We start from the raw sequence: 59159 nt of genomic DNA, 5'->3' as shown, positions 1-59159 counted from the left end.
CTCCACTTCGGAACACTATTACTCATTGTGTCTGCCTTGTAGTAACTCTGGGGCTGATTCAGTTCAGTGGAGAAACTTATAAGTGTGTTAATCTTATTCAAATGCTCATTGCAGCCTGCAGGGAAGTCTGGAAATCATTTTTGAAGACTAAAAACTCAAGACTCGGTAAGACCAGAAGGAGTATATAATATATTGGCAGGCGAGGGTCAAATACAAAGCTGACCTTCACACTGCAGCATGCTACATTTACAGTATGCTCTGTGACAGCCCCTCCAATACACCTGGAGCACTTGGAGCCCTTCTGTAAATACTTCAAGCCTCTTCATACATCCGCACCAGAGGGAAAAACAGTGATCATGAGGGTAGCAGGGGTACCTAGAACCTTATTCAATCCAACACAAAGCCTTCACAGTGCATGAACCCTTTCCATGCTGCTTTTAGGCTAAGTCTTCCCAAACCAACACCAATTAATTTCCTGCAACATCAAGAACAAGGTGATTTCACATGGAATTGGTGCTTTGTACCATGTTTGCCTGGAGGTAGGTGGTCTGGGTGGCATTCTACATGGAGCAGGCACTGTATTTATTCTACTGTGTGTTCTCTGGATATCATAAATGGAACTGGCATTGTATTAATCTTTCTGTGTGTTAAAAATGAAATAGATATTGTATATATCTTGTCCTGTGTCCATGGGCATTGTACATAGAACTGGCTCTGGGTTACCATGATGGATATTGTAGAGACTAATTTAAGACATTTTCTACAAAAACACAAAAATCACCCTCTGCGTACAATGCTGCTCCCTGTAACACACAGCATAAACCAAAGATAAACCCAGAAACATAGAATCCATGCATCTCTCCCATCTACCTGCACTTACCTCCCCTACACTCAGGCCAGAGCGAGTCAGGGACAATTAAATAAATGGATTTTGTGCTCTTTAAAATAACAATGACTTTTTGAAACACTTGCAAAGTGGTGACAATATCCTTATAAATTACAGCAGGGTCTGTATTATCCTATATGTTATTTACTAATTTCCCAAACCTCAATGCCTATAAATGTAAAATATAGACAAAAAACAGACATGGAAATCACGACTGAAATGAGGCTGAACAGAGATTAGCACAATGGATGCCTGACATTTGTTTTTTGTTTCCATAACATTAGTGACTGTTAATAATAAAGGCATTATGCCAGATACACGTTTAGCTGCGAGGGAGACTGACTAATTATTCTCTGTTTCTTTCACTGCCATCTCCCACCTACACTATTCTCAGAGAAGGCAGCAAATTACTCACAGGAGCTTATTGTTCCCTAACCCCAGTGCTCTCACATTTCTTTCATCCATTAGCACTCTCACTGCACATAAGGAATGGCAGAGCCCCGAAAAAGAAATTCCGAGAAAGTGATAAAAATTCATAGCAGTTTGGTGCCAGAAGACTTTACCTTTAAATCCACAAACATGTTGTAGATATATATTAGGCACTTTTAAATATTTATCATTATTGATTTATTTATTAATATTATTTTATATTTTGTCTTTCTCTGCTGTGATGTGTGGGCCAGCCCGAATACGGCAGGTTGGGGTGGGTTCAGGCTAAACTTTATTATGTGCCCACCCCGTCTGTGACCATACTATGCCCTAATCCTGTCTTGAGACTTTGGTATTTATAGATCCTCACCTGCATGTCCCACCGCTTTCACGACATCAGAGACAGGCGAGGCAGACATGTCTATAAATACTGAGACTTGCCAGGTTAGGGCCGGGTGTGGATGGGACACCGGCAGGTTAGGGACCCTGCCTCTCGCCAAAGTGAAATGCAATTTGGTTGCTAGATGCCTGTTGGTTAGCCTCTCCTGCTGTTCCTTCTTTTTAACACTAAAACAACTGCCTGGTTGCTAGGGTCAGTTACCTGTTTTGACTTCACATTTCAGTTAAACATGAGGCGCATTGTATATTTAAAGTACAGGTATAGGATCTATTATCCAGAATGCTTGGGTCCTGGGGTTTCTGTATAAGGCATATTACCATAATTTGGATCAACATACCTTAATTCTGCTAAATATCATTTGGACATAAATAAACCCAGCAGAATTACTATTCCATCAAATTGGATTTATGCAGTTTCGTTAGGGTTAGGTACAAGGTACGGTTTTATTACTTAAGAGAAAAAAGGAAATGCTTTCCCCTAATTTGGAGTTTTCTGAATACTGGGTTTCAGGATAAGGGATCCCATATCTGCAGTCAGATCCCTGCAGGTGGGTGAACATGTTGGTGCCAGCATTGTGCTCCACTTGGAACTGTTACTGTGTTGTCTTCTGCACTGAGGACAGATTATACCCTATAATTTATATTGCCCAACACACACTGTAGGTTGGATTGGTTTAACATTTAAAATATTTTATCCTTTCCATTGCTTGTTTGTATTTAGGGAAAAACCCAGGCTAGTCGCCTATCCCCAGTATTACTTTACTTTTTCCATTTGCTATTTCTACTTTAAATGTAGGCACTGTCCAACTGGGGTGCCAGGGGCCCACCAGAAACCCCTAGCTTTTATCTTAACACACTATAATCTATTTTCTATCTATTTAGGCTTTTTAAGGAATGACCATGAATTAGGCCAAATGGTAAGATACTGAATATAGGTTGGCTTAGTCTAACATTTCCCATAAACTAAAGGATATCATAGAGAGAAACATGCTGGAATGATTATAGGAAAACAATGGTATAAAAATAATTATTTTAAATTGCTAACTGATATTGCATGTGCCAGTGTGTGCAACAGGATACAGGGTAAGAGATGATAACAGACATGCAAAGCGTGCCATTGCTCAAAGCAAGGAAGTGATAATACAGTTACTTAAATATGTTGTTCTGCTTCCAAGAGATATAGGGCAAAATATTATTTTAGGAATGCACTTGTAAATGGGGCCAAGTGAAAATTACACTGGGGGGTTACCATTGAGGATATGCTTCCTGCCTTATATTCAGCGTTACAAAGGCTTTTCAACCCTTGCCATCAGGGAGAGCTCTGGCGCATTGGAAAATATCATAGAGCTGAGCAGCTGTATTCATACACACGTGGAACATGCAATACCTTCTGATCCAAGGATGTGAGCGTCTTACTAAGCTGCCTGCCAGGACCTAGAGGAAAGAGGACTTGATATACTGTAAGAGTCACTTTAACATAACGGAATCCTTTGGGAACATTCCAGGACTACAGTGCTAACCTTATAAGGACACAGTTAGTTTTAACTGTCCTTTCACTCCAAAAAAATATACAGGCAGGTTAATTGTCTCCAAAAAAAAACTGACTATAGTGTGTGAATTTGACACAGCCTTAGACTGTAAGATCCCCGGAACACGGATATACTGTATAAATGCTAGGGATGAGCAAAGATTTTTTTTTTTTAATAAATCCACGCAAGCATTTTGCCATGCAGTGTGTTTTGCTGGAAAAAATAAAGGAGCTTGGTCTGTTTTTTTTTTCTTTTTTTTACTTTAAGGCACTTTGGCAAGTGGCAAAACACTGCAAGTTCACTCATTATACAGCAACTAGAGAGACCTATAAACTCTATAAAAAGCTGTGGAACATGTTGGCACTATATGAGCATATTGATGATACTTCCTCTATGTTTTTCAGTAAATGCACCTTTCACCCATCTACAGGCTCTGCCCTGAACAGTAGGAAACTTTTTTATGTGCAGGTCAGGGAGTAAAGTGCAAAACACTGGCACAACCATCCATGTATTTTGCATTTTGTGCCCTGCACTGCACATAGAATTGCCACAGGTTTCTGTGTTCCAAATTGCAGCATAAAGACCTGTGTATCCCCAGATACATACATCACTGCCTGAGTTCGGAAGAAGGGGTGGGTAGGGGAGGTAAGTAGTTTTCCTTTCCCAGCCCCATAACTTGTGTGTCATTTAGACAAACAAGTTAGGGAACACCAGCACTTGCAGGGTGCACAGGGCCCAATGTCCAACGGCATTCCCCCAAGAACATGTGATAACAAAACCTGTAGGCCATACAGAGATATAACATTTTCATTATACACAGTTCCCAGGTATAGTCCCTGGCTGTATCTGTAGTGCTAGCTGCTGCCATACAGAGAAATAACTCTAACCCCCCAGGCATGTCCCCTGGCTGTTCTTGAAGTTCTACCTGCTGAGGCACCTGGGGGAATTTAACATTAATGATCCCAGTACATGTAAGCAAGCGGTATCCCTGGGGATTCTGGGTGACTCAAATGCAATATAAATTAAAACAGCTGCTATGTTAAGGGATTTTGGTGTGTAGGTCCCTATGGCACTGGAACTTAACTGATTTTTTTTACTTGCCTCCAAAGTAAGACATAAAGAGTTCATTTGATTTTTTTCTTTGTTATATGAATGCCTTTTATTAACCATGGCTGTTATTTATGGGATTTATCTTTAAAGGAGCAGTATTACCCTTGTTCAGTGACTTGGTGCAATCAATTACATTTATAGCATTCATCAATATAGACAGAAAGCTGTCACTCATATCTCCTAATCCACTTTGTTAGGTCTGTATATATGGATTGCAAATACAACCCAAGACAAAAGTGAAACCACTGTTCTAGAATTTTCCTTTAGTAACACAATTTTCTTCTATTGATGGATGATTTAGGAAAGCTTTCCTGAGCAGGACCCATCATTTTTATGAAGAGCTATGGTCATATGGATCACTGCTTCACATCAAAAGGCAGATCTAATTGGTTATGACACCATTAATGTCCATGGACCTATATATTAGAAATGCTAAATATAAGTACTAGGTCTGTACCCGCCAATTATGTTTCTTGTGACTCACTGCTAAATACTGCACTTTGTAAGACATGTTTCCCATTGACTTTCAGAAACGGAGAGAGATAAATGCAATAACCATTGTTTGGATGTTTCTACATACAGTAGGTTTAGTTAAAATAATGTGCCAACCAAGATATGCTATTTCAAATCCAACATCTATGTGAAATCGACTCCACCTTGTTGTATTCAATTGACAATTGGCTTTTGTAAAAGTTTAATATGTTGATTATTTACAATGGGATGATACAAAAAAAGACAGAAGATAAAACAACTGCGTGAAAACTCGCTAGTATAAATGGCCTACTGGGGTCTCAGGGACACTGTTCACGTCACTGCTACATACATACACAATGTAGTTGGTATCCATCTCTGTGTATAAATGTGCCCCCTGTGTTTATTATGGCATGAAATCTAACTGCTAGGACTGTATGGTAAAAATGTGGGTGTATTAGGAGGACCAACTAGCATTAGATAATCTAGTAATTTATTGGACAAGTCACAACTTTTCTCTTGATTCTAGTGTCCCAACAGCAATAAAAAATTAAAAATAAAATGTTGCTACGAACTGTCCATTTTATAACATACCAAAAGTTAGTGTAAAGGTGAACCACCACATTAAGTTTAAGTTGGTTGGGCAAGGACATTTAGGCAAAGATACCATCATACAATCAAAATCCACTGGATCCTGGAGAAGAGAAAGGTGGCTGCGTTTTTGTGCTCAACCTCCCCCACGGTTATATAAAATCTAATCTTATTTTTAAAAACTAGCAGCACAGTACCAGGGCAATGCAGAAGGAGGCAGGTATTCTCAAACTAATCAAATATATACACACGCATATGAAATTAACGGTAATTAAATGCAGTAATAACAGGCAGTTCAACCTTATTCTAAGATCTTAGGGTGAAGACACACGGGGCTACTAGTAGCAGCTACTAAAACAGACAATGCTGATCATTTACTGTATGTGTATTAGCAGAGGCAAATCTCAGTGTTGTCTATGGCAGGGTATTTTCTGGAATTTACTAGCCATGACAAGTAGATGCTTCTAGTAGCACCGGGTGTCTTTGTCTTAATACTAAGGATATCAACTCACCAAATCTAATAATAGCTTAGCGAGAGTACATTTTGCAACCCTTAGCAATTCTGCAGCTGCATTAACAAGTGTTCTTGTACAGAAAATACATATTAGTAGTGGCCCAACTGGTCATAACAGTATGAACAGGCCTCTGTTTGTGACATGATACTGGCAAAGCCAAAAGAAAAGTCCAGTAGATTTGGCATGTAATTTATTTCTTTTCTGAGATCTGTACTCAAGGACAATATATACAGAAAGTTGGGGTGCCAATGCATTTCTTAAATTCACATTCATTAAGTCATGCTCAATCATCAATTTCCTTCATTCTGAAAGGGTCATTAATATAACAGTAAGTTTTGGAAATGAAACAGTACTTGCAACACCTCAGACACATGAAAACACATATAAACCATCTATACTTGAGAAATGTCAAAAGGCAGTAATATGTGCAGCAACAGTCTTCTTATTCCCTTTATTATTTATATGCTAAGCACAGGGAGTGAGGGCAAATATCAGGCTGAGCAGTCCGTATACATTTTACCCAGTAGCAATGCTTGAGTTACTCATGACCTCCTAGACTAGAAATGGGTAAAGTCAAGAAAACTGTACCATGCTGCTTTTTCTATTTTCCATATTTTTTTTTTAAATACATTACTTTGAGCTGCAAGATTTGTGCAGAATACTGTACATTTAATCGGAACAGCAAGTAGAAACATCCATGATTTATTTATTTAACCGTGCTCAAAAGGCTCAGCCTGATTTTTCAAATCACTCCATAAGTCATGGTGATAGAGCAAAACAAAGACTTTGAGACATGTATGCAGTTGGACAGTTTTACTGCATATGCTGACGCCAAAAAAGCCTGGCGGAAACTGGGAAACCCCCAAAAAATCTTTCTTGCTTAAGTAGAGCCACTCACAAATCTTTCAATGAAGGAGACATAGCACTGTGATTAACCATAAGGTGAAACTCTTAAACATCGTCTAGGCTGGGGATAGCCAACCATTCAAGCACGTTGATTCTGTTCGGCTGACTGTGAATAATAATGTTATATGAATTTGTTATGGTCTGTTAGATCATACAGCTTAAGATGATAATACAATGAAAGATCCACTCATTTGGCGAGGTTGCCAAATGAGTGGATCTTCCTCCAATATGTGGAATATTGTGGCCTGATCCAATCAGATCACACTGACGGGATACAGGCCATTAGGCTGAGGACCACATCAACAAGCCAATGCACTCCTCACCCCGATGAGACTTTTAAGCCTGCCTGACCAATATCTGGCCAAAAATTGGACAGGCCCATCCCTATACATGGCCCAATAAGCAGTTTGTTGGCAGCTTTTATTGGGCCATGTATGGCCATCTTTATTGGTCATCTTAATATGAAAACATATACTCCATCAACTGCTGACCCTTTGCTGCTGCTGCTGCTGCTGCTCCCTAGTACTGGCATCTTTACTGGGGTTTCTCCTAATACAAAGTCACCATATTCCTATGGACTGCCAGCCTTCTTGCTTCATATTAATATCTTCACATCTGTCTATCATATAGAAACAATCAGTCCCCCAGACATGCATAAAACTGTATATTAAGAGCAGATTCAAGGTAAAATGTGCCTGTGACACTTTCAGTATACTTTATGGCAACTGCCAACAAAGAGACAGCAAAGGTTGGACACACCAGCATTTAATCTCTTTCATAAAAGCACTTTCATATAAAGACAGCAAACCATAACAATACCATTCATGGCATTTGCAAATGTACAAAGCAAAACACACGCAATCTGTGATTTCCCTTTAACCGTTAGCAGCATCTATTCCTCAGATGTATAACTGGCAATAAAGCATTACAGTACTGTAACCACTAAAAGTAGTACCTGCCACCTAGGTCAGTAACAGCAGTGCAGCTTCCCCATCCAGTAACCCTGTCCCAAATGTAGTCCCAACACTATTCCACTATTCCAGGTATCCTGATGACCGTGCATTTATTTGCAGAGGGGTGGTTATTTAGCAGCCAGCAGGTTGGGGTTGGGGGGCATGAGTAATTGATGTGTTCATTTAAAATCCTACATAGACACATAGAGACCAGATTAAAGCAGCTTTAGCGGGGCTAGAGCCAAGCAGGACTACAGAAAAAGGACAGAAACTGTATTCTTGGTACACACAGCCGGCAAGGCCCAAACATGCAGAGGAGGTAGGCAGAAAAGGAACAAGGGTTCTTCACAACACATAGCCAAAAACCTGCAACCAATATGCCCTGCTGACCTGGAGGAGAATGTGCCCCATATGCCATGGGCCCCTTAACATGCTTATTCTATGTTTCCATTATTATACTGAAGCTTCCATAGCACTCTCTTTTTATTCTTTTGGGCTGTATGCACTGGTATAAATATTTTAAAAATGTATATATAGGCCGATGTCACACAGGGCTGATTCTCGGCCTGCGGGAAAACCTCAGGCCAGTACTCAGTCCCCCGCACCCAAAACCATTGTGTTGGCCCCGATGCAGGCACACGCAGCAGTTCTTATTGATGAAATGAAAGAGTTTGCATTTTAAAGCCAATATCTGCCATGTGTGCCTGCACCTGGGCCGACACAGTGGTTCTGGGTGTGGGCAAAGAAGAAGGCTAATGCCAGTTTAGGGGATGATTTGGAAAAATGCAGGCTGAGAATCAGCCACATGTGGCGTCAGCCTTAATCCCTTTCTGTACCCATGATTATGGCTGGCAGCGAAGGAGCCATTCCCTTTTCGCTAAGGGCATTTTAGCCATAGTGGTTCCTCCTGAGAAGAGTTAGGCAATCAAAAGTCTTCATGCTCTCATGATCTCCAGTATATTTAGCTCCACCAATCCCCTAATTACTACTTGGTGGTGAAAATTGCATAAAAAGGGGATTGGTAGCTAAATGTATACCTTGTACTCCCCCACTCCTGAAACTGGTCATAGGAAGCAAAGATGTCAACCAAACAGGCATAACGCCTCTCTAACACAAGGCATATTTAGGGCAATGATACATGAAGCAATTACAGGCACTTAGTCGCTGATAAGTAACAGAACACCTAGTATTACTTTCCCTTCATCTCAATTTCAAGGAACAATACCTTTCTGCTCCCTGACCAGATATCTCCGCCACCAAAGGCTGTCATGTAGGGCTTCCAAAATGAGACCTAGACACTGACTTGGGCAAAATTTTTAGTACATGGAAAGGTACGCAGCAGCATTAGACATTAAAATCTGAGTCTTAGTTGCCCTTTAATGCACTAAAGACTGATTAAATGGAAATGAAAACACATTTGATCAATATCTTTATTTATTGGGCTTCTGCTTAGGATGCCTTTATAATACCACTCTGCTCTGAAATGGTTACTTTCTTCTCTCTGTGAAAGCAAAGCTCGACCAGTTGGCAACCAAGAGATTATGTACCTTTTCCTTTCAGTCTATAAACAGAATCACCATGTGTTCTTGTGCCCACTACTGGCCTTGAATGCCTTATGCAGCAGCACAGTGGTCTGGGGGTGTAGAGGAAACAAAAGATCATTCTGTGGCAGTTTAGCTGCAGGATCCAGGTACACAAATGCTGGGAGACTATTCCTAAATTAATCACATCCAATTTAGCAAGGCTTGATCTTAGCAATGGAAGCTTACATGGCCCAGGGCAGCAGCAAAGCCTGACAGTACCTACTTCCGAATTCTAAAAGAACATAAAAATAATATAGTTGGGCAGGCAGTTTAAACTGAAAAGTATACCTCTTGCACAATCACCCTACAAAGAAGCCACTCTCCCTTGAAGATGCTGATGCAATTTGCACTGCATTGCTCTTTTCCCTCCATATTCAATTATTCAATACATCTCCTGAGCAACCTTTTTTGGGAGTGAACACGAGCACTGATTTTGTCAACAAAGATGAAGACACAATCCTTTTGAGCTCTAGGGCCAATGGGGCATTTTTACATGTGTTCTAGAAATGTAAGTTGTGCCGAATGTATGAGTGCCTTAATCTCAGGGTTTGTCAAAGCTGAAATGATCTCGTATTACTACCCAGATCAGTGACAGCTACTGGCGGAGTTGTAGTTCTAAGCTAGGGTTTGGGATAGGCATGGTGTCCCTGTACCAGATGTGTATGAAAGCGATTAGCTGTAGGGACGCGATCATAGTGGGAAACACCTGCTATATGAAACAAAGTTCCATTATCTGCTACACCAGAAATTATATGTAAAAATGGAACTAAACTCCATTGTGCCACACTTCTACAGCTGTCCCAGCATGCTCACCAAGGCAATATCATAAAAACACTGGGGGCCACAAGTCTAAAGAACACGGTGAAGAAAGATGTAGGAGTTTGCCATTAAGCACCCAGTTGTATCTGTATCACAATGCAGCTTAGTTTGGACAATAATAACTGTATGCACAGCATCTCCACTAGAATCTAGAGCTCACAGAAAATAAAGAGCTGGAACCATACAAATAATTACAAAAATAAAAAAAACTTAAAACCCACAAAATTGCCAAGTCCATTCTGTAAGGCACTAAATACATCCCCAGACTGGAAAGGCACAAGTTAATAAGCATGTTTATTAAAGGCATTCGTGGACACGTCAGGTTATATGGATGTACTAACAAAAACACAATCTTTGGCTGATAAATATAAAAGTAACAACCATGCACTTGATAACTCCTTCCCAACCAGGCATGCCTTTAAACTATCTGGCATTTCCCATAATGCAGTACCCGAGCCTAGTGTGCCAGTCATCTGACTTGCAAGACAGCAAATCTCCATCTGTCAGTTTTTGGGTTCGACTACTATTTGAAATGATAAAATGATCAATATTAAGTATAAAGGTGTGTGTGTGTGTGGGGTGAATACAATACCATTAAACACATTGCACTGGGGAGAGAGAGGACAGAAGCAGTGGGAGTGATTAGTACAGACATAGGGAAGGCAAAGCTGTAGCATTACACCTGATGGAATAGTATCTGACTATGATTGTACCTGGCATCTCCTATTGCTTATCTCCCCACGCTAAAGTAAATACACTTTCAATAGAATCTCACAATGATTGTACATGAAATCTCCTATGGCTTAATCTCCCCCAGCAAAAGGGATATACACTTTCAGGCAGCAGATATACACACCATAACGTGGAGCTATGTGACCGGCTACTGATAATCATATCTATATATAGCTTTATAAGTATATATGAGCAACTTTTCCTATTTAACATAGCTGCTTCTGGCCCTTCGGATTTTTTCACATGCGTTGGCGGTATTTAACTATTGCAAAAATGGCAAAAGCTGCCACAGATAATAACACTGGGATGGCAAGCATCGCTAGAGAAGAGTCTTCTGAGTCTCTCTCACTTCTGGTGCTCAAGGGTCCATTCTGCTGGTTCTGGACCTAAAAAAAAAAAAAAAGAGGAGTTTAAATAATCATATATCACAGTCCTGCTTGATTGCTTTGAAAATGTATTGTTTTTATTTCTACTCCCATACAAACTCTGTACTGCCCCAATGAGACACAAATGGGCGATTCACTCCCACTCTCCCCCCAAATACATTCAGCATTGTATAATGAAATCCTCCTAATAACACCTAAAGTGAAAGCTCATTACCACTCACTAACAGCACCTCCCCACCAGGCCATCACGCACCCCTTGTTTGCACGCCAGCCGTAACAGCCCCCTTATTTCATGTGGTCACTCTTGCTCGCCCAGGAACTTGGAGTGGACACAAGGCAGCAGGATCAGAGTGATTTATGCAATCATTTTTGGGAGGGCTGGGGGTGAATTTTGCTCCACCACACTGTGTCCTAGGCATATGCCTTCACTGCCAATCCCCTTGTTGCAGCGCTGAAAGGAAGGATAAGCAAGAACTTATAATATCTTAATATACATCAATTCAGCATAACATGCACAATGCTGCTGGGGCAACCTAACCCAGAACTGCTCCACACTTGCAGTGCAGAATATTCAAAGGCCAGGGCACACAGACTAACATGTGGGCAACCACACCCCATAGGTTTAATGTGGTTTAGAAAAGAAAAAAAGAAAAAAAATTACTAACATGAACTACAGTAGCCTAGACAACTATACCCAGGTATATATTCTACATAACATGAAAGGATAAAATGATGGTCCAATAAAGTATTAGGGCAGGAATAACAAAAACAAAAATGTTTATGCAAAACCAACTGTGTGTCTGGGCTCAGGCCAACACTGAATTCCATCTCCTTCATGGAGCAGAACAACACAAGAAACACTCTATTTGCTGTGCATAAGCCTTTTGTTTAGCAAGTATGAAATGTAAAACCTCCATGAAAGCAAAATCAATTGGACCCAAAGTACAATCTCAGCAGGGCAATAGCGCTAACATAGATGCTGCAAATGCATGCTGTAACATAGGGGGATCTTTCCATAGCAATCCTAATGATGAAGTCAGAAATCTAGAAAGTTTTAAGGCAACAAACACTACCATCTTACAGCTACAAAGGAAGACGAAATTTTCCCACTTTTTTTTGCCCAGGTTGAATATATGAAAACACTCTACTGGAAGGATCTCCATAGGGGTAGTCTGAAGTTACTAAGGCCTAATATCTGATCTGATGATTTTTCAGGAAGAACATGGCTTGGACAACATAACCTATATTACTAAGTGACATTTTAGGAATACAATCTAACCATGCCATGACCAAAGCCAACAACATTCAACATTCAACACAAGATTCACCAACACCATAAAAAACCCTCCTCCATCTACTCACTCTTCTCCTCCATTTTCCCAAACACTGGGCCAACAATGGCCCAACGTTGCCCTCCCTTTGCTTTTCCTATGAACCTCCCAACACCGACAAATTACTCCCACATCCCCTCTGCCAGTGCTATGTGCAGATATAACAGATTTGGAAGTCATGGAAATAAACTCACCACTTATGCGTAATTGACTTAAAACAGTTTAATGGAATCCTGAGCACTGTGCTATTGGTGGCATACAGAGGTGCCAGTGCTACCACTTTTTGCTAAGTAGAGGCAGCCGAGAGGCTTCACCCAAGACAAGGCTGTCTGCCTTTACCTCCAAATCCTCCAATACCAGTTTAGTAGTGGGCTATTAGCATACTGTTAAATACTGAGCTTCTGTTTGCTCTGCTTTGATGATCCTCCCATACCAATCCTACTAAGCACAGAGTGCTATACAGTGTTACACATTAACATGAGAGTGTTGCAGACAAAACCTGCCACATTTGCAACCCCAAGCATACAGCATAACCAGACATGTGAGGAGCTACCCCAACTGGTCACCCACAGCAATAGCCCAGTCACCCACTCCCCATACCTGGCTGCTAACCCCACCCCAAAATACAGCTGATACAGACAGCACTCAGCAGATTACAGAGGGTGATGGGGGCATGGCCATGGGCATAACAAAGTGCGCCCAATAAAAAGCCTGTTGGGTTGATGTTTCTGCATAAGAGAACTGCTGTTTTAATGACAGAAACTAATTACATTCAGCTATCCAGGCAAGGAAAATTTCCTTTGGAATTAAGAATAAATCTAATTTAATAATGCTAATTAAAGCTAAACAGTAATTTCAGGCACAAGAAACACATCTCAAAGAAGCCGTCCCATTAAATGTTACTGACATCCCAACATCCTCTAGGCAGTTAACAGACTACTCTGTTTTTATACAAATGATGACTTTTATGGCCAATAAAACAATATTATTTTTCTGTCAGCAATTATACCTTGTGAAATGAGATCTCAGGAAAGTGCATATTATTCTGTTTTCTGAAGGCCTTTCCCTACCTAACCTAATTCAGATGAAGGCAACCCCTTCTAGAGCTTAACTGCTAATCCAACATGGTTTTTATCAGAAATCTCAATATTGTACAGACAATCTTAAATGTCCTGTGAGATTTTATATAGCATATTCAATAAATACTGTTCTGCAGCTCACCAAATAAAAAGAGTGCAGGATATCTGTGGTTAAATATGTAAATAAAATTACCAAAAAAAATTTAACATTGGCATATTAGAAAGTGTAATTCTAAGAAACTTTCCAATAAACATTCAGTTGTTCCACAGTTATTTCTCCTGAAAGCAGTCTTTCTGTACTGCTGGTTCTGACTCTACAAACAATGTAGCATGAGCCTTGCAAGCTTCTTTATAGCTCTGTTAAAGAGAAAACATGAGCTCATTCAGTTGGTGTTAGAGAGTGGTGTTGGTGTTAAGTAGAAAAGGGGCATAAATGTACCATATATATAAGTTATTTTACAAAGAAAAGCAGAGTGATGTATTTTGTAAAATAAATAACTCTGCATCAATTGCGCCCAGGAATTTGAGGTGTGCTCCTCCTATTGCATTTCAACTATAATAATATACATTTATTTATTTTACACAGACATACCTGATTCCTCAGATCAAACTGAAACCATAATACTCGTGTAAACCATTTCCCAACTCCCATTAGGCTCACAGTGTAACGCAACCCTGTTCCATTCTAAAGTGATGAATTCTGGGACTTGAAATTCTTCTGCTTCCATAGTGGGTGGTGCAGAGACTCTCTACAAACCGGAGGACTTCAAGTCTTTGAATTCATTACGTCTGAATGAGCTCATGTCATCTAATTAGCTTAGTTCTGCTACACTGCATCAAAAGTCAGAACCACCAGGCAAGGCAGAGGTACATACATACGCAATCTTCCTTCTGGCTGCTGGGATTGTACCACAAAGTAAAGCACAACGAGCACCGATGTGGCAGTTATAGCTGGGACCAGATCTATGGTTTGGAGGATGTATTATAAACGTGATCAATATGTTCTTCATAAAGATGACCAAACCCTGTATGAATTTTGCTATGTGAATGGCCCACATGATGAGAGTGACAGAATTAAAGGCAAACACACCTACTTATAAATAAAAACATTTTACGTTTTTTTTTCTTGGCAGCAGAATTGATTGCCTTGAGCTCAGCTCTCAGAATGAGTCCATCTGGAATCCATTCAATTCAGTAAATCTGGCACAAACAAACCCTGAAGCAACAATAACAGCCTATCTTGCTAGCACAGAGTCAATTGGGAATTAGCAGGAATGCAAAGGATCACGTGTTGAGCAGCCGCTTGCTTCCTGTAATGATGCACAGAGGGTAAAGCCAACACAAGGGGGGCATACAGGGCATGACTTGCCAGTAACTGGCTTAACAACATTAAAATAAGTGCAAAAAACAACCATGGCTCATACTGCACCAACCCACATCTGAAGCTCACTACTATCTTTGGCGTTCCTATACGGAATATAAACTGTTTCCATGACTACAGTAATGAATCACGGATTAGTCGGGAGCTATTCTGGGACCAAAGATTTTTTTCTTTTAACAGGTTTTTAGATAATAAAAATAAAGATTTTCGTGTGCAATTTCTTTCTTATCCATAAAAAAAGAACCCCAGCAATCACACCGAGAGTTACCAATTGGATTCTTTATTCAACAACAAGGCTCGTGTTTCATGGAGGCCACAATTAGATTCATGTTTTTGTGTCATGTAAAGAATAAATAAAATAAACATTATTATAAATAGAAAGAATGTGATGATAAATATGTAAGAATACTGGGGTCAGCCAAAGAAAAATAAGACTAATTACTCAAAATCTTGACTTTTAATCATAAAGTGATGACTTTAAAAAGTAAAAATTTGACTTTGAAAAGTCAAATGTTTCCTTCCATGTTAAAACTGGTTTTACAGTCATTATTATAAGACTAAAAATTAAAAGTATGAGATTTAAAACTCAAAATTATAATATTAAAATAAAAAAAGGCATGATTATTCTGATTTTTTTTCCCTGGCCCCAGTGCTCTTCCGTAGATAAAATCCCTTCCTTGATCAACCTTTTTGGTTTGAGTTTAAAGTTATATGTTTCTCTCCCCATTCTCAGTCATTCACTGTATTATCAACCCCTACTCTTCCCGGACTCACATGTAAGAGCACAGGAAGCACAGACAGGCAAGGAATCTGTTAACCCTCTTTGGACTGGGACTGTGTTCTCAGAAAGTGACTCTTCAGAGTGCTGAGAAACAGAGCCAGTGCCTGCCCCTTCAACAGAAAGCCTGAATATTTATAGAAGTAAAGTACTTTTAATGGAAAATAAATCGTGGAATTTGTTGAGTACTTTGGCTGACTAAAACAGTGTGCAGCCTAGAGAAAAATGCAATAAAAATTGCTTGCAAGCCACTCCTAAGGAATTAACCTTCCCAGGCTATCGGTATTGGAATGTCATGATGGCTTAACATGGACAACACTGTAGATTTACAAAGGATTATGGTATCACCAGAACAAGAATCTGAGCCACCGCAGCAGGAGGTATCACTAACCTTGTGTCGAACCTTCAATACAACATGTTCCCCAGCATTCCTAAACAGATCCACCGCAGCACTGTGCAACAGGTCCTCCAGCTTTACACCATTCACCTGCGCACAGTAAAAATGACAACATATTTCATTCATTGGCCTGGTGTGCTCATAATAAAAAATATTTTTTGGAAAAAATTACCTAAACTGGAACAATTATCTCTAAATGTTAAAAAGAAGTCTTGTTAGAAGAAAGAAAAAGGACTGATCTGATGTTTCTTTGTTTAGGAAAGTCATCTGAGGTTTCTAGAGTCATCAAAACAGTCCTTTTTTTTCTGACAAGTTCCTAGATTGGATTACAGGAACTGACCAGCTGGTGGCGCTTTTGTAACAAAATTCATTATCTTTGCGTTACATATTTTCCTTAATATCTTGGAATGAAATGACTGTAAATTGCAACCAAAAAAAAAAAATGTTTATAATAGCACTATGCTCAATTTTACATACCCTTGGTTTGTAGCCCAAGTCAAGGGCCAAACCAGTCAGCCATTGGCGAGATCAACTACCAGATTTATTATGGCTTATAATGTAAAGGGAATGTGGACCCCTCACCCCCACCCCCCAAAAAAAACTGCTTAAATAATGAAAGCAAAATTTTATTCTAAGCAACTTTCCAATGAATGTATAAAGTTGTTTTTAAAAAAGTATATATATATATATATATATATATATATATATATATATTAAAATAAAGTAATATTTATCTTCTGCTACACTGTTTTAACAGAGAATCGCATCTACAAATGAATTTAAAAAAACTGAAAATGTTTAATTGTAAAATTACATTTTCCTTCGTTAAGGAAAAAAAATTACGTTTGGGTTTCTATTCCCTTTTACAGCTTTTCCCTTTTACCTTATATCTAAGGTTAAAGGCTAGAGTGTGTGGCCTGAAAACATTTAAGTATGTTCCATTGTATGTTGTGACCCTGCCTCTCACCTCCAATATCTGGTCTCCTTCCTGCAACCGTCCATCCGCTGCTGCAGAACCCTTTTCTTTTATGCTACTAACATATATGCCACTGTCGTGGGCTATATAATCCTGGTCCGTGCCACCAATTATGTTGAAGCCAAGCCCTAAGGGGAAATGGATTTAACATAAATTTTTGTTAATAGAGTAGAACTGCTGGTATGTGAGCAAACAGGAAACTTTCCTGGCTAATGGCTGTGGCTTTCCATGGAATAGTTTCCTGATGGTGTCCAGCTTCTCCGATCCATCACTGTAGGACTGCTTCCAGGTTACTGACATTTTTACAATATAATGGCTTGGCTATTGCCAAATGCTATAGACAGGGCCCAGCAACGTGCATAAATAGGACTTCCTATTCTGCCAACCTATCTCTGCCAAGGCTCAAAGTCTCTCATGAAAGCAATGAAAAGCAAGCCCGCTAGGCAAGCAAATGGCTATATACAGTAAATATACAGTACCGCTATATGAAATGAATTACAGCTACATTTTAAATACCTCCATCACCAGGACCATATTTAAGGAACAAATTTCTGGAACATAACTTATGGTCATTCATTATATTATATATAAATACATAAATATTAAATATAATGGGCCTTTAGATAAGTAAATTAAATGGCAGACCTTACCACATTATCAATGTGAGAGCTAGGATTTAATGGAAATTAAGCTCTATGAGAAACTATAATGCCAAAGCAGAACTACCTTGGATTATCCAGTGCAATTTCAATGCATATGTGCATGTGTGATACATAGAGGGTACAGCCATTTTTTTGGCTCCTTATCTGCTCATTAACCATGGGCTCAGTGGAAAAAAGATTTACTGACTATTCAACCTTATTTTACCCTCTATGTAACATTAACGGTAGACATGGTCTTTTCTAGTCGAAGTTCTGATTTTATGGATATTAATCAGGGAACATAATGCCGCAGATATAAACAGAAGCAGAGCTAACAAAAGCAAATTGTTTTGTTAATGGATTGGCACTGCTTTAATGTTGCAATCTGCAAAGTCACAAGTGATTAATATTATAAAATTAAATACTACCAATCCATTTTGTGACAAGACACTAAATTATCTATTCAGAGTTTTGTTATCAAAATCTGCTATGACATTTCGTTTGGCAGATAGAAACTACAGGAGCATTTGGAATGGTAACATAGTAGTTCCCTAGGGGTTTTCCTTTCTTGTAGATTTCACTAGGTATTAGCATGGGCCTTTCATTTCCTCTGCTACACAGTTTTAGATTTGTAGTACAGGTGTGGGATCCCTTATCCGAAAACCTGTTATCCAGAAAGCTCTGATTTATGTAAAGGCCATTTTCCATAGACTCAATTTTAAACAAAAAAATGTTAATTTTTAAAAATGATTTCCTTTTTCTCTGTAATAATAAAACGGTATTTTAACGAAGATATAATTAATCCTAATTGGAGGCAAAACAATCCTCTGGTTTTTTTTGGGTTTCAATTATGTTTTGGTGGGCATAAAATATGGTGATCTAAATTATGGAAAGATACCTTATCCAGAAAAAAATAGGTCCTGAGCATTTACAGTCAAGCTGTGACCACAACTTAGCTACTCATCAGTCATGACACACATCAATTGACCCTGGGCTTTACCCTCTGCTTTCCTTTACATATCTTTACCCTGGACAGTCTGCTTTCTTTCCCTTTACATCTCTATATCCTATTGCCATAATACAAAGGCAAGTACACCCTGATCAGGCCACAAGAGGCTTAAAGCACTCTATAAAAAATGCAGCAGAGATTCAAGTCATGAGTGTAGGTAAGTTTGTTTTGAATGTCTCTCTCTACCCTCTCTCATCTTGTAACCTCTAAGAAAGCTTCACAGTCTCAGAATAAGCAGGGCCAATAGAAGATATTTCCAAAGGGGCTGATTATAAAGTAGGGTGAGTCATTTACCCCCAATGAGCGCACTATTAAACTGAATTGTACATGTCTCTTTTTTGAAGCTAAGAGCAGCCGACACACACACACACAAGTACAGCGTAAGGATTTTCCCAGGCAGGAGTGATTGCATTGTGTTTGCTTTATGAGCTGTATCACAGAGGCTTGCCATTCTGCTTTATTATTGTATGTACAGCACTTAGGTGGATATTTATAAAGCAGTGACAGTTACTACTAAAGCATGTCATTGTACTCTGAATACCTGAATGACAAGCACTATATTGTAAAATGCACTCAGTCCCATTCATTGTACTATTTACTTGACACTGCACTGATCTGAGCAGCAAAAATGCTAATATATAAGCTTTAATGGGGCCTACCAGTGCTATTTGTTTTTTTTATTTGTGAATGGATATGGGAGCAGGAATGCCATGTCAGTGCTTATTAAGGAGAAGAGTGTGACCTTTAACAAACAATGCTTCAACAGCTAAGTCTAAGTAGATGACATCCACTGCCATTCCAGCATCGAGGTTCCTGCTCATCACCTCATAAAAGGCGACTAAATTAGTCTGGCAAGATCTGTTACGCATAAAACCATGCTGGCACAAACTTATAGTATTGTGATTTGCAATGTATTCAACTATCCTATCCCTTATTACCCTTTCCAAAAGCTTTCCTACCACTGATATCAGACTAACAGGCCTATAGCTTGCAGGCTAAGAACAGGATCCCTTTTTGAAAAATTTAACACCATTAGTAATTCGCCAATCTCTCAGCACCATGCCAGACCTCAATGAATCAGTTCTTATTATCAAGTAGCAATATGACTTGACTCAAGAAGTGGTAGATTTTACACTCTGGGGCAATTAAATGGGAACCTATTGGCATGATAGGAAGTTAACATTCTTGTGTGTCTCATGGGAAATAGGCAGTCATTAGCGAGCGATATAGCTTTCACTAAAAAGGCACAAGGAAAGTCTTACAAAATCCTATTTCTGCTACAAACATGCTGAGATGCGCACATACGGATTAGCGGTGGGCCATTTACAGTAAAAGCTTTCTTTTGTACAAAGACAACCGTCAGGGCCCAGCGTCTTGCAGACCCCATTAAACGACAAGTCAGCAGAACCATATCTGTATCAAACTGTTCTAACAGCAGATCCGGAGATTGTGTTTCTTTTTTATAGCACTTTATACTGCAATACCACCAGTGAAAAGAGCATTTAAAGGGCAAGCTAAATTCCACCAGCAGAACAGTTGATCAAAGCATGTTGATATTTTTTAGCATGTTGATATTTTTTTAACATTTTATTATCAACCATTTACCAATACAGAATTGTAACCCTGCTTGACGATTATTTAAAGGGACAATATATAATACAATGCTATTGCAACATAAGTCAAATAAATTAACAAATGTGCTCTATTTTACTATGAAAACTATTTATGTTATTAACAGCTTATGACTGCATATGCACAGTTAAGGTAGCCATACACGTTAAAATCCGCTCGCTTGGCGAGGTCGCCAAGCAAGCAGATCTTCTCCCGATATCCCCACCTACGGGTGGGCGATATCGGGTGATTTCAGGCCAGATATCAGTAGGGCAGGCCCGTTGTTTGTGCCCCTACATGGCCCGATAAGCTGCTGAATCAGTCTAAAGGACCGATATCGGCATCTACAATCGGCCCGTGTATGGCCACCTTTAGTCGCCCCATTCTTTTCCTAACCGGTGCACTGTTTTTGGCTTACAGATAAGGAGGAGATCATATGTGATTAAATAACTTTTCCTCCTCCCACAATCACATTGAAGAATCAAAGAAGTGGGATTTGGTTTAAACCAAAACTGCAATTCAGTTTCACCACTGATAGGTTCAACATTTGACTGCGCTGGCACGCACTATAGCAAAGGAATGGCTTACAAATGGCACTCTAAAGCAGGAGTACAAAACTCCCTTCCAAATACAATAGGCTGGGCTAATGCCATGATGGACTAAGTTTTGCTAACCAATTAAAAATGACTTATGTAATAATAAAAATATTTATTTAAATGAGTCAGGAATGCTTTGGGGAAAATCACCTTGAGACATCACCAATTTTAAAAAGAGATGGAGGAATTATGCCTGCTATCTGTAGGCAATAACTGCGTTACAGGTTTAAATATCTAATAATGGGCCAGATTTAGTTCAGTGAGAAAAAGCTTTATCACATGAAAACTTATGAATGGGATTTAATTTGAGATACAACTCTATTGAAGTCTACAGGAAAAAGGTGGAAGTGAATAAAGAGAAAAGTTTTTCTAAATGAATTGAATGTGATACATATCTGATTTAGGGCTCCTGCACACTTGTCTTATTTATAAAAACAAAATACATTTATATATATATATATAGTACACAGAGAGAAGCACACCCTATACAAGTCCAAATGCCCTTGGTGCAGGTCAAAAACAAAACTATAATAGGAAGAGGGCCGCACACACAGGGACTTGATACAAAAGAAAAAATGTTTTTACTGAAAAAATTCAAACGTTTCGAGCACGACCAGTTCTCTTCCTCAGAGACAAACCTCAGTAGTTTGTTTTTCACTCCAGATGAAGGTTTCTGTGTGAGACCGAAACACTGAGTAATAAACCTTTCTATTTTCACATTTACATTTTACTCACAATTCTTTAAATCCTAGAAGTGTTGTCCTTGTTCCAGTATATATTTATATACCTATAAACTGGACAAGCACACCATTTCACAGCAGTTCTTCTATTCATTCACCATGCGTAAATAGAAGAACTGCTGTGAAACGGTGTGCTGGTCCTGATTGTAGGTATTTGAATATTTTGACTTCAGCACCCACCTGTTAAACTGGTTTAGAGTGTGGACAAACAGCTTGACTTATATATATATATATATATATATATATATATATATATATATATATATATGATATTGTATGCAAGTGTTTGCATATATTATTTAGAAATGTATTTATCCTCTGCAAATAGGTGCATTGGGACTCACACTAATGTACTGTATATACTCGAGCATAAGCCTAGTTTTTCAGCACGCAAAATGTGCTGAAAAAGTCACCCTCGGCTTATACTCGAGTCGGGTGCCATGGGTCCCCTCCGGACTAGCACCCTCTGTCCTTTGTGTGCAAATTAGGCCACCCGCAACCAGACCCCCCAGTGCCCTGGCCTAGGCTCTCGCTCCCATACTTATTTCCCCTTACGTGTCCTCCGGGACCGGGTCTGCTGCCAGTTTGCCAATGTGCAATGAGCGTGGGGTAGTACTCATATTGTTTTTGTTGACCCTCTTCTCCGCTTACAGAGCTAGTTTACTGTTTTTCTTTGCAATATATATTTAAAAACATATACCCCACTGATGCCTCAATTAATGTAATTCTGTTGGTATTTATTTTGATTATTGAAACTTAGCAGTAGCTGCTGCATTTCCCACCCTAGGCTTATACTCGAGTTAATAATTTTTTCCAGTTTTCTTAGGTAAAATTAGGTACCTCGGCTTATATTCGGATCGGCTAATACTCGAGTATATACGGTAAGTGTACCACAGCTTTGGTAAAAGTCCCAATGACACCACTTTCACAATGTAAATAGTCAGCCCAATCTCAAAGCAATCCTTTCGCTGCCTGTAAACCTTGAATGTGATATTTTTATGCTAGAAGAGATATTGTAGTGTACACACCATAATCACCTTTCATCTTCATGCACCGGCATTATCTATCATACGTAATATGCAATGCTTTGCATTTCATTTTTAAAAATGATTTAATCAAGAGTTACAGAATACAAATGGAATCAGATGGCCCTGCTCACTATGGACCTGTAATACTAACGCTGCCTATCTATGATTGCTAAGCTTTTCCTATATTGTTTTTATTCACAATTTGGAGAATGAATGCGGGAGGCAAAGTAACCACAAGTCTTTTTAATCCACCCCCCTAAACATATAAATAGTTATGTTTCACCTATTGCAAATTATAAGGATATATAAGTCACCAAGGAAATCCTTGATAAGATAAGTAATGTGACCCAAAATGACATCACTAGGAACCTATTATAACTATAACATCATATAATATTATATCATAATAATATAACTGATTACATCAATACACAACACAATTTGCAAAAAAAATAATCCCAGAGACTGCAAAAAAAGCATGACACTGGAGGGAAAGCCTAGACTGAGATGTCCCTCCATAAGAGAATTCTGGGAGTTGTAGTTCAGCATATTAGGCATATGCAGTAAGGGGAAGAAGGTAATTTTGGCATTTTGTATAAATAGTGTATATGTATCTTTATATAGCACTGCACAGCCTGTATATGCCCTTTAATCCTGATGCATATATACCTGATAAAGGGGTGAGCTGGCAGCATACACTATCTATATAACAGAGAAGGGCAGGTAGCAATAAGCCTACATGAGGGGGTAGGAGCATACGTATAACTCGGCACTAGTGCCCCACTGTGTGTGCCATTCCCAGGGAAATCAGTGCAGAGAGCTAGGGGGAAGCAGAGGCCCGAAGCTCCCATGACACATCTGTCCGGCAAAACTCCTTCCATTCCGAATAAGTGACTCAAACGGAAGGTGAAGTTCCCTCCCCCTCAACCCCCAATATCCCGTACCTGAGGGCCCCCGAGTAAGAGCGATCTCCTCCACGGCCGCCAGCGCCCCCGCACTCATGTTCGAGCCCCCGCCTGCAGCACCGAGCCCAGGGCTGAAGGTGAGACACAGCCGCCGGGAACTTTCACTTTCTGCCGCACTCACACCCACGTGGGGCCGCGGACTCCCGCTGCATCCTGGGAATTGTAGTTCCACACATCCCGCTATGAGGTAGAAGCGGCGGCACACAATGCTATTTATAAATGGAAAAAGGGCACAGATGCTAAAACCCTTTTAAACCAATGTCTGCGCAGGTGTGGATTGGGTTTAAAATAGATCTTGACAATCTAAGTACACAGAGGCCCCAAAAGCCCCCCTATACTATACAGAATATAGTCTGTGGCATCTTACAGCAGCCTCTCTGGCATTTGTTTCCAGATTCCACAGACTGCCAGTCTGGGCCTGATCTGTGGATGTTTCCTATAGGGAAGGCTGTAGGGTTGCCACCTTTGCAGGGTTTTGAACCTGGACAAAAGGGGTGTGCATAATATTAGGACTTCTACTGGGGGTGCCCTAAGGCTGCCCTCATTCTGCGCCAACCAACCCCCCCCCCCTGCGTGCGAGCACGCATGCGGCTACGCTAAAACACCCATACGGAGCAGTGGGGAGAGGTCCCCATTACTCTGTATAGGAGCAAAAATTTTAAATTTCACTGCAGTGGGGCGGCATGCCCCCCCTAAGTTTGTGCCGCCCTAGGCCCCGGCCTTTGTAGCCTCCTCACAAATCTGGCCTGTGTGCGTGATGAAGTTGGCGCCATGCAACTCTGATGTCATTATACAAACCATGATGACTTTTCTGTTCACTTGATGATTGCTCTTCCCAGAGGCGCTACGATAAGTCGAATTTAAGTTACACACCTCAGCGGCAACGCCACCGAAGTTACCAGGGGCGCTAAGAAGCCACTCCTGGTAACTTTAAGAGCCAAATTTACGATTTCTAAAACAGAAATTCGGCTATACTAATGCAGAGAGCGCAATCACGCTCACGGGACCGAATCGGGCCAGAAATGCCCCTGTGTCAGCCAGATGCAATTCAGAGGGTACTGGCCGGGTGGCAACCCTTAAAGATTGGTGCTTTTTATGTTAGTTAAAGGGGAACTATCATGAATATTTTTTTTATAATATTGAAAATATAAAGTCTAGACAAACATTTTGACACTTTATAGCTTTTAAAAATTTTTGCACCGTTACAAAGTTATGGCTTATTTTTTATCGGTTTGCCAAGAATACACTAGGGGGTCTATTTATGTGCTTACATACCCAAAATACCCTAATAACAATAAAGCCAAAAGATGAAAAGTCACAGTTCTCTATTCACCTATATAGGGGTTTATTGAGCCAAAGGTGAAAAAAAGGTCCCCCCCAAGAATCCTTTGCAAATGCATAGAGAACTGGTCAGATCCCCTCTGTTTCATTGGACAATCACAATAGCAAGTCTCATCTCATTCAGCTATATATGAAGTCTATCATTTCCTCTGAATAAAATATGCATTTGTTAACAAATTCTTGAGTTTGGGAAAAAACCTAAGGACCTAAATGTTGATGCTATATAAACCAGAATAGTACAGTTCTTTGTATGCTAAGTGGTGTAAGTGGTGTGTGTTATTAGTTACTGGAGACCTATGACAAAAGGCCATTGGAGACCGGGCCCATAATGAAATTCAAAATAGGCCCAACATAGTACACAGTAAGACAATGGGACTGTACACAGTTTCATTTAAAAAAAAAAAAAGTGGCCCAGGTATTTAGTACAGGGCCCAGCAGCTCTTTCCCAACCTCTTTATATTGGCCTTTTACAGAATTTTCATAAGTTGGATGCTGGTGTGAAGCCCCATTTACCCTTAGTTCACACCCCAAATGACATCTGACTTTTACTGATTATGTAGCTCCATTGTGTACATCAGCCTAAGCCCAATAAGGGACTTATTGGAACTCAAAGTAGGAGCATTTTATTTTGTGCAGCTCACCACAATGCATTAACCTCTTGAGTCTTGGGGCAGAGGAGCCAGAGGGCAAATTATCAGAAATACAGGCTAAGGTCAAGGCAGGCGGAAATCACGCAGGTCAATAACAGGGTCGAGGTGGAGGCAAGCAGACAATCCAGAAGATGAGCCAAGGGTCAGTAAACAGAAGATCAGGTGAGAATATAGAGAACAACAGATAAGAGAGATGGCACAGAAACACTAAGACACCACAACAACGTACAACTGTAGTATGTAATTATGTAATAGGTGGCAACAAGGGCGACACAGAAGAGAGTATTTGATGCATGCAAGGAATAAAGTGCAAACCTGCCTTGTAATATCCCACTGAAGCCATCAGTATTTAACTAGAAAGGGAAGTTACCAGGGATACCAGCATGGGCACCGGCGGCCCAGTCCGACCCTGCTCTCCCCCCCTGCATCTTGCCATGTATTTGTCCTGCTGTTGGTGTGAGTTTTGTTCTTCTCTTTTATTGGTTGCTGCAGGAGATGCCAGGGTTCAGCACATAAGCAGGGGATGAGGGGCTCTAACACCTGTGAGCTTGTGTTTGAGGACTGCAAGATTCCTGGGGAGTCAGCGCATGAAGGGAGCAGCAATGGAAGAAAGCCCCCTCTCTCCCAATATACTCATTGCTGTGTATTGGACAATATATACAATTGTGCTCAATCTGCAGTGGATATTGTTTCTCCTGCAATCAACTAATTCATTCCTTCCCATGAGCAGATGTGTTTGTCTGTATATAAAATGGATTAATAGCTTTGAGTGGCCTTATATCTTGCACTGGAGTGTTCAGACAGAAACATTGCCTTAAAGGGGTTTGTTTGCCTTTAAAGTAAGTTTCAGTATAATGCAGCAAGTGCTGTTGTGAGACAATTAGCAGTTGGTTTTATTTTTTATTATTTGTGGTTAGCTTCTTGTTTGTCTATCCAGCACCTATCTGGTTGCCAGAGTCTAAATTACCTTAGCAACAGGTGGTGCATTAAATGAGAGACTGAAATATGAATAGGAGAGCCTGAATGAAAAATAAGTACTAAAAAGTAACAAAAACAATAGTTGTTTTTTTTTTGCTGTCAGTGTCAATGACCCCCCCTCCCCTTTTGAAAACTGAAAAGGGAAATAATTCAAAAACTATACAGAATAAAAAATGTAGACCAATTTAAAAGTTGATACAAAGTGGCCATTCTATAACATAGTAAAGGTGAAGGAAAGGCTAAGTCACTTGGGGGTGCCAAAATGTTAGGCACCCCAAAAACATTTTGGCACCCCCAAGTGACTTAGCCTTTCCTTGTCCTTTAAGGTGAACTAACCCTTTAAAAGCACAAAGAATTGACCTGTGAGCCTATGGGTCTAGTACACGAGGGTGCCTTTGTGGAAAAGTAGCACCATATACAGTGGAGGAAATAATTATTTGACCCCTCACTGATTTTGTAAGTTTGTCCAATGACAAAGAAATGAAAAGTCTCAGAACAGTATCATTTCAATGGTAGGTTTATTTTAACAGTGGCAGATAGCACATCAAAAGGAAAATCGAAAAAATAACTTTAAATAAAAGATAGCAACTGATTTGCATTTCATTGAGTGAAATAAGTTTTTGAACCCCTACCAACCATTAAGAGTTCTGGCTCCCACAGAGTGGTTAGACACTTCTACTCAATTAGTCAACCTCATTAAGGACACCTGTCTTAACTAGTCACCTGTATAAAAGACACCTGTCCACAGAATCAATCAATCAAGCAGACTCCAAACTCTCCAACATGGGAAAGACCAAAGAGCTGTCCAAGGATGTCAGAGACAAAATTGTAGACCTGCACAAGGCTGGAATGGGCTACAAAACCATTAGCAAGAAGCTGGGAGAGAAGGTGACAACTGTTGGTGCGATTGTTCGAAAATGGAAGGAGCACAAAATGACCATCAATCGACCTCGCTCTGGGGCTCCACGCAAGATCTCACCTCGTGGGGTGTCAATGATTCTGAGAAAGGTGAAAAAGCATCCTAGAACTACACGGGAGGAGTTAGTTAATGACCTCAAATTAGCAGGGACCACAGTCACCAAGAAAACCATTGGAAACACATTACACCGCAATGGATTAAAATCCTGCAGGGCTCGCAAGGTCCCCCTGCTCAAGAAGGCACATGTGCAGGCCCGTCTGAAGTTTGCCAATGAACACCTGAATGATTCTGTGAGTGACTGGGAGAAGGTGCTGTGGTCTGATGAGACCAAAATAGAGCTCTTTGGCATTAACTCAACTCGCTGTGTTTGGAGGAAGAAAAATGCTGCCTATGACCCCCAAAACACCGTCCCCACCGTCAAGCATGGGGGTGGAAACATTTTGCTTTGGGGGTGTTTTTCTGCTAAGGGCACAGGACAACTTATTCGCATTAACGGGAAAATGGACGGAGCCATGTATCGTGAAATCCTGAACGACAACCTCCTTCCCTCTGCCAGGAAACTGAAAATGGGTCGTGGATGGGTGTTCCAGCACAACAATGACCCAAAACATACAGCAAAGGCAACAAAGGAGTGGCTCAAGAAGAAGCACATTAAGGTCATGGAGTGGCCTAGTCAGTCTCTGGACCTTAATCCAATAGAAAACCTATGGAGGGAGCTCAAGCTCAGTTGCACAGAGTTGCACAGAGACAGCCTCGAAACCTTAGGGATTTAGAGATGATCTGCAAAGAGGAGTGGACCAACATTCCTCCTAAAATGTGCGCAAACTTGGTCATCAATTACAAGAAACGTTTGACCTCTGTGCTTGCAAACAAGGGTTTTTCCACTAAGTATTAAGTCTTTTTTTGTTAGAGGGTTCAAAAACTTATTTCACTCAATGAAATGCAAATCAGTTGCTATCTTTTATTTAAAGTTATTTTTTCGATTTTCCTTTTGATGTGCTATCTGCCACTGTTAAAATAAACCTACCATTGAAATGATACTGTTCTGAGACTTTTCATTTCTTTGTCATTGGACAAACTTACAAAATCAGTGAGGGGTCAAATAATTATTTCCTCCACTGTAGAGTCTGCCACCAAACAAACATGTGGTTTGTTGATATGATAAGGTGCTCATATGTGGGTAGATACCAGGAGTGGACCTTTGTCCTAAATGACTCCTTCCCCAGCTAAAAACTCATAGCGTTTCAATCAGATATTGGTAGGGCAACATCTTCTCATAGAATGTGGTCAGTGGTCAACATGACTGCAAAGGCTTTTCAGATGTTACAGTTGGTAGCCAAAGTAGTGTTGCTGGCCAAGCCAGGGCCGGTATTACAAATATGCTGGCAATGTTCTTGCTGGTAAATTTGTAAAAACTTGTCACTCTGCCCCCAACCTGCCTCAAATCCGACCCTTTTTACTCCAACACTAACCTAATCCTGTGTTGTTTAAGTCCTTGCCAGCCTGGCCCCTCCCCCTTTGACATCACAACTACACCCTGTGACATCACTGTCCCTTCCATTTACATCACTGCCTGTCCACTTGCGGCCCCACCTGATTTTTTTTTAAAAGGTGGCAACCCTAAAGGTGACCATACACATAGTAATTACATTCTTTCCTGTGACCATTGGTCAATTTGTGTATGAAATCAGAATATTTCTTTGTGCGTCTCGTGCCCTTACAGCATCATGCAGGCTGTGTTAGACCATGCAGTTCCCTATCTGCACACCAGAGAGGCCTTTGGGCAAAAAATTGGGCATTTCCAGGTAAAGAAAACTCCTTACCTCAGAAGAAGACTCAAGCTCTACCACAGTGACCTGCTGACAACTGGAAATGGCAGCCCTGAGCCCCAAGACAGCAAGGCCACACACTGATCATTTTTGCACACTTTGTAAAGCAGTGTGAATACAGGGACAAATGCATTAAGGATTTCTGTCCCTACAACAGCCTAGGATCCAGTGGGCAGGAGCAGTGCTTTGATGCCAAGGGTAGCGCCTATAGTCAGTTTCCTGGCATGCCTCTGAGTTGGTACAATTCAAGCACAGCTAAAAGCCCCAAATACATCTTGCCAGTGTGTTTAACCCTTGCTCCAGGACTGCTATATGATTTGCCCTTTATGAGCACAGTAACCTGTACCATTTCTCTTATTATTAGATTTTCTAAACAATGTGGCATGTAGGGGCACTGAAATGGAAATATTGCAAAAAAAGAAATGCGCCCAGCCAAAAAACAAACTAAATTTATAGTTAGTTTTATAGAATAATTTCCTTTTCCTTGTAGTCCATGCAGTATCACATACGGGCAGGATGGGAAAGGATAAGTTAAAAAGCAAGAATCTGTAGCAACCTCTATCCACCCACCAGCAATTTGTGCGCAACGCTGAGACTTTGGTTATTGGGAGGGAATAAATTGTGCTGCTGCATGGACTCCAAGGAAAAGGAAATTACAGCAAGTGTAAATCAAATTGTTCTACTGTATATAGTAGAGAGTGAAACATACTCAAGATCTTTTAATGTGAATCCTTGATATCCAGCCTGTAGTGTTTGGTGAATGTATGCACATTGGACCATGTAGCGAGTAACATACCTAACTATCCATCATACACCTAGCAAGGGATTGTTTAGATGATGTTGATGCTTTAATTTTGGCAGCAAAATGTATGAACAATTTTTCCACTTTCTTTATGTTTTCTGTTTGGAGCAGATATTCTCTGAGTATGCCAAACATCCAGGCAATGCAGTTTTTGTCTAAGCCTTGCTGCAAAATAGCCAAGATGTGGTAAAGAACCAGCATGGCACCAGGATAGACTTTCCTTTTGCAAATCTGAATGGCTACATCCAACAATTCAGGGCGTCTCTGGTTTCTTGGGAAATAATTACAAGGACTTCCATTTTAGGTAGATTACGTATCATATAATGAGAGTCTTTTCAGGAGACAGCAGAAAGACCCATGTTAGAGATGGAGAAGAGCAGTCAACTAAGTGCCAATGCCTGTGATGCTGGTAGGGCATAATTTATTAGCGGATTGACAAAATCCCATATTTTTGTAATGGAAAGATGAAAAACCTTTTTGAAATGTCATGGCCCAAGCATCTTACATAGGATACAGCATCACAAAAACAATAGTCAGGTAAGGATCATTTAATTAATTCAGGGATGGATGCCCTGCTTTACTGTCAGTCAGTGAACCAGAAAAGAAAAACTTCTTTGGTGTTTTTAAACTACTAATATAATGAATTCGAAACAGCACCATCTTCTCTTTGTTATTGTGAATTTTAGTTCACAGTTTCTGGAGGACCACAAGTATAGCTAAACTCAAGCCAAAGTCAGCTATGGGTGGACAACATCAAGCTCCACACAGTTCTTATTGTTGCCCTATCTGATACAGTTAAAAGAAAAGTAACACTAACATTTTTTAAGTAAAAAATCTATTCTACCCTACTCCAATAATTGCCCTATCCTTCTCAGTGTTTATTATTCTGAATTTTTTATTAGAAAATACCTTGTAAAACGTTGCATCTGGTCATGTCAAATACAGCGATACAGAAGATGCAGAATCCACTATGTGACGATCGACATCTCCTCCTAGCCCGACTTTAGAAGTCCGAAGTCAATTGTTTGCCTGTACAGAAGGAAGGCTAGGAGGAGATGTTCATTGTGGATTCTGCATCTCTTTGGAGTGACCGGATGCAACGTTTTACAAGGTATTTTCTAATAAAGAATTCAGAATAATAAACACTGGGAAGGATAGGGCAATTATTGGAGCAGTGTAGAATAGATTTTTTACTTAAAAAATGTTAGTGTTACTTTTCCTTTAAAAGGGCAAATGTTCCCATATTAAAAGGTACCTTAAGTACAAGGGTGACCCTCATAGGTAAATGTATTCAGGAAACCCAACTAGGAAGCCATATATAATGATTCAACTGTTTTTTAAAGCCACCCATGATAATGTACTAGCCCCTCTGGCTCTGCCCATGTTATGAATTATTCTACTAATACTTACCCAGCCAAAAATGAGAGGTGCATTTGGGAGTGTTACTATACCTTTATTTCTGAAAACAATCCATAGTATCTGTACTGTTGCTCAGGGAAAAACTTTACTCATTCCTCTCTTTATAAGAGGAAGTTAAATCCATTGCCATCATTCCTTCTGTATTTCCAGTTTTGTCATTGCCTTGTCGGCTCCTTTTTAGTCTTGGCTACCTGTTGTACTCAGCCCTCTTCTGTTTACAATTACAACATTTTAGGCTTATGAAGCATGTGGAAACCACTGGCATAGGCAAAAGAATGGCAACTATGAAAACACCATATGCAAGCCCTATATGTTATTGTTCCTGTAGTCTTTCTCATGCTGCTCAGATTGTTGCTCATTAACTTTTGCTTTTATGTTGCCACCTTCATTTCCCCCACCATTGTACAAACACACAAAGAAAGGTCCTGGCTTTAAATGCTGTCTTCATTTATCCCTTGGCTGCTGCCAGAACCTGTTGCACTGGATTGCCATCTCTTGCTTCGTGTGGACCCCCCCCCCCCCCCCCCCCCCCCCCTTCCCTTTTAATCAGGTGATTACCTTTTAATCCCCTTTTAGGTATCCTCTTTGACCCTTCTTGTGTCCTCCTGATCTAGCCATGTCCCACTGCCAAATTATGCTTCCCTATGTTTCTATCATATCATCTTTCTCCTTTGTGGGCCTCCAAAACTCAAACCAAAATTCAAGGCCTACCAAGTGACCTCTTCTTAGTCAGCCTACTATATGCAATTTACCTATTGACTTTTATTGGTTTAAATTTAAACTCCTGCTGTTCTTTAACTATTAATCCTAGGGTCCCTAAACTTTGCAGAGCTAGTCACTGGGTAACTGCAGTTCCAGGTTAGAAAAAAAGTGGGCGGAGCCACCAACCGGCAATCAGATGTCACTCGTTGACTTTCAGAGGGGAAATTTAAATTGCTGCCATTCAGACATGGGGCCACAACACTATTTTGGCAAGTTCACCCCAAAATTCGACCCTAGCAGCCAGATAGCTGCTGAGATTTGTTAAAGTCATATTAAAGCAGTAAAATTCTTAACGAATCAGACAAAAGTGTAGGACTGGCCAGATCGTTGATAACTTTGACGTAGTTGGCCAGCTTGAAGTATATTGCGATGTATGGACAAACAATCCCTGTTTTATTTAAAGATAAAGGAATTTCTTGGTAGCTTAATGCATGTCTTATTGTCCTATATATATATTGATATTGGGTAAGTGCAGAGGACCATGTGTTGTTAGCTCCTACACAAAAAGCTAAATAGTTAAACCAGAAATAAAATAAAGTAAATGAAGACCAATTGCATGTTGTCTCAGAATATCATTTAAAGGTGACCTACCTCTTAAAGATCTGTGTCTAATTCACAAAGAGCTGACTTTATTGCAGAGTTTGTAACATTTATACATTAAATACATCAGTTTTTACAGACCCCTCCCCCCATCAGTGCCCCTCTGCTTGTTGTAGGACTGATGGGGAAATGTACAATAGTTACATTTACCAACCTTTAATTTCCTAGTTTATTTATTGCTAAGACTGAGAAGGAAACCATCAGGAGACTCTTTCTGCATCAGCAAAAGAGCTTCCTTCTGTCTTTGCGCCGCTTGTGCAGCAGAGTCACTCTAATGCACATGTGTTGGCCCTGGAATTGCAGAAAAAGAAGACAGGAGGAAGAGGATCGCTCATTCGCAGCTACCCCAGGCTGGTGCAGTTTTCTCCTACCAGGAGTACGAACCTGGGGTATAAGGTAAGTGAAATGAATGGGGGGTGCCAAAAATTTTGCCTTCCCCCTAGTGATAGAACCTTTCCTTTTCCTTAGAAAAAGCAATATAGGCTACATGATTTTCTTTTTAGTACAGACGGGAGTTATTTCATTTGTGTTCAATTTGTTTATATTTAGAAAAAATGGTCATTTTATATAAAGACAAAAAAGACATTCAAAAGACACATTCTATACATCCAAACTACAATTCAGAAATATATTTTTATGGTCTGTAACCCTCCACACACTGCAGATGCCTCTGGGACCAAAATGCCCATACAGGTATTAACAAATGCAGTACCACTGGAGTCCATATATAACCTGCAACAAGCTGGGATTTCATGAAGCCAGTTTCCTGCTTTAGTAATGATGGTATTGGAATCAGTCCATTACATAGAGTTTGTAAGGCAATTGCTTAGCCTCCTACTGTAGCCTCATTCTTTTTTCTGGGGGCCCCTTAGGAGTTGCTCCCTGCTGGGCTACTTTCACTGGCTCTTTTTCTTCCTGTTTTATAGTTTCGGCAGGTGGTTCGGCTTCCTTCTTTATTTGTTCCACTGAAAACAAAACAGTACGTTATAAATGTTAGTATACAGTGGATATAAAAAGTCTACACAACCCTGGTAAAATGTCAGGTTCCTGTGCTGTACAAAAATGAGACAAAGATAAATCATTTCAGAACTTTTTCCACCTTTAATGTGACCTATAAACTGTACCACTCAATTGAAAAACAAACTGAAATCTTTTACGTGGAGGGAAGAAAACCAAAAAAACTAAAATAATGTGGTTGCATAAGTGTGCACACCCTCTTCTAACTGGGGATGTAGCTGTGTTCAGAATTAAGCAATCACATCAAAATCATGTTAAATAGGAGTCAGCATACACCTGCCATCATTTAAAGTGCCTCTGATTAACCCCAAATAAAGTTCAGCTGCTCTAGTTGGTCTTTCCTGACATTTTTTTAGTCGCATCCCACAGCCAAAGCCATGGTCCACAGAGAGCTTCCAAAGCATCAGAGGGATCTCATTGTTAAAAGATATCAGTCAGGAGAAGGGTACAAAAGAGTTTCCAAGGCATTAGATATACCATGGAACACAGCGAAGACAGTCATCATCAAGTGCAGAAAATATGGCACAACAGTGACATTACCAAGAACTGGACGTCCCTCCAAAATTGATGAAAAGACAAGAAGAAAACTGGTCAGGGAGGCTACCAAGAGGCCTACAGCAACATTAAAGGAGCTGCAGGAATATCTGGCAAGTACTGGCTGTGTGGTACATGTGACAACAATCTACCATACTCTTCATATGTCTGGGCTATGGGGTACAGTGGCAAGACGAAAGCCTTTTCTTACGAAGAAAAACATCCAAGCCAGGCTACATTTTGCAAAAACACATCTGAAGTCTCCCAAAAGCATGTGGGAAAAGGTGTTATGGTCTGATGAAACCAAGGTTGAACTTTTTGGCCATAACTCAAAAAAATATGTTTGGCGCAAAAACAATACTGCACTTCACCAAAAGAACCCCATACCCACAGTGAAGCATGGTGGTGGCAGCATCATGCTTTGGAGCTGTTTTTCTTCAGCTGGAACTGGTGCCTTAGTTAAGATAGAGGGAATTATGAACAGTTCCAAATACCAGTCAATATTGGCACAAAACCTTCAGGCTTCTGCTAGAAAGCAGAGGAGGATCTTCATCTTTCAGCATGACAACGACCCAAAGCATACATCCAAATCAACAAAGGAATGGCTTCACCAGAAGAAGATTAAAGTTTTGGAATGGCCCAGCCAGAGCCTAGACCTGAATCCGATTGAAAATCTGTGGGGTGATCTGAAGAGGGCTGTGCGCAGGAGATGCCCCCGCAATCTGACAGATTTGGAGTGTTTCTGCAAAGAGTGGGCAAATCTTGCAAAGTCAAAATGTGCCATGCTGATAGACTCATACCCAAAAAGGCTGAGTGCTGTAATAAAATCAAAAGGTGCTTCAACAAAGTATTAGTTTAAGGGTGAGCACACTTATGCAACCACATTATTTTAGTTTTTTTGGTTTTCTTCCCTCCCCCTAAAAGAATTCATTTTGTTTTTCAATTGAGTGGTACAGTTTATAGGTCACATTAAAGGTGGAAAAAGTTCTGAACTGATTTATCTTTATTGTAGCAAAAAATGGTACCATAATAAGAGTGATGGGCACATGGGGGCAGCCTGGGCATTTTTAGTCTTGAAACAGTTTAGTTATCTGTCTGCAAGGTGCAATGTCCCTGCAATGATCACTTGCTTGTCTCCCCCTACATTGTATTATATCTATAATGTCTATAACAAGAATTTGGCAAACCTCCCAATCCTTCAAGGAACCATAAAAGCTGACATGGCAGAATCCTTTTGAGGGAGGGGAATTTTAAACACAGACCAAACAAAAATGAAAAAAGCACCCAGCACTGCAGCTTCTTTATAAATGTGGGTTTATAAATGAGGGTTCCAGAACTAAAATGCAGAGGTAATTGCAGCTTGGGAAAGATTTAACCCATAAAATGCTACAAATATAATTATGTATAGATCTAAAACAGTTTTATCTATGTAACTACATTTTCTGCCAATGTACCCCTTACGCATGTATTCATTAAGTTTACTGTACAATTAACAATTGTATTTGCTAATTGGTCTGTGTATGTATTTATTTATTTCCCAGGTACTGAATGAGTACTGCCTCTTACATTCATATAATGTTTATTTTCCCTTTGGGTGTGCCTTACATTTCTGTGTAGCATCTGGCAGCAAATAAAATAAGTCAAATGCAGAAGAATTTAAGGGCTCTGTGGTTTGGACCACAATCTTTTCTTCTCAGCATATTTTACACTCCACCTAAAGCTAAGGAAGATTATAGCCTGTAATAACATATGGATCAAGCATAAATATCAAGGAAGCTCTCTACATAATAAATGTGACACATTCAGATTGGGTTAAAAATCTGCCTACTTCACCCCTCTAAGGGGCACATTTACTAATCCACGAACGTCCGAAAAGCGTCCGAATGCTTTTTTTCGTAATGATCGGTACTTTGCGACTTTTCCGCGAATTGTCGCGACTTTTTCGAGCTCTCAATACGAAAGTTGCGATAATTCGCGAAAGTCGTAATGGCTATGATAAAGTCGCGACAATTCACGAAAGTTATAATGGCAATGAAAAAGTCGCGACAATTCTCCAAAGGCATAATGGCAATGAAAAAGTCGCGACAATTCACGAAATTTGTAATGGCTATGAAAAAGTCGCGACAATTTGCGCAAGTCGTACCGGTTACGAAAAAGTCGCAACAATTTACGGGAAAGTCGTAACGGCGACGAAAAAAAATCGCAAAAAATACGAAAAGGTCGCGAAATGTTCGTTTTACAATCCGAATTTTTCTCATTCGGATTCGTGGATTAGTAAATCAGCCCCTAAGTGTATGAATGTGGCCTGCACACATGGAGCTCAGTGCACTATAAAATTTGCAAAAGAATGCATTGTACTATATCCTTCTCGTACCTTTCCTACACGCCTAATTCTGAGCTCTACTCCTGGACACAGATGCACACCGCAGCTGCACTGAACATTCCAGTATGCCCATGAGGCAGTTTTAGAGACGTACAGGCTCTGCAGCTACATGTAATATTTTACACCCCTTAAGGTATCTCCAATTAAACTATTTCAAGCAGTTTGGTATGTGTAACAAGTCAACAAATCTCAAAACTGGTACATAATGAGAAATTAAGTTATATTAGGGTTGGAAGTTGGAGGGGGCTAACCCCCACAGTGAAATAGGCTTTCCTTGTCCTTTGTGATTTCTATTCAAAACAGCTAGAAAGGTACCAGTTTCTGCTGCACTCTTCAGTTCTTTACCATTATACTTGTTCTCCAGTTAATATTCTATCCTTACTCTAATAGCCTGACCCGATTTAGAATGATGTTTCAAGATCTGCTGCTTCCTTCCTATACAAAGTCTTTATCGCTTTTGGCCTCGACTATGCTTGTTGCTGAATCAGCACCATTTTTGCTGAGATCATGAAGATTTATAACGTAGGGCCCAAGAGAAATGTCATTGTAACAAAATAGGTTATTTGTGTGCTACAAAATCTGTTTTGCAGCTTATTCAGTATTTATTGCCTCACAGATAAATACTGATTCTCTGTTTTTTGTGGAAAGTTAAACACTGAGATGCAAAACTAAAGGAAACCCTTAAAATATATTCATGTACAATTGCTCCTCTGAGCACTTTTGCAATATACATTATTTTTTTAAGTTTTCAGAATTATTAACAGAACTACTTAGATAATGAAACTGAAACAACAAGCAATCTGCTTGTCTGTTCTGCTGACTGGTCCAACAGATGGGAGGAAATATAAGAAGAGAAAGGTTTTCTGATCTTTTGAGTCAGATGACTCCTCTCTGCTCTTTTCTGTGCATAGAACTTTTTATATTAGCAAACTTCTAAGCACAAATGCTTACAAACTTTTAAGCATAAAAGCTCAGAAGAGCAATTTTCTATACATTTGGAGTAAGTCCAAATATGGGAAAACTGGAAGGAGTGTAAAAGAAAGCCACAGAAAGGCCACAATTCAACACAAGCTCTAGAGGCATTAGATGGTGATTGAAATGTAAGTTATGTCAAAGCTTGGTTGGATGTACACTATAGGGTGATCACAATAATTCAAGGCAGTTTTCTCTTACCTGGTACAGGTTTTTCTCCAGTCTTTTGCTGAAACATAAAGAAGGCGACACGTTATGCTTCACAATTTTTCTAAGAAGCTCTAACAAAGCACTTATTTCAATTTAGTCTACCTGGCATTATGGCAGTCACACAAACCTGGCTAATAAACGCCTTGTGTTTTTAAGCCAGACATACCTGAATAAATTTTGGAGGGAACTTCTGCCTAAGCTCCATGAGCAAAGCATCTACCCGCTGTCTCTGGAAGTGTGAACTGGCTTCCTCTTTTTTCTTCGCTTTTGGCTTGGTTTTGTCTGAAAGAACAAAAGGGGGCACACATGCTTCAAGCGGACCTGTCACCCTTACCTTAAAAATCTCCTACTGCTAGAATTCACATTCCAGTAAACCCTTGTTTTTTTTGTTTTTTTCATTTTGTTGAGTATTTTCAAAGATACAGCTACTCGTTTCTAAACGCTGTCAATCAAATCCAGTCAGCTCCGCCACTATGCCCAAGGCCTAATCTCGCGCTGTTTTCTGTAGAACGCTATGCTATGCGCACGATTTCATCTACTGCGCATGCGCGAGATTAAGAAGGCAGAATATGGAGGATAAAAATGGCCCCTTCGTCTTCCATACCTCAGAAGCAACGGGGGATTCACAGCGTAATGGCTTATCTAACAGAGGTAGCAGAGGGGGATTAGAAGTCCATGTAAGCTGCAGATTGCATTGATATGCTTTTTAAAATAATCGTGGGAGGTAACAGGTCCGCTTTAAAGCGCCAACAACACAAATATGAAAAGTATCTATTACACATCAAAATAACTTATGAACTCCATCTGCAAATTAGCTGCATCATATTTCCAATAATTTAGTACTGTCACCTAACACTGAAATCCTGTGGCATGCACAGAGGTTTGTGGTTCTGGTGCAAATTTTGATATCTTCACTGCCGCACCTCCCAGTTCATGAAATCATAACTAAACTCTTTACTTTTTTTTCCCCCAGAGTCGGACCAACAAGTAAGGCTGATGCCACACCAGGCGTAGGGCTGATTTTTTCGGCAAGCGGAAAAACGCTTGCCGAAAATTCAGCCCTACGCCTGCTACTTGTGCCTGCACCCGAATGAATGGGATACGCTCGGGTGAAGGCACAAGTAGCCGATATACGCATGAAAACGCGAGAGAATGCAAAGTCTCGCGTTTTCATGCGTATATCGGCTACTTGTGCCTTCACCCGAGCGTATCCCATTCATTTGGGTGCAGGCACAAGTAGCAGGCGTAGGGCTGAATTTTCGGCAAGCGTTTTTCCGCTTGCCGAAAAAATCAGCCCTACGCCTGGTGTGGCATCAGCCTTAGGGTAGGCCCCTGGCATCATCCGTCCATATCCTGGTTTGCACCTTTCACACAGCAGTTTTGATTTTTTTTTTTTGCTGCTTTGAAATATCTTATGAGGACACTCATGGCATCAGGTTCAAACAGAGATTCAAAATAGGCCTTGGCATTTCTAGCACACAGGGGAATTTAAATAGAACGTAGGAAGTGTGACCACTTAATTGTGTCTCCTCCCACACTCTACAAATACATAGTAACATAGTACATAGTAAGTTGGGTTTTAAAAGACATACGCCCATCACGTTCAACAATAATGCCTATATATAACCTGCCTAACTACTAGTTGATCCAGAGGAAGGCAAAAAAACCCATCTGAAGCCTCTCTAATTTGCAGCAGAGGGGAAAAAATTCCTACCTGACTCCAAAATGGCAATCGGACCAGTCCCTGGATCAACTTGCACTGAGAGCTATCTCCCCTACCCCTGTATTCCCTCACTTGTACTGAGAGCTATCTCCCCTACCCCTGTATTCCCTCACTTGTACTGAGAGCTATCTCCCCTACCCCTGTATTCCCTCACTTGTACTGAGAGCTATCTCCCCTACCCCTGTATTCCCTCACTTGTACTGAGAGCTATCTCCCCTACCCCTGTATTCCCTCACTTGTACTGAGAGCTATCTCCCCTACCCCTGTATTCCCTCACTTGTACTGAGAGCTATCTCCCCTACCCCTGTATTCCCTCACTTGTACTGAGAGCTATCTCCCCTACCCCTGTATTCCCTCACTTGTACTGAGAGCTATCTCCCATACCCCTGTATTCCCTCACTTGCTAAGAAGCCATCCAGCCCCTTCTTAAATTGCAGTGGAAATAGGGGTAAAAAGAAACCACTGTTCATTTGTACTCTTCAGTCAAACAAACTATTCAATTTTTTTTCATTAATATGTCTAGGACACATTTTCAAAATAATGAACACCGAAGAACTAGGAGTAGTTGTAAAGAACTAAAAATAAATTAATGTTTGTTGACGCGGGGATGTTAAAAATGACAGATTCTCTACTACAGCACTAAAATAGGCAAATTAATTTCACTTAAGCTATGAATACTTAAAGAAATGTATACCTCTTTCTTCCTGGTCTTTAAAGTGCCACCAATAGCCTTTAGATGGGTGATAACGGCAGTAGGACATTGCCTCATCAAATGCTGACTGAATCCCATGCACTGCAGTTAGCTACAAAGACAAAATTCATTTGCTGTTAAACACAAACCTACAGATTTTCATATTATTGCTGTAATGCTAACATAAGGAATGAAACACTGTATCAGCTGGGCTCTATCACTACTGCCATCTTAATATTAAATGCAGCCTTCCAGCTTACATAATGCCAGTAACAACTAACAATATTTTGACAGCCACAAAAACTTGTTGGAGATTCCAGATATTGTATTACAACATCTCAAAGGTGTCAAGAAATTGTAATAAAATTCAAAAGTGTTACTTCAATAAACACCAAAGAATAAATGTTTCTGCGGAAATTCTTTTTATTTTACTTAATACTCTAGGCTCATTGCAAACTGCTGTCATACTATCACTGCAAAGACACAGCTCACATCTCTCCTAAGAGGTGGCAGTGCAGGAGTATTTAAATACATAAATTAAAAAATAGGTGGGCATACATAACCTTGTCTTAACAGGCAGCAAGCTTCTTGCCTGTGCTCTATAATAGTTTTTCCTCCTAACCCCTCTCCTGAGCTTAGTTTAGCTATTACAGTGCTCAATCCAAGCAGTACTTATCAAAGTAAGTTCTGCCTGTGTAAGCCTGCATTCTTCATTGCATGAACTTTACAGTGCACACATGAATGAATGTCACTGAAGATGTGTGGGAGGGAAAATGGCGGCCATGTGAAAGCATTTATTTGTTTTAGGAAAATGAAATGGTGTTAGCGAATGGAGGGGATATATGCAGTACAAAAGGTGTGGTTTGGGTGGGGGAGATGTGCCCAACTTATATACATGGTATGTACTCAATATGACCCCAACTATTAAGAATTTGTTAAAAACATTGTGCCTGTTTTTTCCTTTTATACATATATTATTGGAAAGCACAAATAGGTCATTGTTCTTAATTACCTTCCAATCCCTTCCCTGTAATCAGAGGAGTTTGGTTAAACAGAGATAATGAGAAGTTCATTAGGCCATGGACACACAGGGCATCTGCTCTGCTTCTCTTAGCCTGCATTTTTTCTGCAGGCTGAGAGAAGCAGATCAGCTCCCTTTCTCATCCCCATGTATCTGCCCCGAAACATATTGCTTCCGTCTGAGTGCAGGTACACATAACCGAGGTTGGACCAAAAAACGCAATAGCACCTCCACTCCATGCAATCAGGTGAAATCTGTACTTTTCGATGCAGATACACATGGATATGAAAGGGAACAGATCCGCTTTTCCTCTCAGCCTGCAGAAAATAACACACAAGGTCCTGGTAATATGATTAACTGCCTTCTACTCCCAGAATTGCTCTTAGGGCTCTGGCACACGGGGGAGATTAGTCGCCCGCGATTAACTCCCTGTTCGCGGGCGACTAATCTCCCCGAGTTGCCTACCCCTGCCATCCCACCGGCGAACATGTAAGTCGCCGGCGGTATGGCAGACGCGGCGGGGCGATTTCCGGAAATCGCCGAAAAAGACTCGCGAGTCTTTTTCGGCGATTTGCGCGAAATCGCGCCGCCGCGTCTGCCATCCCGCCGGCGACTTACATGTTCGCCGGTGGGATGGCAGGGGTAGGCAACTCGGGGAGATTAGTCGCCCGCGAACAGGGAGTTAATCGCGGGCGACTAATCTCCCCCGTGTGCCAGAGCCCTTAAGAGCAAGGAAGTTACCAAAAGAATCAACTTTCATCCCCCGTTTGTCCTGTTAGGTTCAACAAATAAGGAAAACAATACATATTTATTAAATATGTCAATAGGCAAAATACATTTCCAGAACACAATTAATCACCTGAATTTAATGAGGTATACTGCCCATTTAATACAAATAAATTTAACAAATATTATTTTTCAAATAAATAAGACAACATATGAGTCTTACTACTCTGGAGTTGATAACTGATCCTAGGTCTGGTGCCTGATAGATCACTCCAGCAATGATGTAGTAATCTGCCAGTGGAATCACTGCGAAAACAAAAATCATTAAAACAAAAATTAGTAAAACTATACCTGGACACACATCATTAGGAAATAAGACAGAAAACAGACAGCTCTGTTTGTGACCCTGGATCACAAACAAAACAGCACTAATTAGAGAATTCCTTTTAAAATAGTTTTTACTTTATACATTTTATAGCTTACCCTGTGTAGGAGACTGCCTCTGCTGTTTTCTGATGATGAACAATATTGGTTCTTGAGCATGAAGTAAAATATATTCTATACCAACCATCTGACTGATAAACAAGAATAAGAAAACTAATTAAGTATTTAGATGTTAAAATACAATGCAACTCTTTAAACGCCACAGTCTAAAGTGTACCCTTCTGTCTCCATCATGTACTATGAGACCTGGATTTTTAAAGGGTGGCAGCAGCAGAAGTAAAAGGTGACACTGAGGGTAGACAGGTGATGACTAGGTTACGGATACTGCACTGTGCAGCTTTCACCAGATTGAAAATCAGGCTCAATATGCAGTGGGCAGCATTTACAGGCTTAAAGGAGAAGGAAAGTCATTTTGGCATTTTACTGCCAATAGATTAGCCACATTAGTGCCACCTAGAATGCTATATTTATTTTGCAGAAAGCTTTACCATACCGGAGTAAAGAGCCCTAGAAGCTTTCTCTGTTTGCTTAAGATTGCAGCTGCCATTTTAGCTTGGTTTTTATAGCTTCCTGCTGTATAGCTCTAGCCCTTATAGCTCAGATTACACATTCCTAATGGAGGGGGAGCAAGAGAGAGCCTTGCATCCCCTTTGTTCTCATCTTGCCCATTCTGAAAGACGCACTGACAAGCGTAGGAGGGAGGTTAGTGATGTCATCAATTATTATTGGTACTTGGTAATGTAATTTGGTAGAGTTCTAGTTTGTTTGTAAAGTGACGGTAAGTGCAGAGTAAGAGGTGAAAACCAGTGGTTAGTGAGTATGCGAGCAAAGAGTAGGGGTGTTCAGTGGGTAATCAAGTTGCTGAGGGCTTGGATTATAGATTTGATTGGAAAGGCAAGTTTTAAGTGATTGTTTAAAAGCCTGGAGACTCTGAGAATGTCTAATGGGATGGAGCAGAGCGTTCCAGAGATTGGGTACAGCACGTGAGAAGTCCTGGATGCGAGAGTGAGAGGAATCTGACTATCCTCTGAGTGAGGAGGAGAGAAGCAGGTCATGTGCAGAGAGAAGGTTGCGACTGGGGGTGTACTTGGGCATTAGGGTGGTTATATAGAGTGGTGCGGCACCAGTGTTTTGTAGGTAAGTAAAAGAACCTTAAATTGAATTCTGTATATGGCAGGTAACAAGTGCAGGGACAGGCAGGGAGGGGCAGCACTTGTGGAGCATTGTAAGCTCTATGTGCAGAGACCTCATATCAACTGTGTATTGGAACTCCTAACACTCAGTTGCACAGTTATTTTAGCAAATAATGAATAAATCGTATGCACTCTGCTCTATAGTGGATGACAAGATGGTACTTTGTATTGCACACTTAAAAATTGTTTCCCCCAAAGGAGGGCACATGAGTGAGTTTCCAGTTCACTTGTTATGTATATGGGTGTGATATTTATCAGTCAGCACCCCCCTTTTTTATGTCACGCGCGTAATGAGCAAACTGGGACACCCGCTCATTATTCGTGTGTGTGTGTGTGTGTGTGTGTGTGTGTGTGTGTGTGTGTGTGTTCCTCCCGCCTGGTACAGAGCAAGACAGGGGACTTTTCTTAGGAAAAATACTATTGCTTTCCCTCCAGAGTAGGGGCCATTAGCCAGAACATAAAGAGAAGGAAACAATTTGTAAGTGATAGGTGCCCTTTAAAAGGAGAAGGAAAGTCATTTTGGCATGTTACTGCCAATAGATTTGCCACATTAGTGCCACCTAGAACAATATATTTATTCTGCAGAAACCATTACAATACCTGTGTAAAGAGCTTCAGAAGCTTTCTCCGTTTGCTTATGATAGCAGCTGCCATTTTAAGTAGCTTCCTGCCTGCAGTCTAGCCATTATAGTTCAGCTCACACATTCCTAAAGGAAGGGGGGAGGGAATTCTTAGCATTCTGGTAGAAGGGGGAGCAGGAGAGGGGAGAAGGGAGAGGAGAGAGAAGAGAACTGCATAGACTTTGGCCAGAGGAATTAAGGATGTTTCTGAGAGAGAAAATCAGACACTGGAACATCATGCTTACAAAAAAAAAAAAAAAAACAAGAAATCCTTTGTTTCTTTTGATAGAGGACTGTAAGTTACTTACTTACTGTAAGTGCTTATAGCTGTATTTACATAGACCTTTCTGATAAAGCTTACTTAGTTTTTACCTTTCCTTCTCCTTTAATAGCTGGGCACAGATAAAAGATTTTACAGCACAAAGTCCCACACCACCAGCATTGGACTGGGTTGGAGGAGCACTCAGAGAAATCTCGGAGGAAACCATCCATTAAACTCTGCATTAAATGTCAAAACTATAGTTTAATAATAAACTCTAGGGCTGGGCGATATACAGTTTAATACCGAATACCGGTGTTTTTTAAAAAAAACTATATTCATTTTTCAGATACCGCAATACCAGGGTGTCAGGGTACTCACCCGTGCGGCCCGGTCTAGCGCGCGTCCCGTTGTCCGCGGGACGTTGCGCATGCGCGTCCAGGTGTGTGTGCGTCAAAGCGCACGTACATGTCAAAGCGTGCACGTCTGTGATGCGCTGACGGCGCCAGTTCTGCGCATGCGTGGGGGGTATTTAAAGCTATCAAACGCCTCCTCCTGTGCTATGTTGTCTGCGGCCTTGCCTGGGAAACTAAGCCTGCCTGATTTACCTTACGACTTTCTGTTGCCGATCCTTTGCTTGCCTGACTCTGAATTTCAATACTGCAGTAATTATTCTCTAATTTATTAGGAAATGGGGTTAACACCTAATCATGCATGCAAAAAAAAATACCGTCAAATACTGTGACACCGATATAATTTTGAAAAATACCGTGATATAAATTTTTGGTCATACCGCCCAACTCTAATAAACTCAATTAGGACAATGGCACATGGGGCAATTGCAAGCTCTATGGGTGAGAGGCTGAACACTCACAACTGTCCATTCATTTTTGAGTGATGATTGCTTGGCCTGTGAGTGCCCTTGCAGGGCTAGGTCATTACAATTTAGATTAATATAAGTGCAACTGTGAGCATTTTGCTGCCTGCAGAGCTGGAAATCATGCAGGGGTTAAAATATTGGCAATCTACCCCATGTTTTTTCCCTTCTGCCATCTTTCATTCACACACATAAATGCAATTATAACATAAAACAAAGAATAGTTCTTCTTCCACATTACACTTAGATTGTAAGCTCTACGGGGCAGGGACCTCCTTCCTACTGTGTCTCATACCGCATGGCACTTATATATATATATATTTATTGTACTTATTTATTATATCACTTGTCCTCCCTGTGTGTAATTTTGTATTCTGTAAGATTGTACAGCGCTGCGTACCCTTGTGGCGCTTTATAAATAAAGTTATACATACATACATACACTGTGCTCTCATACGTTACAGTAAATAAGAGTAAGTATAAGTATATATTATAAGTATTTTACACAGAACACTGCTAACTCGTATGCAGAACTACCCTTCCCTGCAGAATAAAACAATGTACGTGTCCCATTTAAAACCTACTTCAAATGATCGAGTGTCAGCCTTTGCATCTTAACCACTTCATTGTTACACGTTCGATCGTAGAACGGGTTGCTCCTCTCGGAGAAATAGTCCAAGACTGTTCCATTGTTTAATATGGGGATCCAGGAACTGTCCACCCAGGAGATGCCAAGTAAGTTATCTGCATGAGAAATACGGAGAGGAATAGAGCAGTAAACACTGAGTTTTCACACAGACAGCGAGATCCATATAAAAACCACATATACGTTATATATTGCTTCGCGTCGCTTTCTTTCCCTTCTCTCAGGAGCAGCAAGATGAATTACATACCTCTGATATCCACAGCTGCCATTTCTTTTAGTCTCTAAAACAAGACGCCTCCACCGCACACACTTCCGGCGCACACTGCTGACGACAGAGCTCCTTGCAGTTTGCGAGAATACCTGCCTTATGGCGCCCCCTGCAGGTTGCAAATCTCTGGCGTTAGAACCTTATTAGGCGTTTGTAAACAGAACTTCAAGCGAAGAACGTTGTAGAAATTAAAAAAACAAACCTGTTAATCGTATGTAATTCTAAAATTATAATTAAGAAAATCATAACAGGTTATTAAGGGGTATATATATTGTTATATACACACACAACTTGTTTAAAGTGGAGACCACAAACACAGTTAAATGTAGATCCCCACTGTGTAAACTTTCATATTTTTGTCAAACGTTTGGATATCAATTGTACATTTTAATGTAACAATCTAAAACTGATATTCAGATTCAAATTGTAGGAGTAAAGCCCTAAAAATAACAAATCTAACAATGTTTTTTTTGCTATTGATAATTGTTAGACAACAATCATATGAAGGGCCAAACTAGGGGTAGGCAGGAGGGGCACCAGCCTAGGGCACATCAATGAGGGGGTGCCTCTCCTGCCTACCCTTAACAAATTGATTAAGGTGTGCTACACAATGGACAAACCGGCTAGTTGTAGCCCCAGGTGCAAGCTGAACCCTCAGCCAGGGTAAAACAATATCCAGGATAAAATGAAAAAACAGCAGCACTCCGGAAATGTTGTAGAAAAAAGTGACTTTACTCAAGTGCACACAGCAACGTTTCGGGCTTAAACCAGCCCTTTATTTTCTCCTGCCTACCCTTGTCATTGTCCCCGCCACTTGTCATTCACGGGTGGAGGGAGCTTGCAGGGGCAGGGTGGCTGACCAGGTTGCATAGGGCACCCAGTCAGCTTGGCCCTCCCCTGATCAAATGAAAGTTATGTCTCGAAAATACATTGTAGGTGTTATGGAAATTTCAGGTTGTTTGAGGTAAATAGGTACGATTTATTTGACATGTACGTGGGTTCTAAACAAAGTCAAAAGTCAGAACAACAGAACAAAGAGAGCACAGGGTTTTTATAGACTTTGTGACATAGTAGCATACGTCATAAGAAACGTATGAGCATAGGCATTACCAGTTTACCAGTGTACATGCACAGAAATATCTGTCGCAGCTCTTTGCCAAATAGGTGGTTCTGTCTTCAAGGCCATAACTAAGGCTAGCTTGAGAACAGAATTCATCCGCGTAAGGGGGCCTGTGCTTATCGCTGGGCTGTGGAGATGAACTCAGGAATGCAGGCTGATCAGTGAAGGGGTGCACGAATCTGCAGGTTAACCCTTGCTGTACTGATTTACCCATAACATAGTTTACCCATGAACAGGGGCAGGCCAAGCCGACCGGGCACCCTAGGCAACCCGGTCGGCCAACTCCGCCCACCTCCCCGCCCCCCGAACACAGGAGGCGGGGCAGGGGGCGGGGCAATTAGATCGGTCATTGCCTCCGCCTCTAATGACAAGCGGCGGTGGCAATGACAAAGTAGCACTAGGGGTAGGCAGGAGAGGCTCATGCCTGGCGCCCCTCAATCGTTGCGCCCTAGGCAGCTGCCTCTTCTGCCTACCCCTAGTTCTGGCCCTGCCCATGAATATCATCAGATAGGCAATACATGCACAGATATTACTGTTATCTGAGAAAAATGTTCCAACCTGTAGTTCAAACCCACCTTTACCACCATTACTGCAGTTACTTGACATAGCTATTGCGATATAAATAAAGTATCATAATAATAATATATAGCTGTGACCCTAGGTAATAATGAAATATTAGCACTAAAAGAAATTACCATACAGCACTGCCACCGTGTGAAGTTTTCTCTCACCTAAGCCAGCATTTTAATGCGTAGAACAGGGATCCCAAACCTTTCTTACTCGTGAGCCACAGTCAAATGTAAAAAGACTGGGAGAGCAACAAAAGCATCATTAAAATTCATAGGGTGCTAAATAAGTGCTACGATTGGCTATTAAGTAGCCTCTATGCACACTATCAGCTTACAGGAGGTTTTATTTGGTTGTAAATCTTGTTTTTATTCAACCAAAACTTGCCACCATGTCAGATATTCAAAAATAACTCTGGTTTGGGGACACTGAGAGCAACATCCAAGGGGTTGGTGAGCAACATGTTGCCCCTGAGCCACTGGTTGGGGATCACTGGTGTAGAACATGCAGCCATCTCCTTCCGCTGCCTTCAAGTCAGTCAAAATACTGCATTGTGTGACTCTGTAGCATATATATATAACATAATATAACATAAGTACTAAAAATCTTATGGACGGGAAATGAGCACCCTAGTCACAGGACAGAAACTTCAGCTGTACTGTTGCATCAAAAACATATTATATTGGACCCAAGAAGCATGAAAGGAAAATCTATGTGGGAATCTTAGTGCATGTATTCAGGGCCACTCTAGGGCACTTGTGGCTCAAGAGTAAAGGTGGCCATACACGAGGCGATTTCGCTCGTTGTGCGATGAACGATTATATCGACAAACGATCGTATGGCGATCGAGTTCCCATACGATATGCCATCCACGGGCAACAATAATTCGGGAAAGATTTTGTCGCATCATTATCGTAAAATACCTACGATCGTACATCTACATACGATCGATGTCGTTGCTGGCAATCGTGACATGCGCAGAGAACAATCGTTGAAAGACAAATGTCTGACACTCACACCAACTGGCAGATTTTATCGTTAAACGACCAAAATTTTTAAACCTGGCCGATCGATTTTGGGGACGATAATGTCGGCTCGTTTAGTGGGCCGACGATCGTTCGTACACCACCAACTATACGATAACTTAACGATAGCATCGGATCGTTCGGGAATCGGTCGTTTGTAAGTAAAAAATCGGTCCGTGTATGGCCACCTTAAATATTCCCCACAGCCCCAACAACAAATTTGTGGCAGAACTAAAGGTGGCCATACACGAGGCGATTTCGCTCGTTGTGCGATGAACGATTATATCGACAAACGATCGTATGGCGATCGAGTTCCCATACGATATGCCATCCACGGGCAACGATAATTCGGGAAACATTTTGTTGCATCATTATCGTAAAATACCTACGATCGTACATCTACGTACGATCGATGTCGTTGCTGGCAATCGTGACATGCGCAGAGAACAATCGTTGAAAGACAAATGTCTGACACTCACACCAACTGGCAGATTTTATCGTTAAACGACCAAAATTTTTAAACCTGGCCGATCGATTTTGGGGACGATAATGTCGGCTCGTTTAGTGGGCCGACGATCGTTCGTACACCACCAACTATACGATAACTTAACGATAGCATCGGATCGTTCGGGAATCGGTCGTTTGTAAGTAAAAAATCGGTCCGTGTATGGCCACCTTAACCCTACCCTATGCAACACACACACAAACACACATTAATAATACAAAAGAACTTGTAAATTATATTTTTCCTGTAAATTATATCATAATCATGGTGCTTAGTTGGTGCCCATGAACTTCTGTCACAGGCTTGAAGAACACACACACACACACACATATATATATATATATATATATATATATGTGTGTGTGTTTATCATGATAAACCATGAAATACTTTTTCAGAATCAGGAAATATGAGAACCCTTCTTATTTAGTGTTCCATCACTTCTCAGTTTCTGTATTAATGTCTCTGTAAGCAAAGGTGAAATCATGTACCTACTGTACTGTGCCAGCAGAATTTATTTTCATAACATAAATTAAGAATAGAAATATATTCAATTCATGTCATGCCATACCGAGCCAAACAAATATAAGAACACAGGTGTGGGTAAGCCAGTATCCGGGGGACAGAGTAATTCCAGACAGTGCTGGCTTTGTACTTGCAAAACAGTTTTATTTGAAGGGAAAGGACTGTCAGATCCAACTAATATTTGCATTTTAGTCATGCCACAGTCAGCGGATCTGACTCATCCCAAGAATTTAGACTCTAGGTGTGAGAGAGGCTGCTAGCTGTTACATACAGAGCAAATGAAGTACAAATGTTCAGAATTAAAAGCATTTAAGATTAAGCATAAAAAATTATCCATTACCACTTCAAGCTACTGGGTAGCTACTGGGTGGGTCTTCAAGCACTACTGTGTTGAAGGTTCTAACATGTTTCGTTGTGGCTTGCCAGCTGCAAGGACATAAAGTACTATCCAAATATATATATATATTCATTCAAATGGCAGAAATAGTTTTGCTTATAAATTGCCTCTTAAAGGACAAGCCAAACACATATCTTCTTAAAACATTTAATACTTCTCTGTGCCAATGTCTGTGCATCCACACCCCTGCCTAAAGCTGGCCATACACGTGGCGATCTCACGATGTTTCGTACGACCGTCGGTCGCACGAAACATCGTCAGATCCGCCACACACCATTCAGGGCTGAATCGGCAGGTAAGGAGGTAGAAACAATAGGATTTCTACCTCCTTCTGCCGATTCAGCTCTGAAGGGAGAATTTTGGTCAGGCGCCTTCTATGGCGCCCGATCAAAATTTTCTAACTTGGCCGATCGGCGAGCCGACCGATTTCAGCAGCTTCCTGCGATATCGGTCGGCTCGCTGACATGCCATACACGCACCGATTATCGTACGAAACGAGGTTTCGTACGATAATATCGGTGCGTGTATGGCCACCTTTAGGCTTGGAGCTAAAGCCCAGACAAGTCTTTTAAACAGGGAGAGAGAGAGATATCAGACTAACGGTGGATGTATGTACATCTGCTGAGTTCATATTTTAGATAAAACTAACCTACTCACCAATACTTTTTAATACAAGACCAGGGTCAGACAACCATTTTTTCAGAGCTGATAGAAAAAGTGATACTAATGTACAGCAGCCTCTTTGGCACCCTTTCCTAAAGGCACACGAGCAGGTGTTACCAGAGACAATTAGCTGACAACACTTGAAGCAATGCTCCTCTATAGTGATACTATTTTGTTTCTTAGAGATCCCTTTGCTTTTCTAGCTTTGGCCATCTCGCAACAGAGCCACTTTGCAAGTGGAAGCTCAGTGAAACTGGGGCTCAGTTTACCAGTCAGTGGAATATCAAAGAAAACAGACCCAGGGGTTTCTTGGGGGCTTTTTAGTGTAGTAAGCCCAGTGGAGTCATAATTGATATGTAGTGTAAGTATTAGAATGCTGGGGTTCACATCCACAAAGGTTTGTGGGTCTGTGGGCACTAGTAACTTGTTATTGTTGTAAAACGCCCAGGGAACATTGAGGGATTTATCTACCAGCATAACCCTTGTTGATAGCATGGAGTCACACAATACTTATTTTAAAAAATATTGTTCGCCCCACTTGTGCCACTATATCCTAGCCTTCTTGACTATACTGTATTACAATATATACTGGGTAGCTGTGCTTGCCTATATGTGAGCTCTAGGAACATCAACCAGCTGAGGGTGGAAATGGGAGAAGTGGGCAGGTAGTGCCTGTGTTGTGTGTCAGGCCCCTCTGAAGATTTTTTTATGGAGGGACCCATTGTGGTCTAGGAATGCCACTGTGTTATGCCATATGCTATAATGATGTTTATATGCTTTATTTGTAAATTCATACATGTGGCATATTGTATGTGTGGCATAACTACACCCTTATAAAATCAATTGGTTTATGTCATGCTATCATATTGTAGCTATGAGTTTTTATTTTTGAACACACAAACTGCAAAACCAACGTACATATTACTGTACACATGGAAAATAATTCATATAACTACATTAGATTATATGTGAATGCAATATTCTCTGAGTAATAGAATATTTGATGCATATATATCTGAGTTTACCAGGACCCTCCTAGAAACTGAGCTTCTAAGTTAGACAAAGGAATTTTTTTAACAATAGCACATTGGATGTTGTTTGAGCAGGTACATTATCCTTCAAACCCTTGTGTAGATTTCAACTTGCCTGTTAAAGATTTGGGATTATGTAATAAAAGGCACTAAGTTTGCTCAGGTGTGATAACCAATAGCAACCAATCAGCAGGTAGCATTTACTAGTCACCTGTTTAAAAGCAAACATCCTTTTCATTGATATAGGTTACTGTACATGAGCAAACTTAGAGCCTTTTACTACATCTAGGGGTTAAAGTGAAAGATCTTTTGCTTCATCATAAGCTTCCATGATGTTCTTTTGTAGGCTACGTGCAAAAAAACTTCTTTAATGTTGTTTTTTTCAAAGCAACCAGTGTTCAGAATGGTATGTAGCAATGCGTCTGAGCAAGTACTAATTTATACACTGTAATTACCTAAATAAGTGCTTATTATATCAGCTGTTAACCTAAACTGTGTTTGTGTACAAAGTTTTTCCGCTATTTCTTTTGCAAGCTGTGTCACACAACTTGTGTGCATAATAACATAAGCATAGCTCAGAATCATACTCTCTGTATATTGCAAATCCACTTCATGGGTCCATACGTCACTTCTAGGCCTTACATGCCTGACAGGTACCAAAAGTTTTTAAGAATTTCCTAGAGCTTCAACTTACTTCTTAGGTCCCTTCATATAACATGTGCAAAACATCCATTTTTACCTGTAGACAGAGGAAATTATTTTAAATAAATGGGCAGGCCCGGATTTGTGGCGAGGCCACAAAGGCCCGGGCCTAGGGCGGCATAAACATAGGGGCGGCATGCCGCCCCGCCGCACGCAAATTTTTAAAATTTTGCTCCCATACGGAGCAATGGGGACCTCTCCCCACTGCTCCGTATGGGAGTTTTAACTTTGGCGCATGCGCATGCGCGTCAGCGCGGCGGCAGGGGAGGAGGAGGTGGTTTGCGCATGCGCGCTCGTACTGCGGGTGGGGGCGGTAGGGGGCGCCGAATGGGGGCGGCCTCGGGGCGCGTCATTTAGAAATCCGGCGCTGTAAATGGGGTACAAAAGCCTTCTATATAGCAGCTGCATTTAACTAAAAAAGGATAAACCATTTTAAATACATACATCAAAATCTCATTATTATATCTTAAAGACATTTGTTCCTTTACATTTGGAAATAAGAACAAGTAAGGTGTCTCATAAAAAGACACACAAAAAAATCCTTTTTGAAACAGCATTTTTCCTCTGCTATCAAGGCTACAAAAGACATTCAGGGACACAAATGAATCTTTTTGCCTTGTTCAAGGTGATGTTGGGTGGACTTGTTAATCTGAAAAATGCAGAAAAAACAGAGAAAGTGCATTTTTATGTCCCAAGCATAAAGCACTGAGCTGACTCGCCTTGGGATAAAAAATAATGTTCTGTAGGTTGGTTCCTTCTTCATATTTGAACTAAGATCTTAAACAATGTTCTGTAGGTTGGTTCCTTCTTCATGTTTGAACAAAGATCTTATTTTAGTATCTCCTGTCATTGAAGAGACTGACAAGCAAATACATAATAACCTTCAAAAAGCACCGTCATAGTGAAACATGGGCCTCATACATTAATATTCACTCATATAAGGTTTCTACTGACATACCTGCTTTGAATGTTTGACATTTACCTTAATATCCCAGCAATGTATCACATGGGAATAAACATTTTGAGAACAAACAGAATCATACTTGAAACAATTTGAGAACAAAACAAAATGGTAGAAAAAATGTATTTTATTCAGGTTATGCCCATGGGTGTCTCTTCATCCAGCTTACTAAGAATGTAAAATGATGCACCTCCTTTTTTCATGTTACATGAATGGGAATATTTTGTACAAATCATCTCCAATAGACTCTATTATAAGCAAATAATTCTAATTTTTAAAAACCTTTTTAAAAAACCTTATTGGATGCAGAACACTCCTATTGGGTTTATTTCATTTTTAAATTATTTTTTAGTAGACTTAAGGTATGAGATCCAAATTATAGAAATATCTCTTATCTGTAAAACTCCAGGTCCCAAGCATTCTGGATAATGTGTCCCATACCTGTACAATGTACTGTAGCTGGACCTCCCAGGGTTAATCACACATTGTTTAAAGAAACGTTCAATCACAAATATGTTTTAATTAGTTCTGTGGGCCATTTCAAGCATACACGTTAATCATGTATTTTGAACTGAATTGTTTTTTTAACTTTATCTGCTATTAAATATATTTTTACTTTCTTTTTTCCTGTTCTCTATTACTTATGTCTAGTAGTGATTTTTAGTATGCAGTTACTTTTATCAGAACAGCCTACTAGACCTGAAATTGACCGCAGTCTAAGGGGAATCAATGTAAAGTGACCCAGATAATTTTACATTAGTAAATCATCCCTGACCATCCCAAACTGTCTTTAATTCTGACTGAACCAATCAGTATGCAGTCTTATACACAGCTAGCAGATGGTCTCCTTACAATGTACACATCTGCTCTGAGATTAAAGAGTAAAATGCCTGCCTGCAGCCATGGAAAGGAAAGCAGAGTACCTGCCTTGCTTATGCTGCATTCCTGAGTTCACTCCTGAGCTTAGCAAAATGAATATGTAGTCACAGTGTTCATTATCTAACTGCTCATTTAGGACTGAACTTTATAATTAACCCTTTAATAAGAAAAAACCCAAACATCAAACAGTTGAACGGCAGAGACCAAGAATGGTATAAGATTGTACATGAAAAATAAAAGACATTGGCTTGAAGGCAGTAAGATCAACAGATAAATAAGTTAAAGTAATATGTTCTGCATTTGACAGGTGACCGCTGAGAGACTGCAACCAACGAAAGAACAACGTCAGCATAGATTTATCAATGTCTGCTGCCGTACATATAACATTGTAAAAAAACTTCCAAGTTTTCTATCTGTAGCATAAGTCTCTGTTTGTAAATGTAGAGTAGAATGGACAAAGAATTGGTGCACATCTAAATCAATTTCTATTAACATATAGGTAACTTTACTGTACATTGGGCAAAGCATCAGTCTACATTTGTATTCACCAATACACTGTACTAATACACAATTAACTTTACAACGGACAAACCATTAGTGAATATTCATATATACTTCTATCTATATTGGGTTAATTCTACTGTACATCATGCAAACCATTAGTTCACAATTGTATTCAGTACTACCTTTTGCATTCAGAGTGGGGTGATTGAGGGCTCCATCTTTAGCACAGAGAACACCTGCCACATGGCTAAAACACCCCTGGGTCCCATTAATGATCTGAAATTTAATTGTATTGATTGTGAAAGCTGAAAACCCTTAATCTGATTTCATAGGACTATGCTTCTTGGGTGCTATGGGTTAGTACAGGGTGGCCATGATGGTCCAATTTTCAGTGTCTAGTTCTGATTGTGGTCAGCCACTAAGATACAGCAGCCAAATAACAGTAAAGATCCATTACTCTGAAGTGGCCTTTGACCCCTCCCCCCATCTTTATTATATCAGTGTCTTTTGAATGCACTATATATGGACAGTGGTTCTATTTTACTGTATGTGGGTACTGGCTTGGGAAGAGGGGGAAATTGATTTAAACAAAAGAAAAAGAGATTTATCACAATTCCAATGTAAATCAAAATAAGTAAGAAATCAAACACTGTCATTTGATGGCTTAACCATTATTAATCTGGTTTGCAAATCAGAATCAAAGAAAAGAAACCTCTGACTAAGAGATCCACATTTGTTTTAGGCCAATTTCATTTTTGTACATGTCTAATTAAGATGCTGTAATACACACTGCAAACTGTGCTGGGTCAGGAAACACCACAGAACAAGACGTTTATCACTGCTAGTTTAATCCTTTGCCTGTTGTTAGTTCTCCTTTAAAACTGGTGATAATTTTCATTTTCTTTCAGAAAGCAGCAAAAAAAGACTTCTCTGATTCAACAGTGAACACTATATAACAGAAGCCAGCTCTCCTCCAATAAGACATCAGTTCCCACAATGCCTTACATGCTTCTGCTACAATAGTTTCAATAGTCAGAACCAGCAGATACTGCTTTCAACATCAGTTAACATTTACAAATAGTGTTAAAACCATTAAGAGATTGTTCACTTTTAAATGGAATTTTAGAGGCTTATTTATCAAAATTCAAATTGTGAATTTTAGGTTGTTTTTGTATGGCCACATGTATGGCCAGCTTACGAGTTTTAGTCAATTTCCTCCTTATGCCTGACTACCTTCTATGTTAACTCTCAAGCTTTTAGATGCCAATGAAGATGAAGTTTTACATTCAAGCTTTGGAAGCCATAATTTGATTTTTATTTGACAGCTGATAAATTGGCCCCTTTGTGTAATGTAGGCAGTGGTATTCTGAGACAATTTGCAATTGGTCTTCATTTTATAATTTTTAAATCTTGAATTCATTAGCTTTTTGTTCAGCAGTTTTTCAGTTTAGAATTTTAGCAGTTATCTAGTTGCTAAGGTCCAATTTACCCTAACAACGAGGCAGTGATTTAAATAAGAGATGGAATGATAGACAGAAGAGAGCCTGAAGAGAAAGACAAGAAAGTAAAAATAGCAATAAAATAGCAATATGAAATGTGCATTGATCAAACCCCTCTCTTTTGTACCTTTGTAGCAATTAAATTGTAGCTGCATAAAGCAATAGATTTTGCCTCCCCTATTTCAAAGCTGGAAAGGGTTGGAGAACGAGGGAAATAATTAAAAAAAAACTATAATTAATGAAGACCAACTGAAAAGCTGCCAATAACAGACCATTCTATTAATTAAGCTGGCCATACACGTTCAAATTTTAATTTTCTTACAACGAATGTTCGGATATAGATTGTACGTTTAAGTGCCACAATCTAAGACTAACATTCAGACTGAAATTGTAGAAACATGAAATAGTTGGCAGACACCAATCATACTGTAGGTATCCATTGTAGGTCCCCCAAGGATATCGTCTGATACACAATACATGCGCAGGTTTTATCGTTATCCAACCAAAATTCTCTAACCTGGCCGATCTTCATGGTATGAAAATTATCAGTATGATAATTCTGAAAATCATACAAAACTAGATTTGCTATGATTTTATTGGTATGTGTATGGCCAGCTTAAGAGAACTAACTCTATCCCTTTAATGAATGCATGTAACTGTTCTTTTTTTCATGCTTCTGTTACCTGTACACCTGACCTGCCCAGTCTGACACCTATTAGGTATTGTGTTTAGCTCTCCCGAGACCTTGATCTTACTGATTAGTAACATCAGTTACTGTAGGTCATCCAGTTAGACACGGAGTGACATTTCCCACGCTTCTTGTGCATCTCAGAGTCACAATTAAATAAGTCCCTTGGGCAGAATGAGAAGAGAAAAAGCTTAGGAACATCCATATTATTTACAGTTTATCTTCCCTTAGGGAATGCGTTCATTACAGGGGGGTCAGATACATCAATGACTGAATTAGGTTTCCCATTAAAATTCTGCATTTTTCTCGCAGGGGAACATTTTTTAAACATTTATGGAAACTTTTCACCATCTTTCTCCAGCGTGAATGTCATATACATTGTAATCCATCATGGCTCAGATAGCAAAGCATTTCCCTACCTCCCACATTGTTATTTTCACACAGAAAGTTGAAAAGTTGCACAAAGTTGAAGATGAAGACTGTGAAAAGTTTTCCAAGATGTGAGAAACCCAAGGTGAGTGAAAAGTGTGTGCAACTTGATATCATTTTGCATCTTTTCCACTCAAAAAAAAGGTAGAAAATAATGATCAGTATGGAACACAAGTAGTATTTTTACTTAATCCAATATGTTTTCTATGGTGCAATAAGTGAACAAAAATATTCTCTTTGCCCAATATTTGATAAATCTGCCCCACAGCCTTTTATTTTAAATATTATATGATTTTGTTATATTATGTCACATTAGAGATGCAGTTGGAAAATGTACATATTTTAATAAACTTTTATTATGTCATAGACATTGATATTCTGAGACAATTTTCAATTCTATAACATGCTAAAAGTTAACTCAAAGAGAAACCCAACCTTTAAGAACACCGTGGCTTTGTTTGCTCTGCAGCTGTGAATCTGCTAAATAATAGGTGGTGTTTATGAGCACAAGTGCAATGGACTAACAGCACATACCACCACAAGGGCCATGTTTTTACTCACAATGCAGAATTTAATTGTGGTCACCTGAGGAAGATGCACCGGCGCAACTGTGTACCATTCGTCAATTTGTTTAATTGCACTTGTGTTATGCGTCTGGATGCAACTGTGATGAAACTTTCCTTATATTTGAATGTGGCTCATGGATAAAAACAAATTTGGGGACCCCTAGTCTTTACATTGCTTTACTGTTCATTTGCAGACAGTTCATTTAATATCACAAACTGGTTACTTGTTCTTGCTGTATAGTAAGAAGTACATAGGCTGCCCAGACTTAAGGTCCCCATACACTATAAGATCCGCTCGCCAAGCGAGCGGACCTTCACCCGATATCCCCACCTACAGGTGGGCGATATCGGGTAGAAAGTAGCTTAAAAAAAA

The 59159-nt window shown here is 40.1% G+C and overlaps 2 protein-coding genes across 3 annotated transcripts; both read right to left on the bottom strand.

Moving 5' to 3' along the window:
* Window positions 1-10472: 10472 nt before the first annotated feature.
* On the bottom strand, window positions 10473-23945 carry synj2bp (synaptojanin 2 binding protein). Its single transcript, NM_001112913.1, has 4 exons — window positions 23821-23945; window positions 17243-17379; window positions 16270-16365; window positions 10473-11309 (listed from the first exon to the last, which is right to left on the bottom strand). The coding sequence occupies exons 1-4, from the start codon at window positions 23876-23878 to the stop codon at window positions 11163-11165; spliced, it is 438 nt and encodes a 145-aa protein (NP_001106384.1). The 5' UTR covers window positions 23879-23945; the 3' UTR covers window positions 10473-11162.
* A 9197-nt stretch (window positions 23946-33142) lies between these two features.
* On the bottom strand, window positions 33143-46824 carry med6 (mediator complex subunit 6). Of its 2 annotated transcripts, NM_001016292.2 has the most exon segments (8): window positions 33684-34106; window positions 38249-38276; window positions 38424-38539; window positions 40675-40783; window positions 42642-42724; window positions 42902-42993; window positions 46396-46555; window positions 46705-46748. In NM_001016292.2, coding segments are annotated over 8 exon segments (741 nt in total). In that variant the 5' UTR covers window positions 46727-46748; the 3' UTR covers window positions 33684-33975.
* Between the last annotated feature and the right edge of the window lie 12335 nt (window positions 46825-59159).

The sequence above is a fragment of the Xenopus tropicalis genome, chromosome 8 (genome assembly GCF_000004195.4).
Source record: "Xenopus tropicalis strain Nigerian chromosome 8, UCB_Xtro_10.0, whole genome shotgun sequence".
Lineage (NCBI taxonomy): Eukaryota > Metazoa > Chordata > Amphibia > Anura > Pipidae > Xenopus > Xenopus tropicalis.
This window is presented reverse-complemented; position numbering and strand designations above follow the sequence as displayed.

Bases quoted from the DNA above. Each gene is read 5' to 3' on its own strand.
- synj2bp (NM_001112913.1), bottom strand. From the start codon at position 23,878: ATGAGTGCGGGGGCGCTGGCGGCCGTGGAGGAGATCGCTCTTACTCGG. The intron at 17,380-23,820 runs GTACGGGATATT...ATTTCCCCTTAG, and splicing joins TCTTACTCGGGGGCCCTCAG to GGCTTGGCTTCAACATAATT. The intron at 11,310-16,269 runs GTTAGTGATACC...TTTTTTTTTTAG, and splicing joins TATTGAAGGTTCGACACAAG to GTCCAGAACCAGCAGAATGG.
- med6 (XM_031890447.1), bottom strand. From the start codon at position 46,726: ATGGCAGCTGTGGATATCAGAG. The intron at 40,784-42,641 runs GTAAGACTCATA...TTGTCTTTGTAG, and splicing joins CAGTTATCAACTCCAGAGTA to CTAACTGCAGTGCATGGGAT. The intron at 34,107-38,248 runs GTAAGAGAAAAC...TTTTGTTTTCAG, and splicing joins TGGAGAAAAACCTGTACCAG to TGGAACAAATAAAGAAGGAA.